Source organism: Cinclus cinclus, chromosome 26 (assembly GCF_963662255.1).
Source record: "Cinclus cinclus chromosome 26, bCinCin1.1, whole genome shotgun sequence".
Lineage (NCBI taxonomy): Eukaryota > Metazoa > Chordata > Aves > Passeriformes > Cinclidae > Cinclus > Cinclus cinclus.
Window position 1 is genome coordinate 1,955 of NC_085071.1, and position 71,249 is coordinate 73,203.

The 71,249-nt window shown below is 49.8% G+C and overlaps 2 protein-coding genes and 1 pseudogene across 2 annotated transcripts; all 3 read left to right on the forward strand.

Annotated features, from left to right (window-relative positions):
* Nucleotides 1–1,558: 1,558 nt before the first annotated feature.
* Nucleotides 1,559–7,017, forward strand: LOC134053894 (uncharacterized). The gene is made up of 5 exons (XM_062509219.1): nt 1,559–1,582; nt 4,101–4,204; nt 4,251–4,653; nt 5,076–5,148; nt 5,335–7,017. The coding sequence occupies exons 1-5, from the start codon at nt 1,559–1,561 to the stop codon at nt 5,403–5,405; spliced, it is 675 nt and encodes a 224-aa protein (XP_062365203.1). The 3' UTR covers nt 5,406–7,017.
* Nucleotides 7,018–12,662: 5,645 nt separating this feature from the next.
* LOC134053944 (zinc finger protein 239-like) lies at nt 12,663–16,010 on the forward strand. Its single transcript, XM_062509325.1, has 2 exons — nt 12,663–13,158; nt 13,345–16,010. The coding sequence occupies exons 1-2, from the start codon at nt 13,077–13,079 to the stop codon at nt 14,259–14,261; spliced, it is 999 nt and encodes a 332-aa protein (XP_062365309.1). The 5' UTR covers nt 12,663–13,076; the 3' UTR covers nt 14,262–16,010.
* Nucleotides 16,011–22,710: 6,700 nt separating this feature from the next.
* LOC134053694 (zinc finger protein 239-like) lies at nt 22,711–31,347 on the forward strand (annotated as a pseudogene).
* Nucleotides 31,348–71,249: the final 39,902 nt, after the last annotated feature.

The window sequence follows — 71,249 nt, forward strand, 5'->3', positions numbered from 1 at the left end:
CAACAGGTGATCATCCTTATCTCTGTAGGAAGTATCTTCTGTTAATGGGCCATTGAGTCCTACTGTATAACTGATGAGATTACATCATCCTATTGGGAGATACTCCAGCCAGGAGGACTAGCCAAGCCTTTCCTACCTAGATAAAAAACTGAGGCTTAGAACGCCAAAGGCAACCTTTTTCCACTCGATTCCAGAGGAAGAACCAGGCTTTTTTTCCACATCATTACTGGACCCTTTGGAGGAAAACTGCACCAGCACCCTGACTGACAGGGTATCAGGTTGTATTCTGACTCTGTTAGTGGTTGTATTTTTTTTTTATTGCATGTATTTTGTTTTTCCTTTTTCTCTTCCCTATTAAAAATTGTATTACTGACTTGAAGTTTCACTGGTTTTGCTTTTGATCCAGTACAGGTGGGTTGGACTGTGAGGGTACACAGAGACCCACTGGGACATACTGGGACATACTGGGAATGATACTGGGCAATAATGTAGCAAACTGAGGATACTGTGAGTGATACGAGGTATAGTGGGACCAACTGGGGACACAGGGAACAGTGTCTCATCCGCCACAGCCTCACAGCCCCTCATAATACAGTTCGGCACCAAAAACACCTGCAAAGTTCGGTGCCCAAAAAGCCTGGTTAGAGCCCCCCAAGCTTCCCCCAAGTGCTCCAGAACCACATGCGTTCTGCCCTGGGGACCTCAAGTCAAGGCTCGGACTCAAAAGTGTCCCCCAGGTGCTTTCCCGGACCCCAAATGCTTCGTCCGAGCCACTTCCGGGACTACAGCTCCCATCATGCTCCGCAGTCCCGTTAGAGTGCTATTCCAGCCGTGACTACATCTCCCATCAGGCACCGCGACCCACAAAGAGACAATGCGGATGCGCCCTCCTGTGATGCTCCGCGGCTGTATTCAATCGTATTATGCCCGTGCCTACAATTCCCATCATCCCCCGCGCCCCAGAGAGCCCCGTTCTAGCCCCCCAGGTGCCCGCCCGGACCCCGAAGCGCTCCACATTCCCCTCCCTGACCTCCAAGTTTTCGCCCTGGACCCCCAAGAGCTCTCCCAGCCTCCAAGGTGTCTGTCAGAATCCCTCAGTGCCCTGTCCAGTGCCCACCCGGCCCATTGAAGTGTCCTACATACCCTCAAGTTCTAAATTCCCTGTGTAGACCCAAGACTGCCCCAAATGTACCCCAGAAATGTCTCCCTGGACTCCAGAGTGGCCCCTTTTACCCTGTCTGAGAAAATGATAACAAGGATTAGAGAAGGACTGAAAAAAGTCTACTTATCATACAGAAGGAGAAAGCAATAGCCAGTAGTTTTCAATTAATTAATGAAGGGAATTGTGTTACTTAGAACCAATCACCAAGAATTTTTATGATTGCTAAAACCGTATAGATTTTTTAACACATAAATGAAAAATTAGGTAATAAAAATATTATTTTTATTATTAAAAGAAAAACATCTTTGCAATTTTATTATTTTATTAATATATAATTATAATAATAAACATGCAGGGATTTTTTTTATGTTTTAGGATGTCAGTCCCAGGTGGGCAATGTCTGACATGGTGAGGTTGGAGGTGAGAAGCAGGTTGTCCAAATAGGGTCAACCCTGAAAGGGATCATTCTTCTCTGTGCCCAGACCTTCTAAGGTGACATTCATCATCAAGATCACCTGGGGAATGCTTCGGTCACCTCTTCTCTGAATTGAAAAATTAAAAAAAATATTCACTTGATTAAAACCAAAAATCATGAGGTGCACTTTGAACTCTCTCTCCTTAACGCTGACACTGACACTGACACTGACACTGGGGATCCAAGAGCATTGTGACTGAGGAACCTCATGGAACCAAGAGTCCATTGCTACACTGTGCAGCCTGTGGAACCAAGGGGAGCACAGTGACATTGCGGGGCCTCATGGAACATTGGAGACTATTCTGACACTCTGGGACCCACTGGAACAAGGGACTGTTACAGCTTGGCAGGGCCTCATGGAATCAAGGGCACGGCAGTGAACACTGTGGGTCTGCACAGGATGAAGGGTTCATTCTGACACCGTGGAACCCAGGATACCATTGTAACACCATGGGGCACCATGGAAACAAAGGTGCATTGTGACAGAGCAGGACCTCATGAAACCATCGAGGCCATTTTTACACATTGAGGCCTTGTGAAACCAAAGGGCCATGGTGGCACTTCAGAGCCTTGTGGAGCAAACAGGACCCTAGTGACACTGTTGGACTCGGTGGAACCAAGGGGCCATTGTGACACTTTGGGTGTCATGGAATCAATGGTCTGTTTTGACACTGCAGGCCTTAACGAATCACAGAGACTATTGTGGCACTGCAGGTGATGTCTTGGAGTGGCTACTTAGAACACAGGCTAGACAAGGTTAAGGGAATAAAGTCGGTGCTTATTAAAGGCCTTCAATAGATACACCTTGGACAGTGAAAAGCTTCCCAGAGGCTACACCCAAGGTGGATGGTGGTCATGACTTTTTCAGACAGATATAAGTTTGGTCTGTTTGCATATAAGGGGTTAATCCTCCAATTACAGCTTCCGCTAATGAAGTCATATTCCCTCAGTTTGCTCCCCCCTCCCAATTCACTTTTGTTTATTGTATTTGGAACCTGAGGCTGTAGGGTGTCCTTGAGTTTCAGAGGAATCTTTTTGTCTGACCAAAATGTGAAGATAGTTAACTAATACTTTCTATGGAGTTTAGAGTTATGCATTGATGCATAACAGGATTTCAAAAATATAAAGGCTAAAATCTTATGCCATGACAGGCCTCACTGAACCAAGGGGCCACTGTGACACTTTGTGGCCCCATGGAACCAAGGAGTCCATTGTGACGCTACAAGGCCTCATGGAAGCAAGGAACCATTGTGACACTCTGGGGTCTTGTTGTGCTAAGGGGTGATTGTGTCACTGTGTGACACCATTGAATTAAGGAGTCCATGGTGACACTGCAGGGCCCCATGGAACTAAGGATTCATGGAACAGTGCGGACCCCATGGAACCAAAGATCCACTGTGACACAGCAGGGCCTCATGGAATTCTGGAGACCATGATGACACTTTGAGGCCACGTTGAATCAAGGGGCTCTGCAGGGCCTCGTGGAACCAAGGAGACCATTCTGCCATTGTGAGTCCCCACAGAACCAAGGGTCCATTGTGACACTGCATCACCAAGGAGACCCCTGTGACACTGCAAGGCCTCATGGGAACAAGGGACCTTGCAGTCCCTTGTATATCTGCAGAGGGATTTGTCTCCTCTACAATGCATGTGGGGGAGACACCTGGCTGAGGGCTCCACATCCTCCTGCCTTAATTTTCTTTGCATTTCTCATTGTTCTTTCAAAATACCCAAACCCAGGGTGAAGATGTTGAGCTAAGACAACGATGGCAACATGGGGGGGGATCTTCCAGGGGATGTGGGGGGTGCTGTGTTCAAGAGGGTTGAGGGTTCCTGGGAGGGATTTGGGGGTCGCTCAGGGTCTTGGATATTCTAGGCTGAGCAGTTCTAATTGCTTTGGGAAACTCTGGCAGAGGTTCTGGGGCAGTTGATCAAGGATCCCCTGCCCAGGAACTGTCCACATATCCCCTGTACCAGTTTTGGGTTTCTCCTGTCCTGGATCCCCCTCTCCTCGCTGTCATTCTCCTTGCCCCCTGCTCATTCTCATGTTACCTCCCTCCTGGTCCCACCCTGCTCCCATCCCAGTCTGGATCCCACTCTTGGTCTCATTCCCTGTCCCGTATTCTCTGTCTGGTTGTCATTCTCATAATCCCGGTCCCATATTCCCTGTCCTGTTCCCGTTCTCATATTCCCAGTCCTCATGCTGGTCCCGCATTTCCATTTCCATATTTCCTGTCCCATTTCCGTATTTCCATTCCCAGCCCTATTTCTAATCCCGGTCCCATCTTTCTAATCCCTATCCCATATTCTCTCTCCAGTTGCTGTATCTGTATTCCCTGTCCTGTTCCCACATTTCCATTCCCAGTTCGTGTCCTGTATTCCCCGTCCCAGTCCTGTATTCTTGTTTCTGTTCCTGGTTCCCGTTCCCATTCCCTGTCCCCATTCCCTGTTCCCTCTCACCAGGCCCCGCCGCCATCGCTCCGGCCCCCCCGCGGCCCACACGTGACCAGGGAGAACCCCGCGCTGCTTCCGCCCACCAATCACAGCGCGCGATCGCTCCTGGATTTGCATAACCACGCTTTCGGTCCTGACCCCGCCCACCGCCGGCTGAAGCCGCGTCCGGGAGCTGTTTATTCCCAGTTCCCTCCCAGTGCTCCCAGTAAGAGCGGTCCTAGCACGGAAAGCGCTCCCAATTCCTTCCGGGTTCTCTCAGGATCGCTTCGAGTGCTCCCAGTATTGGTTCCAGCACTGTGCAGGGCACGGCCACTTTGGAACCCCCCAGGGCAGAGCACGGCTGCTTTTCAGTGTCGGCACCGACCTGGGCCGGGCTGGGAGCGGAGGAGGGGGAGGAAGGAAAGAGGAACGGGAAGAACAAGAAGGGGAAAGTCAGGAACATGAGGAAGAGGAGCTGCAAGAGAAAGAGCAGCAGCAGAACCACTCGGCTCCCCCGCCCGCCCGCTCAGGCTGCAGTTCCCCCAACTCTGGCAGCATCGCCCTGCCCCCCCGGAACCCACAGGTGAGCAGGAAGGGGAACCTCGCCCCAAAACCAGCGGGGGCGTCTCTGGAAGGTTTTCTTTTTGAGGGGCCAGGGTACGTTTGGATCTTGAAGGACCCCGAAGCTCAGCCGGAAATGCCCCGGGAGGGATCTTGGCAGGTCCCACGTGGTGATCACCCAGTACTGGTGGGCAGAGGGCCAGTATGGGGTTTGGGGATCCCCAGGAGAGCCGTGGGGGAATGCGGGAGCCCGGGAGAGGGGAGAGCGCAGAGGGGCATTCCCAGAGCCAGGGAACCCCCGGCAGCCTGGAGGAGTGCAAGAGGTTGGTGATGAGCAGCCCCAGGCTCTCTGAGGTTGAAAGGGGTGATGACATCTCCAGCTACCCTTGGCCCGCAGGAACATCAAAACCAATGTGCTCAGCCCTTGTTTTTCCCCAAAACCAGGATTTCCCATTCCCAAATCATGGTCAGATGGAGGAGGAGGCCGTGAGGAAGATGGCCCAGAAGCCCTATGCAGGTGAGGGGGAAGTCCCTGCCCCCTTCCCCCTCTGTCCTGCTCCATCTCCCAGCCCAGCACGGCCCCCGGCTGCAGGACAACCCCGCTGCCGACACCGTCCTGCTGGGGACGTGCTGGGGGGATCTCCTTCCCCCTCCCTCTGGAACAGAGGCAAATCCCATCCTCTCCTTGTCCTTCCTCCCCCAGACAAGGAGCTGAGGATGGAGACCAGGGAGGACAAATCCCCACAGCTGAACCTTACGGAAAAGGCATTTTAAACCAGCTCCATGGTGCAGGAATCCAAGGAGGAGGAAAAGCCCCAGAGATCCCTCATGAGGGGTTACAAATGCAGATCACGGTGATCCAAAGCAGAAAGACCCACTCCGGGCCAGGGAGGTGGCCAGAGATGCTGCTGGAGCTTAGAGCTGAGAGTCCATGAGCAGCTTCATGATGGGGAGAAGCCCCACAAGTGCTCAGAATGTGGGAAGAGCTTCAGCAAGTGATCCTACCTGATCCAACACTGGAGAATCCACATGAGGGAACAGCCCTATGAGTGTGGGGAGTGTGGGAAGGGCTTCAAGACAAGCTCTGACCTGACTGCCCACCAGATGAGCCACACAAAGCAGAGGCGTGCCGATTGTGAGGAATGCAGGAAGACATTTAAGACTAGCTCCAGTCTCCTCAGGCATCAGCAGATTCAGAGGAGAGGCCCTTCCACTGACCCAACAATGGGAATGGCTTCAACCAAAACTCCACTGTCGTCACCCACCAGCGCATATATACTAGGACGAGGCCCTACGAGTGTCCCAAATGTGTGAAGTCCTGTTCCAGAAGCTCTCACTTTACCCTACACCAATGAAGGCACCACTAAGGGAAGCCCTGCAAATCAAGTGCAGGAAGAGCTTCATGTGCTGCTCCAGCTCCATCCCCCGTGGCAGGATCTGTGCTGGATGTTCCTGTGGCCCCCAGTGGGCAGAGCATTGCTGGTCCATGGTGCCCGTGATCTATGTTAGAAATACACCTGGCTGGGTGGCTCCACATCCTCCTGGCTCCCCATGGGCACCTGGACATATCCACAGATCAACATCAGAAATCCATTGTGAAGAGCACGTTTGTCGACTTCTGACCCGAGAAAAATCTCACTCTTTGCATCTTCTGGTGGTATCAAGCAACACTGAATGGCCTTGGAGGTCTTCTCCAATAGAAATCCATCATTTTAATCCTTTCTGGCTCATGGGCATCTTCCACAGCCAAATGGGAACATACTGGGGCAAACCCCACAATTTTGGAGATGGTGGGGTGGAAACCCCTTCAAAAAGGGTTCTTCCCACCCAGCCAAGCATGTGGATGCTTTGCCAGCAGGGACACATAAATTCTTTTGTTTTGGCCTTGAAACGGTTTCTGTTCATTCCTTTGAAAGCCCTGTAACTGGGGTTAAAAATAACGACAAGGAACTAAGACATGGGTGGGGCCATGGGGGGAGATGGATGAGGATGTGAGGAACATGGATGGGGACATTGCGAAGTGCTGTCCAATGCAGGTACTGCCACCACATCCCCACTATCACCACCACAGTGCACCAGCCAGATGTCATCACCCAGCAGGGCAGGAGGTGGAACTTGTTGGGCTGTTGACAAGTGGCCCGGAGGTGAGTGACAGTCACCAGGGCGTCCTAGGGACTCCACGCTCAGAGGACCCCAATGGCCCAAGGTACAGCACAAGGGTCAGTGCCACCCACAGTGTCATGTGGCCCCATGCTACATGTCACCAGGGGTGTCCTGGTGACATTGTCCCCCTGCTATCTGTCCTGGTGGCATCATGTCCTTTCCCCTCTGTATGTCCAAATTCCCTACCATATCTTCCTCTCGCCTTCCATGTGTCCCCTGCCCCCAGTGGGGCCAAAAACCATGAGGTCCTGGGCTGTCTAAGGGGACCCATCCTGTAGTGTCCCTGTGTCCCTCAATGTGTGCCCATGTCCCTCAGGATGTCCCCATGGCTGCTTCTGGCACGGAGCATCTGCACTCACCCTGGCACAGGTAGGAAAACACTGTAACACCCCATGACATCCTTGTCCTCTGATTTTAGGTCCTTCTCCCCTCCATTTTCAGTCCTTTTCCCCTTTTTTGGGTTCAGTGCCCCCTATTTTGAGTCTTTTCTGTGCTTGTTTGGATTCTTTCCATCCTTTACCCCAATTTTATGCACCCTCGCCTTCACTTTGGCACATTTTTGGGTGCATCCCTCCCTTCCAACCCCCTCCGCACCTTTTAGGCGCCCCTCACTCCCCTACACCCCAACTCCCTTCCCCACAGACATCTCCCCAGCTGTGTCCCCAACTGTCCCCCTATGCCACATGGACTCAGTGCTCACCATCCTGGATACCCTTGAGTCCCTGGCCTGGGACTGTGGATTTCCTCTTCCAAGAGATTCAGAGCTGGACCGGCTGCCAGGGGATGCCGATGGCACCAGAGCTCAGGGTGGGTGGCCTGGTGAGGTTGGTGGGAGGGGGTTTGGGGTCATCTTGGGACTGACCAGGGGCTTGTCCACTCTGCAGTGAGAAGCAGCCCTGGCCAGGGAGTCTGGGATGGATGGGGGCAGGAGAGATTGGACACTGGTGGACACTTGATGGACACCTGAGTCATGGATCCCAGCTTGACACTTGTCTGGATAGCTCTTGGCCCTGCAGCCCCCCAGCCTAGGCAGCTCCGAGCCCAGATAACCACCAGCCTTGATACACACCTTGGGTGTGTATCACCTAACTGGCCCACCAGCCCATCCCAGTAGCCCCAACCCCAAAACCCCCCAAAACAAACCCAATTCCAGAACATCAATTCTGGATGCTCCCTGCAGAGTGAGGGGGAAACTGAGGCACGGGATGAGGTGATGGGAGGAGACTTTGAGACTCACCCTGGAGACCCCAAAACGAGCACCCACCCCCCAAATTGTCACTGCAGCATCTCAGGCCCCCCAGCTGTCACACTGGGGCGACTCCAGGAGCCACTGCAACCCCAGGCCCCTCGAGGGGTGACCTGTGGTGTCCCTCTGGTGTCACTGGCGAGTCCCCAGCAGAAGCAACATCACCTCCTCAGCAGGAGGAAGACGAGAAGGAGGTGAGGATGTGACTGAAACTCCTGCCCGTTCACATGGGGAGGTCGCCACACGAACGGGGGCCAAGCACAGGTGGAGCAGCGGAGGTACCATGGGGACTGGGGGGGGACATGGGGACAGTCCCCAAGGTCCCCTCAGGGGATGCTGTGGTGGGGGTGGGGGGGAGGGGGTGCAGGGTGGAGCAGCATCTTCAGGGGGATGTGGGGAGATGGAAATGGCTGGGAGTGACCCCAGAAATGTTTTCACCACCTCCTCCTGTAACATGTGGGCCGCCCCCTTCTTTGGGGTGCTGGTAACAAATTGGCAGATGGCGGTGACAAAAAGCGCAGGTGCCACCTCGGGGATTGCACAGAGAGAGGGTCCTGCAGCATGACCAAGACCCCCCTGACTGAGGGGCACCCCAGGGTGACAAAGGGGGGGGGGGGTCAGGGGTGTCCCCAAGGTGTGAGGGGAGCAGGTTTTATGGGGAAGTGTGGTTGGGGCGCAACAGAAATGCGTCCAGTCCTGCCGGTGTCCGGAGCACGAGGGGGACATGGCACCTGTTACCCTGTCACTGTGTCCCCCTGTCTCCCATCATCCACTGTACCCCACTGTCCCTTTTGCTGGGCAGCAAGGGGTGGTGGCACTCCTGGATGGGTGTCCAGGTGGATCTGCACTCACCTGCTATGGACAGAGTTGTCAAACGTGATGTGGGGACACTGGGTTGCACTGTCATTGGCATTTCACTGTCATTGTCACCATCACTGTCAGTGCCACTGCCATTTGTCACTGTTATTGTCACTGTCACTGTCCTTAGCACTGTCACTGTCACCATCACCATCACTGTCATAGCACTCACTGGCTGCTCCCCAGGGTCCGCAGAGGTACTGGGGAACAGCCAGGGGACAGATGGATAGATGTGGGACAGAAGGACATGAGTGAAACACCAGGAGAGACATAAGGCACACAAAAGGGACATGAGAAGATACCAGAAGGACACTCAGGGGACACTGGGACACTTGCGGACACTCACAATATCACTGAAGGTGTAGCAGTCGGGGATTTTCTGTTTTAGTAGCGTTTGGATGTTGATGGCCTTGAGCTGGAACTCCATGATGACACTGATCAGCCTGAGGGGACAAAAAACACCACAAGAGGCCTCAAAATCACTAAAAAATAAAATAGGAAAAAATCCACCTCAAAATCCCAAAGAAACCAATGCAAAAGGGAAAACTCCGCCACAAAAAATCCCCAAAAAAGAGAACAAATCTGCCCATAAATCCCCAAAAAACCCTGTGAGTTCCCCAAGTTCAAAAAAAAACCTGGAAAAGGAAAAATTTGACCCCAAAAATCCCCCAGAAATTAAAATTCCACCCCAAAATCCTAAAAAAAAAAAAAGGAAAATTTCCACCCCAAAATCTCAAAAAATCCAATGCTAATGGAAAATTCCACCTGAAATCCCCAAAAACCTCAGGAGTTCCCAAAATAACAAAAAAAAAAAAAACATTCTAGAAAAGGAAAAATTCTGCACCAAAATCCCCCAGAAAACATCAGGAAAGGGAAAACTTGGCCACAAAATCCCCAAAAATTACCCTGGGAAAGGGAAAATTTCATCCCATAATCCCACACAGGAATTTGGAAAAAGGGGTCGCAAATCCAACACTTGGATTTTAGGGATGGGAAACTTCCCTGGGTGGGACTTGTGGGATTTACCTGTGGAATTGGAGGGTGAAATTGCTGTCAGTGCAATCCAGCACCAGCAGCTGGGGGTCTCCAGGGTACACCCCCAGGCACTCTGTGGGCTTGGGACTGGGGTCAGGGAATGCTGAGAGCCCAGAAACCCTGGGACTTCCCAAATCCTGAATCACATATACTCCAGGACCATCCCAAACCTTGCACCTCAAACCCAAACCCCAAACCCCAAACCAAAACCCTACTCCTAAACCTCTTGGGACCATCCCAAATGCCTTTAGAGTATCCCAAATCTCAAATCCCAACCCTAACTCTAAAACCCAAACCCCAAGTGTCCCCACCAGTGATGACGCTGGAGGCAATGTCGAAGGTGTCATTACCAGGGTCAATGTCCCCTGTGCGGAAGAAGTGCTGTGCCTGGTGCCATCTCTGGTGACACCTGCAGTGCCAGCATAGGGGTAGTGGCCCAGGGTCTTGTTGAGGACAGCCAGGTACTGTGGGGACAGGGAAACAGTGCTGGGGATAGCACTGGGGCACCTCAGCGTCCTCAAATCACACCAGTGTCCCAAATCACCTCCATAGGCTGAGGTCCTTCATGTCCCCAGATGACCACTGTGTCCCCAACTCTTCTAACCCCTTTCGGTGTCCGTGTGCCACCTTCTTGAGGACAAAGGCATGGGGTGGGAGGTGCTGGCCTGGCACAGCCCTCGGGGTGCCCAGTCCCCCTTGTCACTCCCACACCTGTGCATGTCCCTGTGCCAGGGCTGGCATTAACGGTAGCACCGGGCCAGGCACTGGCACAGACACCAACCAAAACGGCTTGCAACCAGCAGGGCCACCCATGGGGTGGGCACGGAGCCACCCCAGCCTGGCCCCACGCCTGGCCTGTCACTGCCATGCCCACCAGCATTGCCACACCATAGACTAATGTGTCCCCTGGCACTGCCGTGCTCGTGGTGGCATCTCCACGGGCATTCCAGCACCTGCGGCGGCACTTCCATGGCCATGTGTGCCTTGGTATCACCACACCCCTGGTGGCACCTCTATGACCACCTCATCCTGACACCCCTGATCACCACCCCCTGTGGATGACAGGGACACTGTGAGCACCTGCACCCTGTTCTGTCCCTTCAGTTACCCCCTTGTAGACATCTCTGCTGCCAGTGGCACAGGTGCCACCTGATGCCACCGTGTGGGACTTGTCCCAGTTATCGCCGATGGATAGACACCTGGTGCCACTGGGCAGGGATGATGTCCCCAGGGCTTGTGGCAGAGCAGGACCCACACTGGGAAGGCCACATCCGAGGCCACCAAACTGTACCCAGCAGGCAGGAGGGACACCGGTGAGAACATGGTGGTGCCGCAGGGGGGGTGGCAGGTGACGTGTGGGGCACATGTGGGCACAGGAACTCATGCATCACGGGCTGGGGCAGGTACCATGCTCCAAAATCATGTCCCCTGTCCCTGTGTCCTGTTCCGTGTCCTGTGCCATGCTCAAGGTCATGTCCTGTGTCCTATACCACACCCTGCACCCTGTGTCATGTCCTATATGCCCCATGTCCCATGTTTCATGTCTTTAGTCCCATGTCCCATGAAACCCTTCACGCTGTGCCCCAGTCATGCCCAGGGCCCTACACCAAGCCCAATCTTGGCATCATGGCCCTGGGAACTGGGACTGGCACTGGGGCTGGAAGCCACCTGGGACAATGCCTGGCATCATGACACAGCAGCTGGAAACGTGGTGGGGACTGGGACTAGACCAATGGACACCGGGTCTGGGGCTGGGCACTGGAACTGGACACCAAACCAGGATCTATCTTAAGCCCCCATACTGGTCTGGCAGCACTGAGGTTACTGGGGATACTGGGAGCTACTGGAGGGGTACTGTGGGTGCTGACTGCTTCCCCCCCAGAACACGACGAGAGGAACCCCCGGGGGGGGGGGGGGGGGGGGGGGGGAGGTGGGGGGCAGGAGCCCCGAAAATGAGACACGCGAGCTCCCAGTTCAGCAAGGTCACGGTGCGACAGCCCAGTCCCTGGCTCCTCCCCTGTCCCTGTCCCCTCCTCGGTCCCCAGGGCATGACACGGGGCTGTCCCTATCCCAGTCCCTGTCCCCATTCCCGGTCCTGTACTCCCGGTCCCTGTCCCCATTCCCTGTTTCCATTCTCGGTCCCTGTCCCCATTCCAGTCCCCATTCCAGTCCCCGTTCCCACTCCCGTTCCCGCTCCCGCTCCCATTCCCGTTCCCTCTCACCGCACGCCGCCGCCATCGCTCTGCCCACCGCTCCCGCCCTCACGTGACCAGGGAGAACCCCGCGCTGCTTCCGCACACCAATCACAGCGCGCGATCGCTCCTAGATTTGCATAACCACGCCCTCTGCTCCGACACCGCCCACCACCGGCTGTAGCCGGGTCTAGGCGCAGTTTGCTCCCAGTTCCCTCCCAGTGCTCCCAGTAAGAGCGGTACTGGCAGGGAGAGCGCTCCCAGTTGCTTCTAGGTGCTGTCAGGATCGTTACCAGTGCTCCCAGTATCACTTCCCAGTGCCGCGCGGGGCGCAACCGCTTTGCAATCCCCCAGGGCGGAGCGCGGCTGCTTTTGCGCGTCGGCACCGGGCCGGCCCGGGCTGGGGGAGGAGGAGCGGAAGGAAGAAGAGTAGTGGAAGGAAGAGCAGCAGCAGAACCGAGCGGCTCACTCGCTCGCCCGCTCTAGGCCGCAGCTTCCCTGACTTCCCCGGTATCACCCCTCCCCCCGGAAGCCGCAGGTGAGCTGGGAGGGGGAGCTCGCCCCAAATCCATCGTGGGGAGGTCTCCTGGAGGTTTCTTTGTGGGGCAGGAGATGTTTGGATCTTGCAGGACCCCGAAGCTCAGCCGGAAATGCCCCGGGAGGGATCTTGGCGGGTCCCACATTGCGATCGCTCGTTCTGGCGGAGAGGGGGCGAGATCGGTTCTGGGGATATCCGGGAGAGCCGTGGGGGAATACGGGAACCCCGGAGCGGGGAGAGCGCAGAGGGGCGATCCCGGAGCCGGGGGACCCCCGGCAGCCTGGAGGGGTGTGGGAGGTTGGTGATAAGCGGCCCCAGGCTCTCTGAGGCTGAAAGGGGCACTGGCTTGTCCAGCTGAACTTGGCCCGCAGGAACATAAACCCAACGCGCTCAACCCTTCTTTTCCCCCAAAAATGGATTTCCCATTCCTAAACCTTGGCCCGATGGAGGATGAGGCCGTGAGGAAGAAGAACATGCCCCCGGAGCCCCAGGCAGGTGAGGAGGAAGTCCCTGCCCCTTTCACCCTCTGTCCTGCTCCATCTCCCAGCCCAGCACGGCCCCCGGCTGCAGGACAGCCCCGCTGCCGACGCCGTCCTGCCAGGGACGTGCTGGGGGGATCTCCTTCCCCCTCCCTCTGGAACAGAGGCAAATCCCATCTTCTCCTTGTCCTTCCCCCTCTAGACAAGGAGCTGAGGATGGAGACCAGGGAGGACAAATCCCTGCAGCAGAACCTTGTGGAAGAGGCTGTTTGGAGCAGCTCCATTGCACAGGAAACCAGCGAGGAGGAAAAGCCCGGGAGATCCCACATGAGGATGGGCTGCAAACACAGTTCTTGGGTATCCGAGGAGGAGAACCAGGGCCAAAGAACCGGACAGAGCTGCAGCCAGAGCTCAGAGCTGGGGTTCCATGAGCATCTTCATGATGCGGATAAGCCCCACAAGTGTTCAAATTGTGGGAAGAGCTTCAGCAAGAGATCCTCCCTGATCTGGCACTGGAGAATCCACATGGGGGAACGGCCCTATGAGTGTGGGGAGTGTGGAAAGAGCTTCAGTACGAGATTCAAACTGATCCGCCACCAGATGATCCACACTGGGGAGAGGCCCTATGAATGTGACATACGCAGGAAGAGGTTTCAGACCAGCTCCAATCTCGTCATGCATCAGCGGATTCACACAGAAGAGAGGCCCTTCCGCTGCCCTGACTGTGGGAAGGGCTTCAAATACAACTCCCGCCTTGTCTCCCACAGGCGCATCCACACTGGGGAGATGCCCTATGAGTGTGGGCAGTATGGGAAGTGCTTCAGGACAAGCTCTGAACTGATTGTCCACCAAAGGATCCACACAGGGGAACAGCCCTATGAGTGTGATAAATGCAGCAAGAGGTTTCTGACCAGCTCCAGTCTCCTCCTGCACCAGCGCATTCACATAGAGGAGAGGCCCTTCTGCTGCCCCGACTACGGGAAGGGCTTCAGGCACAACTCCAACCTCGTCACCCACCGGCGCATCCACACTGGGGAGAGGCCCTATGAGTGTTCTGAGTGTGGGAAGAGCTTTTCACAGAGCTCTCACCTGACCAAACACCAATGGAGGCACCACTAAGGGAAGCCCTGCAAATCAAGTGCAGGAAGAGCTTCATGTGCTGCTCCAGCTCCATTCTCCATGGCAGGATCTGTGCTGGATGATGCCGAGTGACCCCTGGTGGGCAGAGCCCCGGTGATCCATGTTAGGAAGACACCTGGCTGGGCGGCTCTTCATCCTCCTGGCTTCCCTTGAGCACCTGGACATATCCACAGATCAACATCAGAAATCCATTGTGAAGAGCACGTTTGTCAACTTCTGACCCGAGAAAAATCTCACTCTTTGCATCTTCTGGTGGTATCAAGCAACACTGAATGGCCTTGGAGGTCTTCTCCAATAGAAATCCATCATTTTAATCCTTTCTGGCTCATGGGCATCTTCCACAGCCAAATGGGAACATATTGGGGCAAACCCCACAATTTTGGAGATGGTGGGGTGGAAACCCCTTCAAAAAGGGTTCTTCCCACCCAGCCAAGCATGTGGATGCTTTGCCAGCAGGGACACATAAATTCTTTTGTTTTGGCCTTGAAACAAAAAGGTTTCTGTTCATTCCTTTGAAAGCCCTGTAACTGGGGTGTCCTGGTTTGAAGGACAGGTGTTTGCCAAGGAAAGCAGAAGCTTCCCCTTGGACTGAAAGAAAATATGATTCTTCCGATTATTATAATTTCGGAATTAAGAGAGCTCTCAGGCAAAGATATGGGGGTAGGAATAACAGTTCTTTACTAGTATATTTAACAAGACAAACAAGAACAACAACAGCTATGAAATTACCCACAAACAGAACAGTAACTCAGTCCCAGTGTTTTTTGGCTGCAGGCACCTTTTCCCTGAGCTGCAGTTCCTGGTGCTGGGGGCGGGCGGCTCCCGCAGAGCTGCAGGAGGGCTGGGGGTGATGGCAGAGCTGTCCCAGGGGGAGAGAGAGATGGAGAGAGAGCCCTCTGCTCACGGTGTGGGTCCCGATGCGCAGCAGAGTGCTGGATGGTGGTAGTTCACAGCGAGAAGACAGCCGGGCAGGGTCCGATGGTGGTTTCCCGACGCTGGGATGGGACACAGACGGCGATCGTCCTTCTCGTCCGAACTCCGCGGGGGAAATGGGCCGAGGCCCAGCCTTCCTCTTCCTCTTCTGGCTGTTTGAATCTCGCGGGGCTTGCTTCTTCCCTCCCGTCCCCTCCCCCTTGTCACCAGGGCCCAGTCAACAGGTATCTTAGCATGACAATGGGGAAAATTCCACAGAGGGAAAAAAAAAAAAAAGAAAGAACTAACCCTCAACATTATCCACCCCGAATTTTCCCCTACCATCATGCCAAATCAAATTAAAAATCTTCAAATTATAGACATCCATACAGTTACAGATACAGGCACAGTATTGTAGGTAGTTCACCCTAAAACAAGGTCTCCTTGGGGTATGCATCTGGTCTTTCCATCCCTTTGCATGATCCACCAGGTACACCCTGGCCCTTGAGCAAAAACCACCCCCCGAATTGGATTGTCTTTGCTGGAGGCAGGGTTCACCCAAACAGTTTTTCCTAGCATACCTCTCATATGCACCACTGGAACCTTGTCCCCATCTGGTGTTCTCAAGGGCTCAGACTGGGCAGGGCCTGCTCGATTAGTGGAACCTCGGGTGTTCACTAACCATGTGGCCTTTGGTAGATTAATCTCTCAGTTTTTGAAAGTCCCCCCACCCAGTGCCTTCAAGGTGGTTTTAAGCAGCCCATTGCACCGTTCCACTTTCCCAGCCGCTGGTGCGTGATAAGGAATGTGGTACACCCACTCGATGCCGTGTTCTCTGGCCCAGGTGCTTATGAGGCTGTTCTTGAAATGAGTCCCATTGTCTGACTCAATTCTCTCAGGGGTACCATGTCTCCAAAGGACTTGTTTTTCCAGGCCCAGGATGCTGTTGCGGGCAGTGGCATGAGGCACAGGGTAGGTCTCCAACCATCCAGTGGTGGCTTCTACCATGGTCAGCACGTAACGCTTGCCTTGGCGTGTCTGAGGCAGTGTGATGTAGTCAATCTGCCAGGCCTCCCCATACTTATATTTGGACCACCGCCCCCCATACCAGAGGGGCTTCACTCGCTTGGCTTGCTTGATGGCAGCACACATCTCATAGTCATGGATAACCTGGGAAATACTGTCCATGGTGAGATCCACCCCTCTATCTCATACCCACTTATAGGTAGCATCTCTGCCTTGGTGACCTGAGGCATCGTGGGCCCATCGAGCCAGGAACAACTCTCCTTTGTGTTGCCAGTCTAAGTCTATCTGTGACACCTCTATCCTTGCAGCCTGATCTACTTGCTCATTGTGTTGGTGCTCCTCATTAGCCCGACTCTTGGGGACATGGGCATCTACATGATGGACCTTTACGGGTAGCTTCTCTACCCGACTGGCAATGTCTTTCCACTCATCAGCAGCCCAGATTGGCTTTCCCCTACGTTGCCAGTTAGCTTTTTTCCATCTTTCCAGCCAGCCCCACAGAGCATTGGCTACCATCCATGAATCAGTGTAAAGGTAAAGCTTTGGCCACTTCTCTCTTTCAGCAATGTCCAGGGCCAGCTGAACAGCTTTGAGTTCAGCAAGTTGACTTGATCCACCTTCTCCTTCAGTAGCTTGTGCAACCTGTCGTGTGGGGCTCCATACGGCTGCTTTCCACTTCCGGTTCATCCCCACGATGCGACAGGAACCGTCAGTGAAAAGAGCGTAGCGAGTTTCATCTGCTGGCAGTTGGTTGTATGGCGGGGCTTCATCAGCCCGGGTCACTTGTTCTTGCTCCTCTTCATCGGCAAGACCAAAATTTTCACCTTCTGGCCAGTTTGTAATTATTTCCAAAATCCCAGGGCGATTTGGGTTTCCGATACGGGCGCGCTGTGTGATGAGGGCAATCCACTTGCTCCATGTGGCATCGGTGGCGTGGTGGGTAGAGGGGACCTTCCCTTTAAACATCCACTCCAGCACTGGTAGTCGGGGTGCCAGGAGGAGCTGTGCTTCTGTGCCAATCACTTCTGAGGCAGCTTGAACTCCTTCATAAGCAGCCAAGATCTCCTTCTCTGTTGGGGTGTAGTTGGCTTCAGATCCTCTGTAACTTCGGCTCCAGAATCCCAGAGGTCGGCCTCGGGTCTCACCAGGTACCTTCTGCCAAAGGCTCCAGGACAAGCCCTTGTTCCCGGCTGCAGAGTAGAACACATTCTTCACCTCTGGTCCCGTCCTGACTGGGCCGAGGGCTACAGCATGAGCGATCTCCTGCTTGATCTGGGCAAAGGCTTGCTGCTGCTCAGGGCCCCAGTGGAATTCGTTCTTCTTCCGGGTGACCAGGTAGAGAGGGCTCACGATCTGGCTGTACTCAGGAATGTGCATTCTCCAAAAGCCTATGGCACCTAGGAAAGCTTGTGTTTCCTTCTTGTTGGTTGGTGGAGACATCGCGGTGATCTTATTGATGACCTCAGTGGGGATTTGGCGCCGCCCGTCTTGCCACTTTACTCCCAGGAACTGGATCTCTCGGGCAGGACCTTTGACTTTGCTCCTCTTGATGGCAAAACCGGCTCCCAGCAGAATCTGGATGATCTTTTCTCCTTTCTCAAATACTTCCATTGCCGTGTTCCCCCACACAATGATGTCATCAATGTATTGCAGATGTTCTGGAGCTTCACCCTTTTCCAGTGCAGCCTGGATCAGTCCATGGCAGATGGTGGGGCTGTGTTTCCACCCCTGGGGCAGTCGGTTCCAGGTGTACTGCACGCCCCTCCAGGTGAAAGCAAACTGAGGCCTGCACTCTGCTGCCAGAGGAATGGAGAAAAATGCATTGGCAATGTCAATGGTGGCGTACCACTTTGCTGCCTTGGACTCCAGCGCGTACTGGAGTTCCAGCATGTCCGGCACGGCAGCGCTCAGCGGTGGAGTCACTTCATTCAATGCACGATAGTCCACAGTCAATCTCCATTCTCCATCAGACTTGCGCACAGGCCAGATGGGGCTGTTGAAGGGTGAGTGGGTTCTGCTGACCACCCCTTGGCCCTCCAGCTCACGGATCATCTTGTGGATGGGGATCACGGCATCTCGATTTGTCCTGTACTGCCGGTGGTGCACTGTGGAGGTGGCAATTGGCACTTGCTGCTCCTTCACCTTCAGGAGTCCCACTACAGATGGGTTCTCTGACAGTCCAAGCAAGGTGTTCAATTGCTTAATGTTTTCTGCCTCTACAGCAGCTATTCCAAAAGCCCACCTGAGTCCCTTTGGGTCTTTGTAATAGCCATTCCTCAGGAAGTCTATGCCTAGAATACACGGTGCCTCTGGGCCAGTCACAATTGGATGCTTCTGCCACTCTTTCCCAGTCAGGCTCACCTCAGCCTCCAGCAAAGTCAATTCCTGTGATCCCCCTGTCACCCCAGCAATAGAAACAGGCTCTTCCCCCACATGTTCTGATGGTATTAGGGTGACCTGTGAACCAGTATCAACTAAGGCCCTATGTTTTTGTGGCTCTGATGTGCCAGGCCATCGGATCCACACCGTCCAAAAGACCCAGTTTTCCCGTGCCTCTCCCTGGCTAGAGGCAGGGCCCCTCTAGCACTGGTTATTATTTCCTTCCTGGGCATACATGTTGGAGGTTCCCTCAAGGGGATCTGACAAATCATCCTCCCTTTTGTAATACCCTGCATCTTGGTTATGGGAAGTTGAGGCTACCTTCACTTTAGTGGAGCTCCTTTGGTTAGTGTTTCCCTCCTTGAGTTGACGCACCCGTGCTGCCAGGGCAGAAGTGGGTTTCCCATCCCACCTCCTCATGTCTTCCCCATGGTCACGCAGAAAGAACCACAGGTCAGCTCGTGGGGTGTATCCTCTCTCCTTAGCTGGGGGACGTTGGGCTCTAACTCTGGGATCTGTGACTCGCACTGGTGCTGCATTGACCTTCCTCATCTCCTCCCTCACCCCTCTTATCTCCTCCTTGAACTCCTATCTGAGTTCCCTAATCACGGCAGAGACCTGAGCCTGCATTGGGCCATTCATTATACTCTCAAAATTTCTGAGCTTATCGGCAACAGAACCCACTGTCTCGCGGTTGGTGTCAGCATTAATGGCTGCAATGAATGTGGTGTATTGAGATGGCCCCAGGTGTGCCAGATTCCACAACATCTGCCCTGTGCACCTGACCTTGTCGGGGTCATTGTCGTTGTCCACCCGTCCCAAAGAGTACTTCCAGTATTGCTACTTCTCTCAGCTGTTGGATCCCCTCCTCAGCGGTTTTCCAGCACATTCTATGGTGGTGCTCCTGCATTCTCTCTCTATGGACAAACCTCTCTCTTACACTCATTAAAAGCCGCTCCCAGAGGGAAAGGGGGCCTCGTTCCCTTACGAATATGTGATCCACACCTGAGTCCTGGGTTAGGGGTCCCAAATTCCTTGCCTCAGTACCATCCAGCTGCACACCTGTACCCATAAGGTCCCAGACCCGCAGTAACCACGTTGTAAAAGCCTCACGGCCCCTTCGTACAACATCCTTACGGAGATTATGGAGACTCTCGTATGACAGGGACTCTGTGACGATCTCAACCTCTGGCTCCCCTGCTGGTTGTGAGGGCCCTGCTTTCTGATCATTATTATCTAGGTGCTTTGTTTTCACCTTAGGCTTTCTAGTTTCCACGGGGGCAACTGCTGCTGGCTGTGAGTGCCCTTGCAGTTCAGCTGGAGCCTGGAGAGATGTAACATTTGTGGGTTCCACTGCTGCACCATCAGGTTCTCCCTCTTTAAGGCAGAGGGAGAGTTTCTCAAGAGCTGGGGAAAGGTACTCCTTCAGCATTTGGCCCATCTCCTTCACTAGAAACCCCACCCACTCTGGATGGTTCCTTTCTGAGGTGAGCTCTGGGGCAGAATCAGGCTCAGGGGCAACATCCTTAACCTCTGGGGCAGAATCCTTAGTCTCTGGGGCAGAATCCTTAGTCTCTGGGGCAGGGGCAGAGTCAGGCTCTGGGACAGAATCCTTAGTCTCTGGGGGAGAATCCTTAGTCTCTGGGGCAGGGGCAGGGTCAGGCTCTGGGGCAGAGTCCTTAGTCTCTGGGGCAGAGCCAGGCTCTGGGGCAGGGCCAGGCTCTGGGGCAGGATCCCTATTCCTTGGGGGACGTATCAGGGTTGTCATCCAAGTCAATCTCCCCTCATCTCGGAATGTTAAATAGAACAGGTTTACAAGGCCTATTAGCAATGTCAGCCACTGTATGATATCATTACTGCTTAGAAGAGATTTGAACCCCTCAAAAGCTGGTGGAGCAGACCCAAAAAACTGTGTAAGGGGTTGGGACAAAATTTTCCCTGGTGTCATATCCTCACAGTATGTACCATTATTAAAGTAGCCCCAAAAACATACAGTTAGAGTGCGATAGCTCCGAATCCATGTGCCCACCTTCCAGAGGAAGTTAAAAATCCATTAATTTCTCACGTTATCAGCCCACAAAAGGAACTGGATAATAGTTACAGCAGCCTGAGTTATAGGACCCATGTTCAAGTAAGGGATTGCAAATGGGAGAGATAGAGCTGTGGCCACATGGAGCCCAAACCACGGTAAGCTGGACAACATGATGCCACCTAACACAAAACTGAGGTAACTCAAGAACTGTTATTCCTTTTTCACCCTTTTCTCTCAATGCCCTCGGGCCCCACGTTGGGCGCCAAAATCTGTCCTGGTTTGAAGGACAGGTGTTTGCCAAGGAAAGCAGAAGCTTCCCCTTGGACTGAAAGAAAATATGATTCTTCCGATTATTATAATTTCGGAATTAAGAGAGCTCTCAGGCAAAGATATGGGGGTAGGAATAACAGTTCTTTACTAGTATATTTAACAAGACAAACAAGAACAACAACAGCTATGAAATTACCCACAAACAGAACAGTAACTCAGTCCCAGTGTTTTTTGGCTGCAGGCACCTTTTCCCTGAGCTGCAGTTCCCGGTGCTGGGGGCGGGTGGCTCCCGCAGAGCTGCAGGAGGGCTGGGGGTGATGGCAGAGCTGTCCCAGGGGGAGAGAGAGATGGAGAGAGAGCTCTCCGCTCACGGTGTCGGTCCCGGTGCTCAGTAGAGTGCTGGATGGTGGTAGTTCACAGCGAGAAGACAGCCGGGCAGGGTCCGATGGTGGTTTCCCGACGCTGGGATGGGACACAGACGGCGATCGTCCTTCTCGTCCAAACTCCGCGGGGGAAATGGGCCGAGGCCCAGCCTTCCTCTTCCTCTTCTGGCTGTTTGAATCTCGCAGGGCTTGCTTCTTCCCTCCCGTCCCCTCCCCCTTGTCACCAGGGCCCAGTCAACAGGTATCTTAGCATGACAATGGGGAAAATTCCACAGAGGGAAAAAAAAAAAATAGAACTAACCCTCAACATGGGGTTAAAATAAAATGTTGAAGTAAGGCATGGATGGGGACATGTGGCGGACAAGGACATAGGTGAGGTCATGGATGGGGACGTGAGGGGACACAGCCTTTCATGGAGACATAGACATGGATGGGGACACAGACCCAGCTGGGGACATGAAGGTACAAGGACATGAGTGGGGACACGAACTGGGACAGCATCAATGCCACCAGCACCTTCATCTCAGCCATGGCAAAGCACTGCCTAATGCAGTTCCTGCCACCACATTACTGCTGCAGTATCCCAGCTGAATGTCACCATCCACCAGGGCGGCAGGGTTGTCGACAAGTTGTTGTCAGGGCTTGTTCAGTTGGTGACAAGGGGTGTGGAAGCAAGTGACAGCCACCACAGTGTACCAGGGCCACCACCCTCAGGGGAGCCCAACCACCTCTGAGGACAGCGCAAATGTCAGTGCCACCAGCAGTGTCCCATGCAGGGTGTCACCAGTGGTGTCCTAGTGGCAGTGTCCCCACAGGTGTGGCAATGTTGTCCCCTGCTGTGTGTCCTGGTGGCACTGTGTCCCTTCCCCTCCATTTGTCCTCATCCTCCACTGTGGCCATTACCTCTGTGTGTCCCTGTCCCCTTCCATGTGCCCCCATGTCTCCTCCTATGTTCCTGTCCTCCACCCCTGGTGGGGCCTGATCCTCCAAGGTCCCCAGCCCATGTCCTGCAGAGTCTCCCTGTGTCCCTCAGGATGTTTCCGTGGCTGCTCCTGGTGCTGAGTGTCTGCACCCACCCCAGCACACGTAGGGACACGCCATGACAGTTATGACACCCCATGAAACCTTTTCTCCTTGGATTTTGGGTCTTCCCCCCTTATTTTGGATACTTTCTCCCTATTCTGGATACTTTATCCCCTATTTTGTGTCTTTCCCCCTCTTTTGAGTCTTTACCATTTATTTTGTTTCCTTTCCCCTTATTTTGCTTCCCTTCCTCATCTTTTGGATCCTTTCCCCCATTTTCCATCCTTTCCCCTAAATTCAGGCACCTTCTTGCTTCTGGTACGTTTTTGGGTGCCTTCCCCCTCCTCCAATCCTCTCCGACTTCTTAAACCTCCTCAGCCCCCACACAGGTTGCCCCCCAGGCATGTCCGCAGCTGTCCCATGCCACACGGACTGGGTGCTCGCCATCCTCGGCGCCCTTGAGTCTCCAGCCCAGGGCAACTCCCCCGGCACTGCCCCCAACAGCGGCACCCCCAAAACTCTGCCGTCTCGGAGCCGCCGAGCGGGTGCCTGGCCCTCGGCCCTGAGCACAGAGCTCTGCCCGGGGGCTCCCGGGGAAAGGCGGCGGCGCTTGGCAGAGGCCCCAGCCCGCCCAGCCCGCGGCAATTCCCCCGCATCGGGACAAAATCCTGCCCCGAAGGAGCCACTTGCAACGTCCGTCTGCGGCTCCTCCGTGCCCCGAAGATCCCGGCAGCTGCCCCGCGCTCGCCAGGCGCTACGGCTTCCGCAACCGGGCACAATATTCACTTCATGCAATCTTTGCTATCTCTGCTTACAGGTGCAAAACCAGCTGCTGCTCAGACAGTCCCAGATCAGACTGAAGGGCTCCCACCCAAAATGCTGCATTCCGTTCTGACCCACCATTAAGAAATCCAAGAGCAAAACAGACAGCTCATTACAGAAAACCTTGCAAAATCACATCTGACAACATTTTGGTCCAAAATCGCAAATATGAACAGAAGCTGAGCAAGTCAGCAACGTTAGAAAACAAGCTTTGAGCATTGCGACTACAAGAGCTCAGGCAATGCATTTAATTGGAATCAGGCCTCTCTTTCTGACATGTGAGCAATGCCATCCAATTTCCCAAACCAGGGAAATGGGGGGTCCTGGCAGCTGCCGCTTCACACGCAGCAATGACACAGAATAGGGCAGGGAGAGCAGCTGCCAAACTCCTACCTTCTACTTGCAATTAAGAACTTTTATTCTGATGTCTAATAAAGCAACGATTAATAGTCAAAAAGACTAAAAATACCTGTACTAATTATAACACAACTAAGAATAACTGTACTATTGATAGCAATAATAGAGCTAATAGCGATAATAAGAATTAATCATGGTAATAAAAACCCTACCACACTTATACTAGGTTTGCCAGGCCAGGTTTTGGTATGGGGGGTCTCTAGAAGCACCTTCTGTGAGAGGCTGCTGGAAGCACCTGCTCCTCCATGTCCTGCAGAGTCAACGCCAGCCGGCTCCAGGACGGACCAGCCGCTGGCCAAGGCTGGGCCAGGTAGAAATGGTGGGAACACCTTTGGGAAAACAGACTGAAGAAAAGCAGTTCTCGTGCAGTTGTAACTGTGGCCAGGGAAGAGCAGGGCGAGAACATGAGAGGAACAACTGTGCACACAGCCAGGGCAGGGCAGGAGGAGGGGCAGGAGCTACTGCAGGTGCTGGAGCTGATTGCCCTGAGATTCTGTGGTGCAGTCCCTGGTGAGGCAGCTGGGCCCCTGCAGCCCATGGAGGGCACAGAGTGCAGAGGTGCACCTGCAGCGCCTGGAGGGGCCCATGCCAGAGCAGGGGGACGCCTGAGTGGAGGCTGTGACCCCATGAGAAACCCGTGCTGGAGCAGGGACCTGGCAGGGACCAGCAACCCGTGGAGAGAGAAGCCCACGCTGGAGCAGGGTCCTGGTAGGACTTGCGAGCCCATAGGAACATGACCCACATTGCAGCAGTTTATGAAGAACTGCTGTCCCTGAGATGAACTCACCTTGGAGAAGTTCATGGAGAAGCGTCTCAGGGAGGGACCCCATGGTGCAGCAGGGGAACGGCTCCTCTCCCTGAGCAGCAGCAGGAGAAACAACATGTGATGAACTGACCAGAACCCCCATTCCCCATCTCCCTGCACCCACTGGGGGAGGAGGCAGAGCTGGGAAAGAGGGAGGGATGGGCAGAAGATACAGTTATCTTACTTCTCACTCTCCTGGTCTGATTTGGAGAGCAGTTAATTCAATTAATATCACCAATTTCAGACCTGTTTCACCCATTGTGACATTTGCTAAGTGATATGTCCCAGTCCTTATCTCAACCCAGTAAGCCTTCATTCTGTTTTCTGTCTCCTGTCCGTATCTGGAGAGGAGTGAGAGAGCAGCTTTGGTGGGTGTCGGCCATCCAGCCAGGGTCATCTGACAACACTTCCTTTCTCTCATTCTTTCTTTCTCTCTTTCTTTTCACAGGTCACTGTGAAGAGGTTGAGTGGTGCTTTGATGGAGGGAGTGAAGGTGGCAGGGAGCAGCAGGGACAGGAGCCACAGGGATGTGGCACAGGCATCAGAAGGGCCCAGGCAGCTGGCAGGGGCTCTCCCCCTGGCCCAGCAGCAGCCCCGTGCTGTGCCCAAGGCACTCCCACCAGGGGCTGGGCCCAGAGGCAGGGGGAGACTCCAGTCCCGGGGGCGGTGTCTCTGCCCGGATCCCCGTCCAGCCCAGCCTCCCCCGAGTGCGCAGTGACCGCTGGCACGGCTGCACTGGACAGAGTGACCTGTGGGGACATTGAGAGCTGCCCCCACTGTGACACTGCCCTTGGGATTTCACAGGCACCAAACAAATCACAGCCAGCCCTGCTCCTTGTGATGTCACAGGCACTAGAGCACATCACAGTCCTGCCCCTTGTGATGTCACAGGCTCCAGAGCACATCACAGCCCTGCTCCTTGTGATGTCAAATGTGGAGGCCCATGGCTTTGCCTTAGAGGAATTTCCCTTGAGTGGGCTGTGATTAGCTTATCTCAACCCTCCTAGAAGGATGCTCATTAGGTTAGCACACCTTTTCTTGTCATGGTGAGCTACTGAATAGCTTCTCTTATCCCACCATGCCCTAGTATCCATGTTAATCCTTTGTAACCAATTGGTCTTTCCCCCTTGCTCTCTCCCATAAAAACCTCAGTTATTTCCCTCAGTTCTCTAGGGAGCAGTCGTTCCTGGCTCCCTTCACAGAGCTGCTGAATAATAAAGGAATCTTTGTGGAATTTGCCATAAGACGCTTCCCGTCTCTCTGTCCCTGAGGCAGCCTGGGAAAGCCTTGCAAGCAGAGCTGGAATCGCTGAGATTAAATCACTGACCAGAGCTGATGACTTGTGGCCACAGCTACCCCTTCCTGAGGCTTATCCAGTGGCCAGGAGAACAGACAGAAGATCCCCTAGAAGGCAGTTCCTTGCAGGACTCTCTCTCTCTGGGAAGGCTGGCAGCTTCCTGGGTCTGAAGCATTGAATCTCAAAAGACCCCCTACCAGCCTTCAGTCACAGGTACCAGAGCACATCACAGCCCTGCCCCTTGTGATGTCTCAGGCCCCATGAGTGCCCCAAGTGTGGGAAGAGCTTCTCACAGAGCTCTCATTTCACCAGATACCAAGATGCACCACTGAGGGAAGCCCTGCAAGTGCCCGGAGTGCAAGAAGAGCTTTGTGCCAGTCTAAGGTTGCAATGTAAGATGTTAACCACAAGTATATATTCTATCACCATCTGTTAAAAGCAGGTGGAGCAGTGTTCCTTCTCTCTTCCATGACCCATCCATCATAACTCCAGGGGGCAGGGGGAAATATCTTCTGTTAATAGGCCAGCTGTTAAAGCCAGGTGGGGTAGTTTTGTTTACCCCTTTCAGGACCCATCCTTTGTCCAGGAAGGTGTGATAATTGATAAAAGATTCGTGTCAATCATAAAAGTAGTGGGGTTTGTATAAACCAGAATACTTAGGTCTGAAATGAAGCATGGACATTAGATAGAGAAAAATAGAGAAAAATATATATGATTAAATCATTCTCTTTAAATACCCCTGTTATGAATATTGTGTTTTTTAGTAAATTGTATTCAATACCAGTTTGCAAAATGAGGATTTCCCACAGCCTGAAAGATTTTGCAAAATCAGATTTCCTGCCTTTGTGTAATCAATTGCAACCTATCTGCTAAGACCAGACTTCCCACTTCTGCTGTTCTTTATCTACCAAAACCAGATGGTTACTTGACAAATTGTCCGGAGATTTCACAAGCGGTCCCATGGATGTTTTTTTGACCACCACCGCTTACCTGGCAGAATTATGACAACAAAAAAAATAACAGTTATTGATTACTACGAGGAAAAACATCCTATAAAAAGGAGCTGCAAACCAAGGTTTGACAGAGCGTGGAGTGGGCGCTGACCCCTCACATTCCCCAGCGCTGCTTGCTCCGTCTATATCAAATAAAGCAACTTAAATTTTGCTAAATATGGAGACTTTCTTTCTCATTTATAACAAAGGTATTTTCTGTTAATAAGCCATTAAGTCTCGCTGCATGATTAATCAAATTACATCATCCCATTTGAAATGCCCCACCCAAGGGGAAGAGCCAAGCATTTCCTACCTAAATAAAATCTAAAATTTGAAATATCACAGCAACCTTTTCCCACTAAATTCCTAGAGAAAGACCAGAAAGACCAGGCCCATCTTCATCACCAGTAAATCTTAAAAAAAAAAAAATCAAAAAGAACACACCCTTCTCCAAAATCATTGCTTCAACAAAACCACATCTGTCACTCCAGTAAAACTATAGCCTGCATGTAATCAGACTGCTACCAACACTGTGACCAATAGGGTGTCAGGTTGCATTCTAACTCTATCAGTGTTTTCTTTTTAATATTACTATACTTTTAATTTTCCCAGTAAAAATCTGATATTCCTATTCCCATATCTTTGCCTGAGAGCTCCTTAATCTCAAAGTTATAACAGAGAGAGTTTACATTTTCCATTTCAAGAGAGGCTCCTGCCTTCCTCAGCAGACACCTGTCTTTAAACCAAGACTGTGTTCCTCCAGCTCCATCCCCCATGGCAGGGTCTGCATTGGATGATCTCCAGTGACCCTGGGTGGGCAGAGTCCTGGTGATCTGTGGTGCCACTGATCCGTGTTGGGGAGACACCTGGCTGGGGGATCCACATCCTCCTGGCTCCCCGTTACCTGTATTTTCTTTGCATTTCTCTTTGTCCTTTCCAAACACCCAAAACTGGGGCAGAAATAAAGATGTTGAACTAAGATGTGGAAGGGGACATGGGGGGATCTTCCAGGGGATGTGGGGGATGCTGGGTTCGTGGGACTTCAGGGTTCCTCAGAGGGACTTGGGGGTTGCTCAGGGCTTTGGGCACTGCAGGCCCAGCAGCTCTGTCGGCACTGGGACACCCTGGCAGAGTTTCTGGGGCAGCTGACCAAGGACCCCCTGCCCTGGAACTGTCCCCATGTCCCCCCATCCCGGTCCCTGGTGTGCCTTGTCCAGGATCCCCCTGTCCCTGCTGCCAGCTCCCTTGCCCCCAGCCCATTCCCAAGTCACCCCACTCCTGCTCCCATGCCAGTTTGGATCCCATTCGAGGTCTCATTCCCTGTCAGTGTCCTGAATTCTCTGTCTGGTTGCCTTTCCCAAATTCCCAGGCCCATATTCCTTGTCCTGTTCCCACTGACATATTCCCAGTTCTGCTCCAGTTCCATACTTCCATTTCTATAGTCCCTGTCTTGTTCCAAAGTTCACATTCCTAGTTCTGCTCCCGTACTCAGGTTCCCAATCTTCCTAATCCACATCCCATATTCTCTCTCTGGTTGCTCTTTCCATATTCCCTGTCCCATACCCATGTTTGCATCCCTGGTCCCATTCCCGCTTGTGTCCCGTATTTGGGGTCCATTCCCAGTCACTGTCTCCAATCCCAGTCCCAGCCCTGTATTCCCGGTCCCATTCCTGTATTGCCAGTCGCTGTCCTTATTTCCAGTCCCTGTTCCCCGGTGCCCTTTCTCAGTCCCCACCCCCATTCCCGGTCTCATTCCAGATCTTGGTCCCCATTCCTGGTCCCATTCCCAGTTCCATTCCCAGTGCTGTCCTGTATTCCCAGTCCCATTCCTGAGGGCCGCCTCTCCCATGGGGGCCGAGGGTTTCACAGCTGGGGCTGCCGTGCCACATGAACCCTTCAGCCCTGCTGCACTCCTTGGCCAGCTGCAGAGAGTACAAGGCTTTGGGCATTGCTCAGAGGCCCCCAGCTGGCCACAGCAGCCCATCCTGCCAGCACCCCTGTGCGTCAGAGCCCTCCCTCATAGTGGGGCCATGCAAGGGCCATGGGCCTGCACGAGGCTCCTGTTCTTGACACAGGAGCAAGGCTGCAGCTCCAGCCTTGGGGCCCTGGGCCGCAGCAGCCCAGGGCAGGCCCAGCTGCAGAGCTCACAGCCCCGGGGTGTTTCACTGGAACACTTCTGAACACTAATCCCCATCCCATATTCTCTCTCTGCTTGCTGCTCCCACATTCCCTGACCTGCTCCCATATTCCCATCCCCGCTCTCATTCCCGGTTCCTGTCCCGTATTCCCGGTCCCATTCCCCGTCCCATTCCAAGTCCCCATTCCCAGTCACACTTCCCGTTCCCGAACCCGGTTCCCATTCCCCGTCCCCATTCCCGGTTCCCGTCCCCTCTCACCCGACGCCGCCGCCATCCCCAGCCCCCCCCCCCCCCCCCCCCCCCCCGTCGATCCTCACGTGACTGGGGAAACCCCCGCGGTCCTCCCTCCCACCAATTACAGCGCGCGATCGCTCTGGATTTGCATAACCATGCCCTTGTATGTGGCCCCGCCCACCGCCGGCTGCAGCCAGTGCTCCCAGTCAGAGCGGTCCTGGCAGGGATAGCGCTGCCAATTCCTTTCTGGGGCTCTCAGTATCGCTTCCAGTGCTCCTAGTATCGCTCCCAGTGCCCCGCGGGCGCAGCTGCTTTGGAATCCCCCAGGGCAGAACGGGAGGGAGAGTAGCAGCCGCAGAAACACGCAGTTTTCCCCTCAGGCAGCAACTCCCTCGGCTGCGGCAGCATCACCCCCCCTCGGACTCCGCAGGTGAGCTGGGAGGGGAAGCTCGTCCCAAATCAGTCGGCGGAAGGGTCTCCGGGAGGGGTTTTTTGCAGGGCAGGGATCTTGCTGGACCCGGAGCCGGGGGACCCCCGGCAGCCTGGAGGGGTGCGGGAGGTTGGTGCTGAGCGGGCTCTGGGCTCCCCGAGGCTGCAAGGGGCCCTGGCTTCTCCAGCTGCCCTCGGGCAGAGGGACCATCAAACCCAGCGTGCTCAGACCTTGTTTTCCCACAAACCAGGATTTCCCATTCCCCAACCTTGGCCCGATGGAGCAGGGGAAGGAGACCAGGAAGGACAAATCCCCGCAGCAGAACCTCGTGGAAGAGGCCGTTTTGAGCAGCTCCACGGTGCAGCAATCCAACGGGGAGGAAAAGCCCTGGAGATCCCGCATGAGGAGGGGCTGCAAGTGCAGATCAGGGGGATCCCAGGAGGAAAGACGCGGCCAGAGCTTGGAGCTGGTGGTCCATGAGCAGCTTCACGATGGGAAGAAGCCCCACAAGTGCTCAAAAGTTGGGAAGAGCTTCAGTCAGAAATCCAACCTCATCTGCCACTGGAGAATCCACACAGGGGAGCGGCCCTATGAACGTGGGGAATGCGGAAAGAGCTTCAGGATAAGTTCAGAATTGACTGTCCACCAAAGGAGCCACACAGGGGAGAGGCCCTTTGAGTGTGATAAGTGCTGGAAGAGATTTCAGAGCAGTTCTGATCTGCTCAAGCACTATCGCATTCACATGGATGAGAGGCCCTTCTGCTGCCCTGACTGTGGGAGGGGCGTCAAGCAAAACTGCACCCTCGTCAGGCACCGGCGCATCCACACCGGGGAGACGCCCTACGGGTGTGGGGAGTGTGGGAGGAGATTCTCACAGCACTCTAACTTGATCATACACCAACAGAGTTTCCACTAAGAGAAGCTCTGTGAGTGCCCCGAGTGTGGGAAAAGCTTCATGTGCTGCTCCAGCTCCATCCCCCATGGCAGGATCTGTGCTGGATGATCCCCAGTGACCCCCAGTGGGCAGAGCTCCGGTGATCTGTGTTGCCACTCATCTATGTTGAGAAGGCACCCGGCTGGGGGCTCCACATCCTCCTGGCTCCTCGTGGCCTAGATTTTCTTTCATTTCTCTTTGTCGTTAAAAACACCCAAAATCGGGGTAAAGTCATTGTACTAAGGCATGAATCAGGACACGTGGTGGACAATGACATGGGTGGGGAAATGGGAGACGTGGACATGGATGGGTACATGGCCATGGATGGAGACGTGGCAGGACAAAGACATGGGTGGGGATGTGTGAGGACATGTAAGGACACAGCCCTGGGTAAGGGGACATGGACATGAGTAGGAACATGGGGAATATGGATATGGGGGGACGTGGATGGGGACATGAACTGGGATGGCATCAATGCCACCACTTGTGCCACCACAGTGCCACCAGCACCTTCATCTTGGCCATAGCAAAGTGCTGCTCAATGCAGTTCCTGGTGGGAGGGAGTTTGGGGTCATCTTGGGACTGACCGTGGGTCTTGTCCACTCTGCAGTGAGGAGTATCCCTGGCCAGGGAGTCTGGGATGGATGGGGGCAGGAGAGGTTAGACACTGGTCCTGATGGACACCAGAGCCATGGATACCAGCTGGACACTGGTTCAGATGGACACCAGAGCCATGGATCCCACTCTGGATGGACAATGCTCTGGGTAGATCCCAGCTGGACATTGGTCTGGACAACCCTTGGTCCTGCAGACCCCCAGCCTGGCCAGCCCCCAGCACAGATGATCACCAGCCTGGCAACGCCCTGGCCAGCCTCACTGGTCCACCAGCCCATTCCAGTTGCCCCAACCCCAAACACCCCAAAATAAACCCAGTATCAGAACATCAGCTCTGGGTAGTCCCTGCAGAGTGAGGAGGAAACTGAGGCATGAGCTGGGGGGGGTGAGTATGGTGGTGGGAGGGGACTTCAGGACCTAGGGATCCACCCTGGAGATTCCAAAACAAGCACCCAACCCCCAGATTGTCACCGCAGGATCTCAGGCCCCTCAGCTGTCACACCAGGGGGACTCCAGGAGCCACTGTGACTCTGCAGTCCCCTCGAAGGGTGACCCGTGGTGTTCTTCTGGTGTCACCAGTGAGTCCACCGCAGGAGAAGGAGGAGGAGGTGAGGATGTGACTGAAACTCCTGCCCGTTTACATGGGGAGGTTGCGACAGGAACTGGGGCCAAGCACAGGTGGAGCAGTGGAGGTACCACGGGGGGTCAGGGGGGAGGGGAGGACATGGGGACAGTCCCCAAGGTCCCTTCAGGGAATGCTGTGGCAGGGGCAGTGTTTGGGGGGGGGGGGGGGGTGATGTGGGGTGGTGCAGCATCCTCAGGATGATGCAGGGAAAAGGAAATGGTTGGGAGTGACCCCAAAAATGTTGCCACCACCCCCACCTCGGGGATTGCACAGAGAGGGGCTCCTGCGGTGTGACCAAGCACCCCCTGACTGAGGGGCACCCCAGGGTGATAAAGAGGTGGTCAGGGGTATCCCCAAGGTGTAGGGGGGAAGGGAAGTGTGGTTGGGGCGCAGCAGAAATGCCTCCAGTCCCTCCTGCACTTGGGGCACAGGGGTAGCGGGACACCTGTCACCCTGTCCCCAGCAGGGGTGGAGGCTGCGGGAGGCTGGCATGGGTGGGCAGGAGAACCCAAAAATTTGGAACCCCTGGGTGGTCAGGAAATTTGGGACCCTTCAAGGTGGGGATTCCAGGCTGGGGATGCTTCCCACCACCACCCTCAAATCCAGCTCCTGGACCCACCCAAATTATTCTCCCTACCCCATCACTCCCAAATCTGTCCCCAAAATGCCTCCCCTGTCCCACCAACACCAAATCCAAGCCCAAAATTCCTCTCCCCATCCCACCAGCCCCAAATCCAACCCCTGGTCCCCCCAAAATGACTTCCCGCATGATGCCGCCAGCAAATGCAGCTCCTGGACCCACCCAAATTATTCTCCCTACCCCATCACTCCCAAATTCAGTCCCCAAAATGCCTCCCCTGTCCCACCAACCCCAAATCCAAGCCCAAAATTCCTCTCCCCATCCCACCAGCCCCAAATCCAACCCCTGGTCCCCCCAAAATGACTTCCCGCATGATGCCGCCAGCAAATGCAGCCCCTGAACCCCCCAAAATTGACTCCCCGCCACCACACATGGAGGTGTGAGCCCCCCCGGACACCCCTGAGCCCCCCCCGCACTACTGAAGACCTACAAGTGGCACACTGTGGCCGCCACCACCCCAGGAGGGGACCCCAAAAGGGGCGGGGGGTCCCTGGGGAGCCAGCGCTGGGAGCGGCTGCAGGGCTGGAAACGCTCCTACAGCCACCCCGACAGCGACAGGGCTGGTGACAGGGGTGTCCCCAAGGGCAGCGTGCACTGGGCGCTGATCCAGAGGGTGTTTTCTGTCCCCTCCAAGGTGCCCAAGGAGCCGTGGGGTCTTGAGGGGACACAAGGGACAAGGCCATCCCTGCAGCTGTACCTGCGCCCTGTGGGCAGGAGGAGGGGACACGGCGACAGCAGTGCCAGGGCAGAGCTTGGGACACAGGATGGGACAGTGTAACTTTTTGTTGTGTCCCCTGCCGTGTTGTTGGGCAGGGGAAAGTGACAAGGTTTGTGAGCGCTGGCCTTTCAGGCACTTAGCTTCATGGTTTCTCACAGAAACCTGTAGTTTCCAGCCGGCATAAAAAGACCGGGAGAGCAGCTCAGACTTTTTTCCACAGGCTTTATTATTGTCCGTGAAGGGGTCAGGCTACAAATCCAAAGATAGGGGATCACACATGTACTTTTATAGGTTTTGGGGGGATCACAAGTAAACCAATGGAAAACAGGGTAAACACATTTTGGCTAACTACATTATCTTTCTTTGTTTGGGACAACCAATTATAAAGAACCAAACCCAACCAGTAATATTCTAAAAAGATAGGAAGAGCTTGCATTTTTATAACATGAGTCATTCGAAGCAAGTAGTTTTTCTTATCTCAAAGGAGGTTCCAGGGGACTGTTGAAGGGCTGTTTGCAGAGAGATTCATCTCCTCTACAGGGCAGGTGAGTTATTCTGGAGTGGAAGTTGAGTGCTGGATGCTGAAGTAATTTCAGAGAAGTTCAGAATATGCTGAGTTGGAAGGGACCCATCAGGATCATTGAGTCCAACTCCTGTCCCTGCACAGGACACCGCAACAATTCCACTATGGTCCTGAGACCACTGTCCAAATGCTTCTTGTCCCAAGACAGAATTGGGGCTGGGACCACTTCTCTGGGGACCCTGTTCCAGTGCTCAAGCCCCCTCTAGGTGAAAAAGATTTTCCTAATCAACCTAAGCCTCCTCTGACTCAGCTCCAGCCATTTCCTCGAGTCCTGTCCCTGCTCATGAGAGTGAAGAGATTGCTATTATCCTCTGGACACTCTGCAATGGCTTTATGTCTTCTCTATGTTGTGCTGTCCCTCAAGGTGAGGCCACCCCAGTGCAGAGCAGAGCATGACAATCCCCTCCCTGGCCCGGCTGCTGATGCTGGGCCTGCTGCCCCAGGACATGGTGGCACTTTGGACTGCCAGGGCACTGCTGACTCATGTTCCACTTGCCCTTGGCCAGGACCCCTGGGTCCCTCCCCACAGCTGCTCTCCAGCCTCTCCTTCCTGGTCCATACACCAAGGCAGGGGTGCCCCATCCCAGGGGCAGAATCTGACACTGCCCTTGTTAAACTCCACAGTTGGTGATTGCCCATCTCTAGCTGTGAGGTCTCTCTGCAGAGCCTCTCTGACCTCCAGGCAGGTGACGGCTCCTCCCAGTTTAGTGTCATCAGTAAATTCACTGATTATCCCTTCAAGCCCTGTGTTCAGGTCCTTAAGGAAGATGTTGAAGAGCCGGGGCTGGCAGTGGAGCCCTGCAGAACCCGCTGGTGACCACTGTCAGTGTGGTGTCACCGCAGTCACTGCCACCCTTGGTGCCTGACCCCTGAGCCAGTTGCTTGCCCATCCCACAATGTGTTTATTCAGCTGTGTGCTGGACACTTTGTCCAGAAGCATTCTGGGAGACACAGTACCAAAAGCTTTGCTGAAATCCAGAAAGATTCCATGTGCTGGCTTTCCTGCATCAACTGATGTGTTTTACCCTGTTGTAGAAGGAAATCAGACTTCACCAGCAGGACCTTCCCCTCATGAAGCCATGCTGACTCTGACTGATGCCTGTATTGTCCTCCAGGTGTTTTTCAATACTTCCCAGAATAAACTTTTCCATTATTTTATTTGGTATTGAAATGAGACTGACTGGCCTGGAGTGTCTGGGGTCCCCCTTCTTGTCCTCCTTGACATTTGTACATTTGCCAGATTCCAGCCAGCTGGGACCTCTCAAATCCCAGATGTGAGCTCTGTGTATACTTTGATTACTCCAGGGGAAGCAGCCTGCTCACACCCGCATGTCTGAGCTTCTATTCTCCTCAGGCAAACCCACTCTGAGGGCAGCAATGGTTAAAAGAATAATTAAAAATACTTCCCATATACAGGCACAAAGTCATTGCAGATAAAACAATCTTTACAAAAGCTCTTTAAGGTGAGACTCACAGGGCAAAAGTGGACTGCCGTGAAAGTCAGGTTGGGAAAAAAAAGTCTTAGTCATGTCTGTATTTAGTATAAAATCCCAGTTTCAGGAGAAGTTGAGGAATGTGTTATTCCAGAAGGAATTGTCTTAAGTAGATATATTGTACTTGTTCTTTGCAAAGCAAAGGAGTCTGTCCCATTCTGCTGTTTAAATTAAACTGTCTGATTACATTTCAGGGATTTTGGTGGCTTGGAAACAGTTTGGTGCAATTTTGTGAGCATTCTCTTTCTGTGCATTTCAGCCCTATGTTTGAGGAGCAGTCTCCTGTGTTTTCCTGTAGAAAGCAGGCGTTATTTGGCTGGATGTGTGGGGCATAACTCCAGCAAACTCACACAGTGATAATAGAAAATGCTTCTGTTTTTATACTCTATTTTATATACATATTCACTGATTTTCCTGGAATAAAGATACATATTATAATCCTTTCTCCCAAAATCATTAACATATTTAATGTCCATCATGTAGATGCCCATGTCCCCAAGAGTTGGGCTAATGTGGAGCACTGACACAACGAGCAGATAGATCAGGCTGCAAGGATAGAGGTGTCACAGATAGACTTAGACTGGCAACACAAGGGAGAATTGTTCCTGGCTCGATGGGCCCATGATGCCTCAGGTCATCAGGGCAGAGATGCCACCTATAAGTGGGTATGAGATAGAGGGGTGGATCTCACCATGGACAGTATTTCCCAGGTTATCCATGACTATGAGATGTGTGCTGCCATCAAGCAAGCCAAGCGAGTGAAGCCCCTCTGGTATGGGGGGCGGTGGTCCAAATATAAGTATGGGGAGGCCTGGCAGATTGACTACATCACACTGCCTCAGACACGCCAAGGCAAGCGCTACGTGCTGACCATGGTGGAAGCCACCACTGGATGGTTGGAGACCTACCCTGTGCCTCATGCCACTGCCCGCAACACCATCCTGGGCCTGGAAAAACAAGTCCTTTGGAGACATGGTACCCCTGAGAGAATTGAGTCAGACAATGGGACTCATTTCAAAAACAGCCTCATAAGCACCTGGGCCAGAGAACACGGCATCCAGTGGGTGTACCACATTCCTTATCACGCACCAGCGGCTGGGAAAGTGGAACGGTGCAATGGGCTGCTTAAAACCACCTTGAAGGTGATAGCATAGGGTTAAAATGTTTCTAAAATCATGGGAATTGTATAAATTTAGTGGATGGTAAGGTAGGCCTGGGGAACTAGGCCCTGGGAATGGGAACTAGGCCCTGGGAACAAATTAGATCAGGTGAAACTGCACCTGTGTAATCACCGTATGATAAATGATACGATTGTTTGGTAGTTGAATATAGTTATTGTTTAATTGTAATAAGAATCATGAGAAAAGGTGTTTGGAGGACCTGATGAAAATTAGAGTAATTCATGCTTGGATAAGATCAATGTATACAATAGAACAATATGAGTTTAATAATTAATATATAGTTACATAATTAAAAGGGTATAAAATCATGTTCATCTCAAATCCATGTTGGGGTCAGATTTGGGTTTGTAGCCCAGTTCCCAGAGCTCTTCAATAAAAGCACCTGCATATAATCATCCTGTGACTATATGTTTCCACGCTAACATTTTGGTGACCCAGATGGGACCTTGTGAGTGCTGCTGATGACCCCATGACCTGATCACGCTCCAGCCGGCACCAAGGGATTCTCGGGGAGCCCATCGGCACCAGGACCCCCCACCGCTGACAACGTCCCCTGGAGAAAGGTAAGGTTCTTTTAATCTGGTCTGGTTGCCTGCCAGTTAGACGCAGCGAAAGCTGTGTGTTGTTGGGCTAAGGAATTCCTGGTATTGCCTAGGCACCGTCTGTCAGTCAATCGCAAAAGCACTGCAGGTTCAGCATCAGGGGTCTATTATAGCTGTAACATGGAGAAGTTCAAATGGATTTTGGGCGGCAATGCCCCCATACTACACACTTATCCTTTGGGGTGCTTAATAGCACATTGGAAGGAAGGTAATTTTGGGCACGAGTTACGTAAGGTTAAGTTGATTGATTATTGCAACTCTTGGTGGCCAAAATATGTCTTGCATATAAAATAAAAAATTAAAAAAGGTTAAAAAAAGAGAGAAAAAAAAAGGAAAACGTGGCTGAAAAACGGTTCTTTGCAATATGACATGATTTCACAGTTATTGATGTTTTGTAAACAGGAGAGGAGATTGGATGAAGTTCTGTACATTGATTTGTTTTCCTGTTTGCAGGAAAAACCAGAGTGGCTGGCTCAGTGTGGGTTAATGATTGTTAAAATACCTGAAAACAATAATTGCATGGGTTGTGTCCAAGGGAAGCGTTGTTTAGAACACCTGGCATTGGATGAAAGTTTATATTGGAAAAATGATATAGATGGTGAATTGCTGGTAGCCCTCACGGCATCAAGGGAATCTGACCCTACCTCACCTGACCCTATTTCACCTGACTCACTTACACCCCCCTGCCAAAAGATACCCTCCTCCCTCACCTACTCGTGCTCAGGGATACCCTCCTCCCTCACCTACTCGTGCTCAGGGATACCCTCCTCCCTCACCTACTCGTGCTCAGGGATACCCTCCTCCCTCACCTACTCCTGCTCAGGGATACCCTCCTCCCTCACCTACTCCTGCTCAGGGATACCCTCCTCTCCCTCCAACGCCTCCTTCACCTGCTCCTATCTTCCTGTACCCTCTTTGCTGTCTTCACCTGCCCCTCCTTCCCCAGAAAGTGACCAAGATGTAACTGTAATACAGAGATATGGGGAGGGTGCAAAAGGAGTAGATAGTAGTGGGAGCGATGAAGATAAACCACTAACCCCTATTGCTCGTTGGACATGATTAAAATTAGCCCCGGCTTGGTCTAAAACAAGAGAGGGTTTATTAAGATCAGACAAACAAAAGAGAACTGTAGTTGCCCCTTTGAGACAATGAGCGGGAGTGGACAGACCGTTTTTTGTAAATGTACTCTTTTCCCCAGGAGATTTAGTAATTTGGAAGCAGTCAGCTTGGACTTACAGAGAAAACCCTGATAAAGTGGCCAGAGTAGTGAAAATTATTCTGAAAACTCAAAATCTGGACTGGGATGACATCCAAGTTATATTAGATACTCTAATGGCCTCTACCAAAAGGAAATGGTAGTTAGTGCAGCCAGGGAAAGGGTGAGAGAAGAAATTTGCAATGGGACTTTGGATTATAACTTTCCTACTGTGGACCCATTGTGGCATCCTAGTAGCCCACCTGGAGTGGATATGATGGGGCTGAGGAAATATCGAGGGTGGATGTAGGTGGGGGGGTTCAGGGTGCCATGCCTGGGACTGTGAATTGGTCCAAATTATATGAGATCAGGCAAGAAAGGGGGGAGTCTCCAGCTGCCTTTCTGGAAGGACTTGGGGAAGCAGCCAGGAAATATACTGACCTCCAGGTAGATGCAGAACAGGTGAAAATTCAGCTTGCTCTTGTCTTTCTTGGCCAATCATGGGATGACATTGGGAGGGAGTTGCAGAGATGGGGGGTGGGGGGGGTGAGTTAAGAAGTTTGGACAGGTTGCTTGAGGTAGCTTGGACGTTTATAACAATAGAGAAAAAGAGGTTAACAAGCAGCAGGAGCAGAATCTCTTGGCAATAGTACAAGGAAATTCAAGGGGAGGTGCTAGAAGCAGCTGAGGCAGAACTATGGGGAGGGGTGGGTTTGGCAAGGGCGGCAGAGGGTCAGTCATGCAAGGGTTGGGCTTGAATCAGTGCCCATTGCAAACAGCATATTGCAAAAGCCGTACAGGTCAAACAGTATCCTATAAAAACAGAAGCACGGCAAGGAATAGCAAAGACTATTGATAAATTCTATAATATCAAACTCTAGAAGAATGTGAATCAGAATATAATACACCAATATTCCCAGTAAAGAAACCCAATGGGGATTATAGGCTAGTACAGGATCTAAGGGCAATAAATAAAATAACTAGACATTTATCCAGTACACATTGTTGACATCTGTAAAAGAGATATATAAATGGTTTACTATAATTGATCTAAAAGATGCTTTCTTCTGCATACCCTTGACAAAGAAAGTAGGAAACTGTTTGCCTTTGAGTGGGAAAATCCAGGAAATGGAAGAAAAACCCAGCTCACCTGGACATGACTACCCCAAGGATTTAAGAACAGTCCGACCCTATTCAGAAACCAACTGGCAAAGGAACTAGAGATCTGGACCAAAGAGGGGCAAGTACTGAAAGACCAATACCTTTTGTTGCAGTATGTTGATGATATACTGATAGCAATAGAAGAAAAGGCAACCTGCATGAAGGGAACAATTGAGATTTTGAATTCACTGGGAATGGGAGGGTACCAAGTGTCTAGAGAAAAGGCACAAATTGCCCAACAGACTGTAATTTACCTGGGATGTGAAATCTCACAAGGACAGAGAAAACTAGGTACTAACCATATCCAAGCTATTTGTGCTATTCCAGAGCCCCAGAATCTTCACGAGCTGCGAATCTTCCTTGGAATGGCAGAGTGGTGTAGTCTGTGGATCAAGGACTATGGGCTAATTGCCAAACCCCTGTATGAAGCTCAAAAGACACAGCCCTTCACTTGGGGCAAACCACAGAAAGAGGCCTTGGTAAAATTGAAAGAAGCACTGACAATTGCTCCAGCATTAGGGTTACCTGATCTGTTTAAAGGCTTTCAGCTGTTTGTACATGAAAGGCTTCACCTGGCACTGGGAGTCCTGACTCAATGTTTGGGAAGCTGGAAAAGGCTGGTGGGCTATTTTTCCAAACAACTTGACAATGTAAGTGCCGGATGGCCTTCATGTCTGCGGGCAGTTGCAACCACTGTAATGTTGATACAAGAAACCAGGAAACTCACGATGGGAAGACACATAGATGTCTATGTGCCACACACGGTAACCACTGTTTTAGAGCAAAAGGGGGGGGACACTGGCTATCTCCAAGCAGGATGATAAAATTCCAGGTAATCCTGACCAAGCAGGATGATGTCACATTAAAGACAACTAACTTTTTGAATCTAGCCTGGTTCCTAGGTACCACAACTGAAGAAGGCCCATTAGAGCATGACTGTGTAGAAGACCTAAAAGATGTCCCATTAGTGCAACCAGAGTGGGAGTTATTCACAGATGGAAGCAGCTTCATGGGGAACTGAATCAGATACGCTGGATATGCGGTAACAACAATCAGTACAGTAGTTGAGGCAGAAGCATTACCACCAAACACATCTGCCCAAAGGGCAGAACTGATTGCCTTAACCAGAGCACTAGAATTGAGTGAAGGGAAAAAAGAGAACATATGGACTGACTCAAAATATGCTTTTGGAGTAGTACATGTGCATGGAGCACTGTGGAAAGAAAGAGGACTGCTGTCTTCTCAGGGTATGCACATTAAACATCAAGACACAATCCTGCAACTAATAAAAGTAGTGCAAAAACCTGAGCAAATGGCAATTATACACTGTAAAGCACACCAGTCAAGAGGTTCTAAAATTTGTGAGGGAAATCGAAAGGCAGACTGGGCAGCCTGACAGGTTGCTCAAAAGGTGCAAACAGCAATGGCATTGATACCTTTAAAACTTAATGTATCTCAATTCAATTTGCCTCCAAAACCAAAATATTCAGAAGACAAGAGACTGGGACGTTTGCTGAATGCACAAAAGAATTCAGAAGGGTGGTATGTAACTACACAAGGGCAAACAGTGGTATTCCCCCCCCCCCCCCCCCTTAATAATATGAGAAATTTTACAAGTTAAACATAGTGAATGTCATTGGGGTGCAGAAGCACTGGTGAAATTGCTAAAACAAAATTTAATCTCAGTATGAATGTTAACAATGGCAAAATCAGTAATGACAAAATGTGAGATTTGCTTGAGAAACAACCCAGTGGCTAGACAACAGACACAGCTAGGAAGAATTCAGGTAGGGATAGAACCAGGAGACTATTGGCAGGTAGATTTTGTAGAGTTACGAGAACCTCAAGGATACTCGATAATATCTCTTAATGGGGGTTGACACATTTTCTGGATGGCCAGAAGCCCTTCCCTGTCACTCAAACCAAGCAAAAGAAACAGCTGAATGGTTACTACAAGAGATCATTCCCAGATTTGGGGTGCCTATAGGGATATCATCAGATAGGGGCCCACATTTTATAGCCACAGTGGTAAAAGAGGTGAGTAGGTTGCTAGGAATAACCTGGGACATCCACACACCATGGAGACCCCAGTCAAGTGGACAGGTAGAGAGGATGAATCAGACATTAAAGAGGCAAATCAGTAAAATATGCCAAGAAGCCAAACTGCCATGGCCACAAACTTTACCCATAGCAATGCTGAGGATTTGGATAAAGCCTAGAAGTGGGATGTTAGTCAGTCCTTATGAGATATTGTATGGGAAACCATATGAATCTCCCGAACCTAATCCAAATGTATATGTCACAGGGAAGCAGGAAGTGCATAATTATGTTCTGTCTCTTGGGAAAACTTTAGCTCAGCTTTCGAGTGCCCTCATGTGGAATAGGCCACTGACTCTTTGAGAATCCAGTTCATGGCATCAATCTAGGAGACGACATGTACATTAAGACTTGGGACGAAGAACCATTAAAAGAAAGGTGGAGTGGACCCTACCAGGTGCTGTTGACCACTTTTACAGCAGTCAAGGTGGCTGGAGTGGATCCCTGGATACACTATACCTGAGTGAAGAAAGTCTGTCCTGGACTGTGGACTGCACAAGCTGTAGGACCAACAAAGCTGCAGATAAGATGTGTTTAATTGTTTTAAATGATGTCAGGAATTGTGCCAATGCTCATTTTATGGTTATTAATATTAATGTCACCAGCTGGAATTAATGTTACTTTGGGATATGGAATGCAAAAGGATCAACTGACCACTCTTCATTCCAGAATGAAGAGGGAGGTCCAGGCAGAAACTCAGGTGATAAAAGTTTCCAATGCAATTTGGGCTGAGAATGTAATGATTGGATTAGTCAAAGACTTTGCCACAATGCAAAACACCAATACCGAAGGCAGCGGGAGACCTAATAAGCTGGGGAATCCTAACATCAAAATTATCTGAAGTACAAAAGAACAAAACAATGCATGTAAACAAGTACCACAGTCGAGGCAAATAATCAAGGAGACCTGGAAAGTAATAGGGGAATGGACGAGGCCTTTGAGAAAACAGGACTGTATTTCAAGTCATGGAAAGGTAGGACAAATCATAGAATAGTGGGTTGAAGATCAAAACCTTGCAAACTGGGAATGCTTCTTGCCACGCTACAAAAAGATTAAAGAGAATATCACAGAGACCACTCTTGTATGGAAGTGTGAGGAAAAAGATTGGAAAGGTCAAACAGAACCCTGGGACAGTGTGTGGTCCATGAGTATACTTCAGAAATTTCAATATACGGCAAATACCCCTTGGTGCATTAAAATGGGAAGGACCTGAGAATGAAACAGATCCAGCAGTGATGAACACTGCCATTAGCAGTAGAATAAAGGCAGAAATAGTGAGTTGGTGGGCATGTAATAAAACTTATGATTGCACTTCTGACAACATAAAGGTAAAACAAATGCCACCACTAGCAGTAGCCTTGCAAATTGGTTGTGCCTGCAGAGGGATCAAACACAAACGAAGTAAAGTGAATTATAAGATAATAGTGGGATGTGGCAAGAGCACAATCCAAAGTCCAGGACAATTTGTATGGGCAACAAGTGATGGTACCTGGACAACACATCTGCCTGTAGATTTGGGAAAGTAAAAGAAATTACCTGGGCCTGCCTACTTTATGTCCAGTTTGGAAAAAATCCCCATTTAAAGGAAAACATGAACTTCTGCAGATAAGAACAAGATGAGAAGTTCCAGATCAGGATGAAACTTGGCAAGAACCCTCCAGTGGAGTGGAATTTGGGTGGGCCCGAGAGTCTTTATTCGGTCCTATAACAAACTACCAAAATAGAGAAATGTTATATAAACTTACAGGTCAAGTAGATACACTAGAAAGAGTCACCCAGGAAGGATTTGAAGAACTAAATGTTCACTTACAAGCAACCACAAAAATGACTTTACAAAACCGATTGGCCTTAGATACGTTACTCCTTAAAGAGCACGGGGCATGCGGATTTTTAAATGGACAAATTGATCATTGCTGAATCCACATCCCAAACATAACTGCAGATGTAGAATGTTATATCAATCAGTTGAAACAAATAAGGTATTAGGCACAGAAGAACAAAAGGACTTGACTACGAGCTGGTTAGACAAAATCTTCAAAGGGTTAGGATGGAATGTGAGTTCATGGGTTAGGTCTATCATTGAGAATTTGGTAATCTTACTAATTATGTTCTTAGTGATTTGGTTAGTCTACAGAATCCTGAAAAGAGAAATACAGAAAAGGATATCCTGGAACTGAAAGATAATGAAGACACTGACACAGGACAGAAATCCACACCCATCATCTTCAGGTTCCTCGGTTTGTGACAACATCCATGACCATGGTTACAACAACCATGGATTTGAAGACGAACATCAAGTAAAAACTCGGAAGCCAAGAGGACTGTATCAAGTGAAAGCATTTGCACTTATTATAGTGAAGTAAAAATACTTTCAAAGGGGGGAAATGATAGCATAGGGTTAAAAATGTTTCCAAAATCATGGGAATTGTATAGATTCAGGTGATGGTAAGAAAGGTTGGGTCTGGTAGGCCTGGGAATGGGAACTAGGCCCTGGGAACAAATTAGATCAGGTGAAACTGCACCTGCGTAATCAACATATGATAAATGATACGACTGTATGGTAGTTGAATATAGTTGTTGTTTAATTGTAATAAGAATCACAAGAAAAGGTGTTTGGGGGACCTGATGAAAAGTACAATAATTCATGCTTGGATAAGATCAATGTATACAACAATATGAGTTTAATAATTAATATACAGTTACATAATTAAAAGGGTATAAAATCATGTTCATCTCAAATCCATGTCGGAGTCAGATTTGGGTTTGTAGCCCAGCTCCCAGAGCTTTTCAATAAATGCACCTGCATATAATTATCCTGTGATTATGTGTTTCCACGCTAACAGGGTGGTTTCCCTCCCCCTTTCTTCCCTGGTGATTGGATATTTAATATAGATTGTAATTAGATCCAATTATACCTACTTAGTCTGAGGAATTGATCTAGTCTCTCAGATACCCCTGTAGGATCTTCCAATAGTTTTCCCATCTCTTTTTTTTAGTTTCTTACCTCCCCTGTGTTCAAGGGAACATTTACAAATCCAGTTAATTCAGTCTGTTGTCCCGCTAATGGGACTTCCCTCAGGGGGTAAAGGGGAGCCTTTGTGTCATTATCTCCCTCCTCTCTGCTGATCCTATCTCTCCTGGTATTTCTTTGACTCCAGGGAGTCCTTTGAGCTATTGGAGTACCAGAAGGGGAGGGAGCAGAGACATTGGGGGGGGTGGGGGGGTGTCTCCTGTATTTTTTGTATTTATATGGAGGTGGGAGATTATCAAGGGATTCCCAGGTAACCTTTTTTGTTATCCTCATCCTCTTTTTCCTTGAACGCACATCCCGAGAATGGTTTATGCTGTTCTGTCCACAGAGCAGCACAGTCACATTCCTCTCTCATAAATGGTTCTTTACAAGCAACATATGTGTTTAATGCTCGACAAATCCACCCCTCAAACGATCTGAACATGGCCCAATACAGATTATCTCTACGGATCATTTCTTTGGTCCACTTTATTAAACAAATATTGAATCAATTTTTCTTTACTTTTTCATTTGTATAATTCCCTTGTGTCTCAACGTCATTCCCAAAGGGCTGCCCGGTGGTATTTCTGGCAACCTACTGGTCGGGTTTTTTTTGTTTTTTAAATTTAAGAACTTTGACCCCTTCATGGGTAGTTTGGACTTAAAACCTTACTCTTTCTTTGTCCTATTTTTACCTCAAAGGAGTGTTTTGAGGTATTTGTGCTCCCCCTTGTATTCTGCCTCTCCATGGGTCAGGATGGGAAGGAATTCTGCCTCTACCTGGGCTTGGGATGGGAAAAAGCAGCTTTTTCCCTCTGCCCCTCTGACTCCTGTGTTGCTCTCCCCCCTTTTCCCCCCCCAAGTCCCACCTCTGCCTGAGATGGGATGGAAAAATGTGGGAGTCCAGAGTCTTCCCCTGGCTTCCCTGGATGCCTCCAGACCCTCCAGGCAGGGGGCTCAGAGGGCTTGGTATAGTGCCCAAGACCCCTGGGGACTGGATTTTAGTCCCTGGAAAAAATTACCAACATTGCAGGAAGAATTACAAGTCACAAAAATTAAGTAGAGTATAAATTAGATTGTTAGAAGGCAGAAAAGTGAGTTTTTAGAAATGTTTATATTAGGGGCTTTAAAGCTAAGATGGAGGACTTTGGGCATGGTATGTCTTTTCTTCTTCTTCTTCATGTCATCCACCTTCTGAGTCAGGATGGCATTACTGGATTGGTTTGGGACAAAGTTGGACAGTGTAATAAAGGTGTCATGTGTTGGACAGTAATTGTAAACATTAGGTATGTAATTTATAGTATAAAAGATACGTCCTGCCCCAAGGGCATGGAGAGTGTGCCTTGGATCAAGCTACTACACAGACCTCTGTTAGTTAAAGAATTTCTTAGATAAGAAAGAATAAACAACCTTGGAAACCACAGAAAACGGCTTCCTAATTCTTCTTCGGTGCTGGAGCTGGGAAAACTTGAACTCTAAACCACCTAAATGTCCTGTTGTGGGTGATCTCCAGTTCAGGAGACCCCACAGACAGTGACATCTGGCGTCCCTGGGTGGGCATGGCTCACAAATGTGACCACACACCCTGAATAACAGAGAGAGGCACACCACTGGAGAAGACTGCAGAAATTTTGACCTCTGCTGAGAGAAAGCCAGCTCCAGATTCGACTCGGAAGGGAGGAAACCCGGGAACTCCTCACCCCTGTGCCCGACTGGCCAGAGATCAGGAAAAACCGTCCAGCTCGATTTTGAAGACTTGCCTTTGGGTAAGACAGGTCAAAATTCAGAAACTATGGGGGGTGGACTCAGTCAGGAACAAATAAGCCTTTTATCCACCTTAAAAGGTGTGGCATCTGCTCATCCCATCCCCATCTCAGATAAAGAACTTAAGAATTTACTTTTGTGGGTCAGACTAAGGTATCCACATGCTGAAATAAATTTGTTATTTGAGCCAGGTTTTTGGCAGGAAATCAATCGTTCTTTGTTTCACTTAGCAACTCTAAGAGACAGGGAGGCAATAAAGCTTTTGTCTCCTGCCAGGATAATGCTAAAAGTCCTATCTCGCAGAAATGCGGGCTTATCCATTTGTCAGAGGGCAATCTAAGGTCCTCACCTAGCCATCAGCTGGGGGAGCGAGGTTTTTTACCGTCTTGCCATCAGCAAGTGGAACAACAATGGTCTAGCCAGCAGCAGACCGTTACTGGTTATCAGCCAGTGGACGAACCTTGCTACCAGCAAGGTGCAATTAATATAGATGAAGGGCCTGAGGAAGGTCAAGGTATATGCCCTGAATTACTAGAATCTCCAGAATCACCCATTTTCCCTGAATTACCCACAGTACTTTATCCAAAGCCGGGAAAAATTAAGTTAGAAATATTTCCCAGCGTGTTAGAGCACCTAGACTTTCTTTTCTTTAGCCCTTCAGAAACCTTGTCCCCAGAAAGCGGGAGGGAGCTGCAGACGACTCCCGGGGAGGCAGGGGGGACAAGGGGGGAGGCGGGAAGCGCGAGAAAGGCAGATAATACCGCGGAAACAGCGGGGAGCGGAGCGGGCTCGGTGCGCGGCATTGCCGAGGTAGGCGGGACGCAGCCGTCCGCGGCGCCGACCGAGACGCGCGGATTGGCAGCGGCGGGGGGCAGAGCGGTCCCGGTCCCGGAGGCGGCGGGAAGGGCGGCCCAGACCGCGGCGAGCGCGGCAGCGGCGGTCCCGGCCCCAAGTGCAGCGACGGGGATGGAGACCCCGGCCCCGGCCCCGGTAACGGCGGGCGCGACAGGGAGCGGCACATGCGCGGTGATAGTAACACAGGCAGTGGATAGCGCTTGCGCGGTGCGTGCGAAACGCGGCGAGCATGCGCGGGAGACTCGAAACTCGGAAGTGTCAGCGATAGGGACCGGGAACCCAGATACGGAGAGACGCCGTATAGGGCGTGGTAAAAACAAAGAAACCGCTCAGATGAGAGCCAATCCAGCTCGGAAGGGCATGAATTCAGTGACAGCGATAGTGATTACGATAGGAGAGGAGGCATGTCCAAGAGCAGGGCCGCGTCTTCTGGGCAGAGAGGAGGCGCGGTCGGGACAGGAGTGGCCACACCCCCGGGGCTCTGCGAGTGGAGCCGGGGCGTGCCCAAGCAAAAGGTGTTTCCATGGACACAGACTTGGTCGAGCCTCGGTTGCCATGGCAACGGCAACAGAAAAGTAGATTGATACAAACGTAGGCAGCAGCTCCATCTGGTGGCGGAACCCTAACATTACAAGACTTTTTTCCGATTTCTTATAAAAAATCGTCTTTTAAAAAGAAAATACAGGAAGTTCCTCATGAGCAACGGGATGATACATTATATATTACAGTGTCGGAGGGGATTCTGGCGTGGACAGCAGATGCCAGTGCAAATCAAGGACAATTGGTTACAATACCAAAAGATGTTTTTTAGGCTTTTTTACAGCAGATGGGAACAACTCTGGAATGTCGTCCAAAGATGAGGGCAGATTTTCCACAGACTCTTCAGGCGACTCTTGAGTCACAGATGCTCGTTCCTCAGCCAGGACCAGGAACAACACAACAAAGAGTGCAGGTACCAGTGAGGCCCGTGAATAAAGCTGCAGCGTGGACACAAACACATCAGATGGCTCCTCTTTACAGGCCAATTTCCATGGAAGCACAGCCACCTGCAGCGCAGACATTAATAGATTGGGCACATATAAGGCTGAATCTAGCAAAAGATAATGTCCTGTGACTGGAACAGGTGACATCGCCATGCCAGTCAATTATGATGTCCAAGGGCAAAATCCAAGGTGAGAAAGGTTGAATCATGAAGTAGTGAAATATTTAATTAAGGCAATCAGGGACAATGGACTGGGATCTTCATATTTCAAACAGCTTTTGAAAGGTACTTTTAATATATATGAGTTAACTCCGTACGATCTCAAGTCTCTTGTTTCTCTGATTCTCACAGACACAGAGGAACTCATCTGGGACAACAGATGGAGGAGGGCTCTGCAAGAACTGAGAACCAGATATCAAGGTGGGCCGAATGCAGCTCTCACCTTGGCAGAATTAGCAGGTGATCCTCCGAAAAACAATCCAGCTCAGCAAGCGAGACTTCCATGAGAAGTGTTAACAGATATCAAAGAAGCTGCACGCAAGGCAATTCTGCAAATTGCACTAGCAGGCATGCAGGACACAATTGATACAGACATCAGACAGGGCGTGTCTGAACCCTTCTCTTTATTCACAGACAGACTCACACAAGCCGTGAACAGGCAAGTCACTGATGAAGCAGCCAAACCACATTTGTTAAAGAGTCTTGCATTTGCAAATGCCAATCAAGAATGCAAAAGAGTTATTAGTGCAATTCCTGGTCAGCCCTCTTTATCAGAAATGGTTGAAGCCTGGAATAAAGTAGGCACTCCACAGCATATAGCTTCAAGAATACAAGAATAAATGGAACGAGTACTTCAAGCACAAAATGAAAACTTTGAGCAGGTTCTTGTGAATTTTAAAAAGAAAAATAACTCCCCTGAAGGACAATGCTACAATTGTGGGGGTTTTGGACATTTTAAAAAAATTGTCCTCAGCTTGCAAAGACTGGCAAGCCATCAGAGCTTTGTCCAAGATGCAGGAGACGAAAGCATCTTGCAAGTGAGTGTTACTCTCAGACAGATGTTGATGAAAAACCATTACCCATTCCAGGAAACTTCGAAAAGAGTGCGGGTCGTCAATGTGCGATGACAGAAGTAATGGCAATAACACAGGGAACAACAACAGCACAGACGGCACAATTGTTAGGGAACGTCAATCAGACTCCCTCTGCAAGACGCTTGCAGGTGTCCCCTGTGGCCGAAAATTATTACCACCCAGAGCACAATGCATCCTGGCAGCTTCCAAAATAATATGCTTCCTGAGTGGAGAGCAGAGATCGATACCTACAGGAGTCAGAGGATCTTCTCAGAAAAGGCAAGACTTTTTGATAATAGGTAGAGACAGAAATAGTATTTTTGGTCTGATCATTTATCAGTCATTTCAGCAGAGTATAATGAAGATCTGACAGTTTTAGCTAGAGCTCTTCAGCCACCATTAACTATTCCAGAGAATACTCAGCAAAAGCAATTGCTTTGCCACCTCACCCACTGGAACATCAAGTTATGACAGCATTAGGCCAAGATCATCCTTATTATAATGATCATGTAGAAGTTCACACTACATGGCTGAAACACATAGGTCACAAACCAATTATTACTTGTGAGTTGACACATAATGACAAAAAACTAGTTATCACAGGAGTGCTTGATACAGGAGCAGACATCACACTTGTTTCATATATTTTCTGGCCAAGAGAATGGAATTTGGTAGTACCTTTGGGTCGAATCACAGGCATAGGAGGAAGCTCCGTATGTCTGCAAAGTGAGAATGCAATAGTAATCTCAGGGCCAGGAGGAAAACCAGCTATTACTCATCCTTTCATTGTGCAAAAGCCATTTACAGTATGGGGAAGAGACCTTTTGGCACAATAGGGCGTGAGTCTGAAAGTAGATTTTTAGTGGGGCTCACTGTGGCAATCACAACACTGAATTTGACATGGAAGACTGATAAACCTGTTTGGGTGGATCAGTGGGTCTTGGAGAAGAAGAAATTGAGTGCTTTGAAGAGTTTAGTCAAAGAATAGTTGCAAAAAGGACATATCAAGCCAACAAATAGTCCCTGGAATTTTCCAGTGTTTGTCATTCGGAAGAAGACTTTTGGTTCATGGAGACTGTGTCATGATCTCAGGAAGCTGAATGAAATCATGGAAGAAATGGGACCACTTCAACAAGGACTTCCTTCTCTCACGATGATTCAGAGAGATTGGCCGCTTGTGATCATTGATCTCAAGGATTGTTTCTTTAGCATACCACTTCATCCAGATGATGCTCATTGAATGGCATTCTCTGTTCCAAGTTTAAACAGAGAAGAACCTTAGAAAATATATCATTGGGTGGTTTAACCACAAGGCCTCAAGAATTCGCCAACAATTTGCCAGTGGTACATGGCACAAGCTTTGGCTCCAGCAAGGAAAAGTATCCTGAAGTGAGGATCATTCATTACATGGATTTGCTCATTGCGGCATCGACACAACAAAAGCTACAAGAAGCTCGTGACTGTGTGATTACAGAAGTGCAAAAGGCTGGACTGGAAATCAGCACTTCAAAGATTCAAGAGATTGCACCTTGGAAATACATCGGATGGAAAATCATGGAGCAGACAATAAAGCCTCAGAAAATAGAAATCAGCTCAACAATCAACAATTTACAAGATCTACAACAATTTCTTGGAGAGATAAAATGGATGAGACCAATTTTAGGAATCAAAACTGAGGATCTTTCATCTTTGTTCAATCTTTTGAGAGAAGACAATAGTATCAAATCTCCCAGAACTCTCACACCAGAAGCACAGAAAGCTCGGGAGAGAGTTGCAGAAATCATACAACAAAGACAGGCACATCATTATGTAGATTTACTACCTTTTTGTTTAGCGGTGTTTTGAGAAGAGACACAGCTATATGGTTTGATTTTTCAATGAGACGAGTCTCAGAGAGACCCTCTTTTAATCATAGAGTGGATTTTTTTTATCTTACGGGTCCCTGAAAACGATTCTCCAAACCTGGAAATGATGTCTCAGATCATAATAAAAGGGAGGACAAGGTTGATGACAATGGCAGGCAGAGATTTTTCAATAATGTATCTACCTCTCAAAAAGCAGTACTTTGACTGGGCAAATCAAAAATCACAAGATTTAGCAGTTGCATTGTTAGATTATACAGGTGTTTGTACAATTCATTATCCAAGTCACAAGATGTTAAAAGCAAAATTAAGTTTTAGAGAGAAACCAAAAATAAGAGAGGAACCGTTGGATGGAATCACAGTATTCACTGATGGTTCAGGAAAGACTCACAAATCAGTAATTACATGGCAAAATTCAGCTATAGGAAAATGGGAGTCAGATGTGAAAATAGTGCAAGGTTCACCACAGATTGTAGAATTAGCAGCAATGGTCAGAGTTTTGGAATTGTTTCAGCAGCCTCTCAATTTGAACACAGATTCAGCATATGTAGCTAAGGTAGTTAAAAGATTAGAAGGATCACTTCTGAGGGAGACAAACAATGAAATTCTGTATTCATGTTTATCATGTATGAAAACACTGCTGGAAAGCAGAACACATAGATATTTCATCACACACATTAGAGCACACTCATCACTCCCAGGATTTTTAGCAGAAGGAAATGCACAAGCAGATAAATTAACCATGTCAGTTTTGCAAACTTTACCAGATATCTTTGAGCAGGCGAAATTAAGCCATGCATTTTTCCATCAAAATGCACAAGCATTGATGGAATCCTTTCACATTTTGAAAAGCCAGGCAAAAGAAATTATTCAGTCCTGTCCAGATTGTCAAATGGTACAGCCACCAGTTTCTATGGGAGCAGTCAACCTGAGAGGACTGCAAAGTCTTCAATTATGGCAAACAGATGTTACAAAATATCCATCTTTTGGGAAACTGAAAAATATTCATGTTCCAGTTGAAATCTTTTCAGGGGCAATTTTTCCATCACTACATACAGGAGAAATAGCACAGCATGCATGAAGACATTTTTTACAAGCATTTGCATCTTTAGGAGTACTGCAGGAAGTCAAAACAGATAATGGTCCAACATATATTGGAAAGGTTCTGGACAAATTTCTAAAAAACGTGGGGTGTCAGACATACCTTTGGCATTCCCCACTCTTCCACAGGTCAGGCAATTATAGAAAAGATACATCATACCCTAAAAACACTTTTAGATAAACAAAAAATAGGGGAGGCAGAGGCTACGCCTCACATGCAATTGAATAAAGCTTTATATATATTGAATTTTTTGAATGGTTCTTTTTCAGAGCCAACTCCACCGATTATAAGACACTTTACTAACAATACAAGGGCAAAGCTGAAGGAGACTCCTTTGGTTTTAATCAGAAACCTGGAGACAGGTCAAATTGAAGGGCCTTTCAAATTAATCACTTGGGGAAAGGGTTTTGCTTGTGTCTCCACAGAGAGAGGACAGAAGTGGGTTGCCAGCAAGATGCATGAAGCCTTATCGGGCTCAAAAGCAAGCAGATGCCAACCCTGGAAGTGAAGAGGCGAGTTCACAGACAGAGTCAGAGACAAAGATCATGAACTCCTCTTCGAGCAACACATAAAGAACTCAAGAAATGAAAATGAAAATGTATATTCAGATAATTTTGTGTTCAATTTTTTTGTCAATTGTGTTAAGTGATGGGGCAGATTTACCCATGATGCAGCCAAGGGAGAATGTTTGGGAAAATTTAGCTTATGCAGCAGGTCTAGACACAGTTTCTTTGACACACTCCAGGCCGAAAAAGCCATTTTGAACGTTTGGTGGAATTGCCAGTGAAAGAATGGCCAGTTCCAGAGAACATCCTTCCAAAGGTGTTACAGGGTGTGTGAACTCCTGTGGACAGATGGCATGTATGGGTTCAATTTCTCCCTGTGGCTCCTTTGAACCAGAAGAATTGTAAATTTTTGGTTCAGCAAGAATGGATTTCTCTATCGAATTTAATTCTTTGGGAGTGACAGAGAACAAAACAATATATGTTACTCCGAATCATGATGTGTATAAAAATGCTTCATCGTGGTGTAATTATACTAAGGTTTCAGACAAACCATCCTTCCAAGTTCCTGCGCAATTGCCACAAGGGACACTTTTAATTTGTGGGGACAGAATTTGGCCTGCTATACCTGCAAACATCAAAGGAGGTCCATGCAGCATTGGAAGACTTTCATTGTTAACATCTGATTTGAAAATCTTAAGAAAGTTAAAACATAGAGAGAAGAGAGCAAGCTGCTTCTCTTGCATTGAACTGATGTCAACAGTATGAGAATATCCACTCTTCAAAACAGAGCAGCAATTGATTAGCTATTGCTGACTCACAGACATGGGTGTGAAGAATTTGAAGGAATGTGCCGCATGAACTTGTCAGATCATTCCAAATCAATTAATGAGAACGTAAGACAGTTGCAAGAGGGTGTGACAAAACATGGAGAAGTCAGTGGATCATGGTTGGATGGTGTGTTTGACTTTTTTAATCTTTCGCCATTGTGGAAAGAACTTTTAAGAGTAGGGTTTTACATATTAGTAGGACTTGTAATTCTTCTGCTCATTCTGCCGTGCAACATTCAGTGCATTCAGCGAGCCATGAACAGGGTTGCAAAAGAGGAGTTTTTGGTGCAAACAGCAAATAGTGGGGGGAAAAATGTGGGAGTCCAGAGTGTTCCTCTGGCTTCCCTGGATGCCTCGAGACTCACCAGGCAGGGGGCTCAGAGAGCTTGGTATAGTGCCCAAGACCCCTGGGGACTGGATTTTAGTCCCTGGAAAAAATTACCAACATTGCAGGAAGAATTACAAGTCACAAAAATTAAGTAGAGTATAAATTAGATTGTTAGAAGGCAGAAAAGTGAGTTTTTAGAAATGTTTATATTAGGGGCTTTAAAGCTAAGATGGAGGACTTTGGGCATGGTATGTCTTTTCTTCTTCTTCTTCTTCATGTCATCCACCTTCTGAGTCAGGATGGCATTACTGGATTGGTTTGGGACAAAGTTGGACAGTGTAATAAAGGTGTCATGTGTTGGACAGTAATTGTAAACATTAGGTATGTATTTTATAGTATAAAAGATACGTCCTGCCCCAAGGGCATGGAGAGTGTGCCTTGGATCAAGCTACTACACAGACCTCTGTTAGTTAAAGAATTTCTTAGATAAGAAAGAATAAACAACCTTGGAAACCACAGAAAACGGCTTCCTAATTCTTCTTCGGTGCTGGAGCTGGGAAAACTTGAACTCTAAACCACCTAAATGTCCTGTTGTGGGTGATCTCCAGTTCAGGAGACCCCACAGACAGTGACATCTGGCGTCCCTGGGTGGGCATGGCTCACAAATGTGACCACACACCCTGAATAACAGAGAGAGGCACACCACTGGAGAAGACTGCAGAAATTTTGACCTCTGCTGAGAGAAAGCCAGCTCCAGATTCGACTCGGAAGGGAGGAAACCCGGGAACTCCTCACCCCTGTGCCCGACTGGCCAGAGATCAGGAAAAACCGTCCAGCTCGATTTTGAAGACTTGCCTTTGGGTAAGACAGGTCAAAATTCAGAAACTATGGGGGGTGGACTCAGTCAGGAACAAATAAGCCTTTTATCCACCTTAAAAGGTGTGGCATCTGCTCATCCCATCCCCATCTCAGATAAAGAACTTAAGAATTTACTTTTGTGGGTCAGACTAAGGTATCCACATGCTGAAATAAATTTGTTATTTGAGCCAGGTTTTTGGCAGGAAATCAATCGTTCTTTGTTTCACTTAGCAACTCTAAGAGACAGGGAGGCAATAAAGCTTTTGTCTCCTGCCAGGATAATGCTAAAAGTCCTATCTCGCAGAAATGCGGGCTTATCCATTTGTCAGAGGGCAATCTAAGGTCCTCACCTAGCCATCAGCTGGGGGAGCGAGGTTTTTTACCGTCTTGCCATCAGCAAGTGGAACAACAATGGTCTAGCCAGCAGCAGACCGTTACTGGTTATCAGCCAGTGGACGAACCTTGCTACCAGCAAGGTGCAATTAATATAGATGAAGGGCCTGAGGAAGGTCAAGGTATATGCCCTGAATTACTAGAATCTCCAGAATCACCCATTTTCCCTGAATTACCCACAGTACTTTATCCAAAGCCGGGAAAAATTAAGTTAGAAATATTTCCCAGCGTGTTAGAGCACCTAGACTTTCTTTTCTTTAGCCCTTCAGAAACCTTGTCCCCAGAAAGCGGGAGGGAGCTGCAGACGACTCCCGGGGAGGCAGGGGGGACAAGGGGGGAGGCGGGAAGCGCGAGAAAGGCAGATAATACCGCGGAAACAGCGGGGAGCGGAGCGGGCTCGGTGCGCGGCATTGCCGAGGTAGGCGGGACGCAGCCGTCCGCGGCGCCGACCGAGACGCGCGGATTGGCAGCGGCGGGGGGCAGAGCGGTCCCGGTCCCGGAGGCGGCGGGAAGGGCGGCCCAGACCGCGGCGAGCGCGGCAGCGGCGGTCCCGGCCCCAAGTGCAGCGACGGGGATGGAGACCCCGGCCCCGGCCCCGGTAACGGCGGGCGCGACAGGGAGCGGCACATGCGCGGTGATAGTAACACAGGCAGTGGATAGCGCTTGCGCGGTGCGTGCGAAACGCGGCGAGCATGCGCGGGAGACTCGAAACTCGGAAGTGTCAGCGATAGGGACCGGGAACCCAGATACGGAGAGACGCCGTATAGGGCGTGGTAAAAACAAAGAAACCGCTCAGATGAGAGCCAATCCAGCTCGGAAGGGCATGAATTCAGTGACAGCGATAGTGATTACGATAGGAGAGGAGGCATGTCCAAGAGCAGGGCCGCGTCTTCTGGGCAGAGAGGAGGCGCGGTCGGGACAGGAGTGGCCACACCCCCGGGGCTCTGCGAGTGGAGCCGGGGCGTGCCCAAGCAAAAGGTGTTTCCATGGACACAGACTTGGTCGAGCCTCGGTTGCCATGGCAACGGCAACAGAAAAGTAGATTGTTACAAACGTAGGCAGCAGCTCCATCTGGTGGCGGAACCCTAACATTACAAGACTTTTTTCCGATTTCTTATAAAAAATCGTCTTTTAAAAAGAAAATACAGGAAGTTCCTCATGAGCAACGGGATGATACATTATATATTACAGTGTCGGAGGGGATTCTGGCGTGGACAGCAGATGCCAGTGCAAATCAAGGACAATTGGTTACAATACCAAAAGATGTTTTTTAGGCTTTTTTACAGCAGATGGGAACAACTCTGGAATGTCGTCCAAAGATGAGGGCAGATTTTCTACAGACTCTTCAGGCGACTCTTGAGTCACAGATGCTCGTTCCTCAGCCAGGACCAGGAACAACACAACAAAGAGTGCAGGTACCAGTGAGGCCCGTGAATAAAGCTGCAGCGTGGACACAAACACATCAGATGGCTCCTCTTTACAGGCCAATTTCCATGGAAGCACAGCCACCTGCAGCGCAGACATTAATAGATTGGGCACATATAAGGCTGAATCTAGCAAAAGATAATGTCCTGTGACTGGAACAGGTGACATCGCCATGCCAGTCAATTATGATGTCCAAGGGCAAAATCCAAGGTGAGAAAGGTTGAATCATGAAGTAGTGAAATATTTAATTAAGGCAATCAGGGACAATGGACTGGGATCTTCATATTTCAAACAGCTTTTGAAAGGTACTTTTAATATATATGAGTTAACTCCGTACGATCTCAAGTCTCTTGTTTCTCTGATTCTCACAGACACAGAGGAACTCATCTGGGACAACAGATGGAGGAGGGCTCTGCAAGAACTGAGAACCAGATATCAAGGTGGGCCGAATGCAGCTCTCACCTTGGCAGAATTAGCAGGTGATCCTCCGAAAAACAATCCAGCTCAGCAAGCGAGACTTCCATGAGAAGTGTTAACAGATATCAAAGAAGCTGCACGCAAGGCAATTCTGCAAATTGCACTAGCAGGCATGCAGGACACAATTGATACAGACATCAGACAGGGCGTGTCTGAACCCTTCTCTTTATTCACAGACAGACTCACACAAGCCGTGAACAGGCAAGTCACTGATGAAGCAGCCAAACCACATTTGTTAAAGAGTCTTGCATTTGCAAATGCCAATCAAGAATGCAAAAGAGTTATTAGTGCAATTCCTGGTCAGCCCTCTTTATCAGAAATGGTTGAAGCCTGGAATAAAGTAGGCACTCCACAGCATATAGCTTCAAGAATACAAGAATAAATGGAACGAGTACTTCAAGCACAAAATGAAAACTTTGAGCAGGTTCTTGTGAATTTTAAAAAGAAAAATAACTCCCCTGAAGGACAATGCTACAATTGTGGGGGTTTTGGACATTTTAAAAAAATTGTCCTCAGCTTGCAAAGACTGGCAAGCCATCAGAGCTTTGTCCAAGATGCAGGAGACGAAAGCATCTTGCAAGTGAGTGTTACTCTCAGACAGATGTTGATGAAAAACCATTACCCATTCCAGGAAACTTCGAAAAGAGTGCGGGTCGTCAATGTGCGATGACAGAAGTAATGGCAATAACACAGGGAACAACAACAGCACAGACGGCACAATTGTTAGGGAACGTCAATCAGACTCCCTCTGCAAGACGCTTGCAGGTGTCCCCTGTGGCCGAAAATTATTACCACCCAGAGCACAATGCATCCTGGCAGCTTCCAAAATAATATGCTTCCTGAGTGGAGAGCAGAGATCGATACCTACAGGAGTCAGAGGATCTTCTCAGAAAAGGCAAGACTTTTTGATAATAGGTAGAGACAGAAATAGTATTTTTGGTCTGATCATTTATCAGTCATTTCAGCAGAGTATAATGAAGATCTGACAGTTTTAGCTAGAGCTCTTCAGCCACCATTAACTATTCCAGAGAATACTCAGCAAAAGCAATTGCTTTGCCACCTCACCCACTGGAACATCAAGTTATGACAGCATTAGGCCAAGATCATCCTTATTATAATGATCATGTAGAAGTTCACACTACATGGCTGAAACACATAGGTCACAAACCAATTATTACTTGTGAGTTGACACATAATGACAAAAAACTAGTTATCACAGGAGTGCTTGATACAGGAGCAGACATCACACTTGTTTCATATATTTTCTGGCCAAGAGAATGGAATTTGGTAGTACCTTTGGGTCGAATCACAGGCATAGGAGGAAGCTCCGTATGTCTGCAAAGTGAGAATGCAATAGTAATCTCAGGGCCAGGAGGAAAACCAGCTATTACTCATCCTTTCATTGTGCAAAAGCCATTTACAGTATGGGGAAGAGACCTTTTGGCACAATAGGGCGTGAGTCTGAAAGTAGATTTTTAGTGGGGCTCACTGTGGCAATCACAACACTGAATTTGACATGGAAGACTGATAAACCTGTTTGGGTGGATCAGTGGGTCTTGGAGAAGAAGAAATTGAGTGCTTTGAAGAGTTTAGTCAAAGAATAGTTGCAAAAAGGACATATCAAGCCAACAAATAGTCCCTGGAATTTTCCAGTGTTTGTCATTCGGAAGAAGACTTTTGGTTCATGGAGACTGTGTCATGATCTCAGGAAGCTGAATGAAATCATGGAAGAAATGGGACCACTTCAACAAGGACTTCCTTCTCTCACGATGATTCAGAGAGATTGGCCGCTTGTGATCATTGATCTCAAGGATTGTTTCTTTAGCATACCACTTCATCCAGATGATGCTCATTGAATGGCATTCTCTGTTCCAAGTTTAAACAGAGAAGAACCTTAGAAAATATATCATTGGGTGGTTTAACCACAAGGCCTCAAGAATTCGCCAACAATTTGCCAGTGGTACATGGCACAAGCTTTGGCTCCAGCAAGGAAAAGTATCCTGAAGTGAGGATCATTCATTACATGGATTTGCTCATTGCGGCATCGACACAACAAAAGCTACAAGAAGCTCGTGACTGTGTGATTACAGAAGTGCAAAAGGCTGGACTGGAAATCAGCACTTCAAAGATTCAAGAGATTGCACCTTGGAAATACATCGGATGGAAAATCATGGAGCAGACAATAAAGCCTCAGAAAATAGAAATCAGCTCAACAATCAACAATTTACAAGATCTACAACAATTTCTTGGAGAGATAAAATGGATGAGACCAATTTTAGGAATCAAAACTGAGGATCTTTCATCTTTGTTCAATCTTTTGAGAGAAGACAATAGTATCAAATCTCCCAGAACTCTCACACCAGAAGCACAGAAAGCTCGGGAGAGAGTTGCAGAAATCATACAACAAAGACAGGCACATCATTATGTAGATTTACTACCTTTTTGTTTAGCGGTGTTTTGAGAAGAGACACAGCTATATGGTTTGATTTTTCAATGAGACGAGTCTCAGAGAGACCCTCTTTTAATCATAGAGTGGATTTTTTTTATCTTACGGGTCCCTGAAAACGATTCTCCAAACCTGGAAATGATGTCTCAGATCATAATAAAAGGGAGGACAAGGTTGATGACAATGGCAGGCAGAGATTTTTCAATAATGTATCTACCTCTCAAAAAGCAGTACTTTGACTGGGCAAATCAAAAATCACAAGATTTAGCAGTTGCATTGTTAGATTATACAGGTGTTTGTACAATTCATTATCCAAGTCACAAGATGTTAAAAGCAAAATTAAGTTTTAGAGAGAAACCAAAAATAAGAGAGGAACCGTTGGATGGAATCACAGTATTCACTGATGGTTCAGGAAAGACTCACAAATCAGTAATTACATGGCAAAATTCAGCTATAGGAAAATGGGAGTCAGATGTGAAAATAGTGCAAGGTTCACCACAGATTGTAGAATTAGCAGCAATGGTCAGAGTTTTGGAATTGTTTCAGCAGCCTCTCAATTTGAACACAGATTCAGCATATGTAGCTAAGGTAGTTAAAAGATTAGAAGGATCACTTCTGAGGGAGACAAACAATGAAATTCTGTATTCATGTTTATCATGTATGAAAACACTGCTGGAAAGCAGAACACATAGATATTTCATCACACACATTAGAGCACACTCATCACTCCCAGGATTTTTAGCAGAAGGAAATGCACAAGCAGATAAATTAACCATGTCAGTTTTGCAAACTTTACCAGATATCTTTGAGCAGGCGAAATTAAGCCATGCATTTTTCCATCAAAATGCACAAGCATTGATGGAATCCTTTCACATTTTGAAAAGCCAGGCAAAAGAAATTATTCAGTCCTGTCCAGATTGTCAAATGGTACAGCCACCAGTTTCTATGGGAGCAGTCAACCTGAGAGGACTGCAAAGTCTTCAATTATGGCAAACAGATGTTACAAAATATCCATCTTTTGGGAAACTGAAAAATATTCATGTTCCAGTTGAAATCTTTTCAGGGGCAATTTTTCCATCACTACATACAGGAGAAATAGCACAGCATGCATGAAGACATTTTTTACAAGCATTTGCATCTTTAGGAGTACTGCAGGAAGTCAAAACAGATAATGGTCCAACATATATTGGAAAGGTTCTGGACAAATTTCTAAAAAACGTGGGGTGTCAGACATACCTTTGGCATTCCCCACTCTTCCACAGGTCAGGCAATTATAGAAAAGATACATCATACCCTAAAAACACTTTTAGATAAACAAAAAATAGGGGAGGCAGAGGCTACGCCTCACATGCAATTGAATAAAGCTTTATATATATTGAATTTTTTGAATGGTTCTTTTTCAGAGCCAACTCCACCGATTATAAGACACTTTACTAACAATACAAGGGCAAAGCTGAAGGAGACTCCTTTGGTTTTAATCAGAAACCTGGAGACAGGTCAAATTGAAGGGCCTTTCAAATTAATCACTTGGGGAAAGGGTTTTGCTTGTGTCTCCACAGAGAGAGGACAGAAGTGGGTTGCCAGCAAGATGCATGAAGCCTTATCGGGCTCAAAAGCAAGCAGATGCCAACCCTGGAAGTGAAGAGGCGAGTTCACAGACAGAGTCAGAGACAAAGATCATGAACTCCTCTTCGAGCAACACATAAAGAACTCAAGAAATGAAAATGAAAATGTATATTCAGATAATTTTGTGTTCAATTTTTTTGTCAATTGTGTTAAGTGATGGGGCAGATTTACCCATGATGCAGCCAAGGGAGAATGTTTGGGAAAATTTAGCTTATGCAGCAGGTCTAGACACAGTTTCTTTGACACACTCCAGGCCGAAAAAGCCATTTTGAACGTTTGGTGGAATTGCCAGTGAAAGAATGGCCAGTTCCAGAGAACATCCTTCCAAAGGTGTTACAGGGTGTGTGAACTCCTGTGGACAGATGGCATGTATGGGTTCAATTTCTCCCTGTGGCTCCTTTGAACCAGAAGAATTGTAAATTTTTGGTTCAGCAAGAATGGATTTCTCTATCGAATTTAATTCTTTGGGAGTGACAGAGAACAAAACAATATATGTTACTCCGAATCATGATGTGTATAAAAATGCTTCATCGTGGTGTAATTATACTAAGGTTTCAGACAAACCATCCTTCCAAGTTCCTGCGCAATTGCCACAAGGGACACTTTTAATTTGTGGGGACAGAATTTGGCCTGCTATACCTGCAAACATCAAAGGAGGTCCATGCAGCGTTGGAAGACTTTCATTGTTAACATCTGATTTGAAAATCTTAAGAAAGTTAAAACATAGAGAGAAGAGAGCAAGCTGCTTCTCTTGCATTGAACTGATGTCAACAGTATGAGAATATCCACTCTTCAAAACAGAGCAGCAATTGATTAGCTATTGCTGACTCACAGACATGGGTGTGAAGAATTTGAAGGAATGTGCCGCATGAACTTGTCAGATCATTCCAAATCAATTAATGAGAACGTAAGACAGTTGCAAGAGGGTGTGACAAAACATGGAGAAGTCAGTGGATCATGGTTGGATGGTGTGTTTGACTTTTTTAATCTTTCGCCATTGTGGAAAGAACTTTTAAGAGTAGGGTTTTACATATTAGTAGGACTTGTAATTCTTCTGCTCATTCTGCCGTGCAACATTCAGTGCATTCAGCGAGCCATGAACAGGGTTGCAAAAGAGGAGTTTTTGGTGCAAACAGCAAATAGTGGGGGGAAAAATGTGGGAGTCCAGAGTGTTCCTCTGGCTTCCCTGGATGCCTCGAGACTCACCAGGCAGGGGGCTCAGAGAGCTTGGTATAGTGCCCAAGACCCCTGGGGACTGGATTTTAGTCCCTGGAAAAAATTACCAACATTGCAGGAAGAATTACAAGTCACATAAATTAAGTAGAGTATAAATTAGATTGTTAGAAGGCAGAAAAGTGAGTTTTTAGAAATGTTTATATTAGGGGCTTTAAAGCTAAGATGGAGGACTTTGGGCATGGTATGTCTTTTCTTCTTCTTCTTCATGTCATCCACCTTCTGAGTCAGGATGGCATTACTGGATTGGTTTGGGACAAAGTTGGACAGTGTAATAAAGGTGTCATGTGTTGGACAGTAATTGTAAACATTAGGTATGTATTTTATAGTATAAAAGATACGTCCTGCCCCAAGGGCATGGAGAGTGTGCCTTGGATCAAGCTACTACACAGACCTCTGTTAGTTAAAGAATTTCTTAGATAAGAAAGAATAAACAACCTTGGAAACCACAGAAAACGGCTTCCTAATTCTTCTTCGGTGCTGGAGCTGGGAAAACTTGAACTCTAAACCACCTAAATGTCCTGTTGTGGGTGATCTCCAGTTCAGGAAACCCCACAGATAGTGACAGGAAAAGAACCTGGCCTCTACCTGGGTTAGGATGGGAAAAGCAGCACTCACTTCATCCCTTCACCAGCCGGGCCCCTCGCAGGAAACCAGAACCACGGTCAGAAAGACTCCACTCTTGCTTCATGGAAAAATCCACATCTCATTCAGCAAGCACACAGTCACCTCCACCAAACCAGACAGTCACTTACGGCTTCGACGCTCCTGTCTGGGTCTGCGTGCACAAGAATGACAGGTGATTTTGCCGTGGTCTTCTGGGGAGTTTTTTTCCTTGCTCAGCCTATATCGTGAGGTACGTCCATGGGTCCTGAGAACCACTGAGGAACCAGGGCCGTGGGAGCGGGGTGCCTCCCCGAAATCACAGTGTGTACTGGTTTGAACAGCAAAACCAGTGAGACTTCAAGTCAGTAATACAATTTTTAATAGGGAAGAGAAAAAAAGGAAAAAAAAATACATGCAATAATAAAAATAAAACCACTGACAGAGTCGGAATACAACCTGATACCCTGTCAGTCAGGGTGCTGGTGCAGTTTTCCTCCAAAGGGTCCAGCAATGATGGGGATAAAAGCCTGGTTCTTCCTCTGGAATCCAGTGGAAAAAGGCTGCCTTTGGCGTGCTAAACCTCAGTTTATATCCACGTAGGAAAGGCTTGGCTCATCCTCCTGGCTGGAGCATCTCCCAATGGGATGATGTAATCTCATCAGTTATACAGTAAGACTCAAAGGCCCATTAACAGAAGATACTTTCCACAGAGATAAGGATGATCACCCTTCTCAGATGGTTATAGAATATGTATCTTGTACTGTAAACCAGGACAAAGTGCCTCTCAAGGCTCCAAGGATGTCCCAGGTTTCAGCACCAAATTATTATAAATGAGAAACAAAGTCTCGATATTTAGCAAAATTTAGATTGCTTTATTTGGTATAGACGGAGCAAGCAGCGCTGGGGAACGTGAGGGATCAGCGCCCACTGGTTTGCAGCTTGGTTTGCAGCTCCTTTTTATAGGATGGTTTTCCTTGTAGTCTCGGGACAGTTTGCCAAGCAGCCATGTGGTCTTGGTAGATAAGGAACAGTAGACATGGGGGTCTTGTCTTAACAGCTAAGTTGCAATTGATTACACCAAGGCAGGAAATCTGGTAGTGCAAAATCTTTTAGGCTGCAATTGATTATACAAATGCAGGAAATCTGATTTTGCAATATCTTTCAGGCCGTGGGAAACCCCCGTTTTACAAACTGGTATCAGATACAATTTAATAAAAAAATCATAATATTCATAATAGGGGGATTTAAACAAAATTATTTAATCATATGTATTTTCTCTGTCTAATGTCCATGCTTCATTTCAGACCTGAGTATTCTGGTTTATACAAACCCAGCTACTTTTATGATTGACGCGAATCTTTTATCAATTATCACACATGGAACAGGTCTGGCTGGCTTGGCCTCCCAGGGGCTACCTGACAGGTCTGGCTGCCCATGGAATGTCCAGGGCTGCCTCTCATCAGTCTCTGGAGCACTGGGGCTCTGTGCCTTCCTTCCTAGGGAAAAGAACCGGCCTTCTTGTCCTTCCTGACCATGACCTAAATTGGAATTTGGCCTCCCAAATTCCATATATCCAAGGATTGCTCCCAGACAAAAGTAGCCAGGATAGACAGGTCAGGCTGGCCTGGTCCTGCGGTGAATTTCTCAGACTATGAGCAGAATTGGTTTATTTGCCAACATCTTGGAGAAAGTCCAGAGATCTCCTGGGATGGGGTTTGGAGGCCTCAAGCACATGACCACGATACAGGGACAAAGGAGCTCTGTGCTCAGTGGAGTGGAGGCTGAGGATGGTGGAGGAGAGCCCTGGGAGTGCCTGAAGGGTGGTTTCAGAGATGGTGGATCCTTTTGACATGGCAGAAAACAGCCAGAGATAGAAAAGATTAATGCCAAGGGCCGCTGGGGAGGGCCAGACTGGACCCAAGGAGAAAGGAATTTCTCTGCCAGGGCAGGGCTGTGGTGCAAGAAATCCCCCAGAAAGAGTGTGGAGCAGCCCAAGGCTTTGTGTGGCCAGGCAGAGGCAGGCAGGAGGCAGAGCTGGCAGCAAAGGAAGGGGCCAGCGAGGTGGGGCAGCCGGGGGCTGAGGACAGCCTGCAGGGACAGAGCGGCAGGGCATGGGCACCGTAGGACAGCCTGGGCTGCAGAGGGCACAGGGATGGGCAGCAGCTGAAAGGCCCTGCCAGAGCCAACTCCTGCAGCACTTTGGCCATGGCTGCTGGCCCCGGGAAGAGCCCTGAGCAATGAGGGAGGGACAGGATCTGCCTTGCCAGGGACTGGGGCTCAGGCTTTGGCCTTTGCATTCCTGAAACACATCCAGGTGAGCTCAGCACCAGGGACACCTTTCTATTTCTTGTCCCCACCTGCCATCAGTGCCTCCAGGGTTCAATGATTTTGAAATTGGAGACTTTAAAAAGTCCACTTTATTGTTTAAGAACATTTTCAATTTCATTTGTCTAAAATGGAGTTGCCATGAGCAAAGTGCACTTGTGTGGGGACCAGCAGGTCTGACTGCCCTGGGCACAGGGAGCCCAGTTTTCCCTCGGAGCTCCCCAGTGTGCAGGCTGAGAGCAATGCTGAAGATGAGGCAGCAAGACAAACCAGAGCTCAAAAATAAAGAAGCTGCGCCAAGATCCCCCCTAGGAAGAGAAGTCATATTGGTGAGATTCCCAAGAAATTAGACCAGAAATGACCAAGGGAAATCTGTCCCAGCTTGTCATTGCCTTCTTTCTACAGTCTCCAATGCCCGGAGTGAAGAAATGTCCAACAGCAGCTCCCGCAGCCACTTCCTCCTGCTGGCATTGGCAGACACGTGGCAGCTGCAGCTCCTGCACTTCTGCCTCTTCCTGGGCATCTCCCTGGCTGCCCTCCTGGCCAACGGCCTCATCATCAGCGCCGTAGCCTGCGGCCACCACCTGCACACCCCCATGTTCTTCTTCCTGCTCAACCTGGCCCTCAGCGACCTGGGCTCCACCTGCATCACTGTCCCCAAAGCCATGCACAATTCCCTCTGGGGCACCAGGCCCATCTCCTGTGCAGGATGTGCTGTACAGCTCTTTTGCTTGCTGTTCTTTACCACAGCAGAGTAGTATCTCCTGACCCTCGTGTGCTACAAGCACTACGTGTCCATCTGCACACCCCTGCACTAGGGGATCCCCCAGGGCAGCAGAGCTTGTGCCCACATGGCAGCAGCTGCCTGGGCCAGTGGCTTTCTCCATGCTCTCATGCACACTCCCAGTCCATTTTCACTGCCCCTGTGCCGGGGCAATTCCCTGGGCCAATTCTTCTGTGAAATGCCCCAGATCCTCAAGCTCTCCTGCTCCAAATTCTACCCCAGGGAACTTGGCCTACTCATGGGTGGTACCTGTTTAGCATTTGCTTCTTCTGTATTCATTGTTTTCTCCTATGTGCAGATCTTCAGGGCCGTGCTGAGGATCCCCTCTGAGCAGGGATGGGATAAAGCCTTTTCCACCTGCCTCCCTCACCTGGCCGTGCTCTCCCTGTTCCTCAGCACTGTCATGTTTGCCTACCTGAAGCCCCCCTCCATCTCCTGCCCATCCCTGCATCTGGCACTGTCACTTCTGTACTCAGTGCTGCCTCCAGCCCTGAACGCCCTCAGCTACAGCCTGAGGAACCAGGACCTGAAGGACACCCTGAGGACAATGATCACTGAGTGGTTTTCAGAAGCAATGAACTGTCATTCTTCTGCATAGCTGTTACTAAGTTACTCATTAATGCCCACTTTGTGTCCCGTATTTTTGCTGCTGACACAGGTGTTACACTTCTGAGAACTTGCTCGCACCAAAACCTTGGACTGTTCAGGCAAATATTTCAGTATTTGCCTTTCTAGTGTGACCCAGAGACTGTAGAAATGGGGAGCTCTAGTACAGTAAGTGTGTGCTGAAACAACAGAAAGAACTCTGTGTTGTCTTGTTTGCCTGACATCTTTCCTCCCTGACATCTCTGGAGCTGCAGGGTCGGTGCCTGTGGGCAGAGCAGGGGGAGAAGAGTCCCAGCAGAACAGCATTGCCAGGGAGCCCCAGGGCTTCTCCTGTGTAACCTCCTCTTCCTTCACTTCCACACTCCCCTTCAGAGCCCCTGTGCTGGTTTAAGGCCTCAGGGCTCTCTCAGCTTGGTCCCTGCCCTGCTGGGTGACTGTCCAGAGACTGCAGGCAAGGACAGGTTGTGGGCACTGCTGGGACAGAGCTGGGCTCTACAAGAGCATTTCCATGGTGCAAGGGCATGTCCCCGGAGCAGGGCCCGAAAGCTTCAATCTTCTTCCCAATTTGTTCTCAAGGATGTGCCCAACACAGTGCCCTGGAGAGGAAATCAGCAGTGAAGAGAAAAATGTGGCAGTGTTCAGGGTGGAGGCCCCCAGGTGTGCCCTTGCAAAGGCAGCGCTGCTTCCAGCAGTGGCCTCTCAGCCCAGGTCACAGAGGTTGCTCTTCCCTCTATGGAGGGACATCAAGTGACCGGGTCAGGAGTCTGTGTTTGCAGTGCAAGGACAAGACACAGCCCTGAGCATCCTCTGCGTGGGGTGGGGGTGGGGACGACGACGACATAAACCCAGGGAGAACAAATACCTTCAGCTCTTCCTGGAGTTTCCAGAGAGTAAGGTCCCCGGGGAACTCCTGAATGCAGGGCTGGGATGAGCTCCTGTGCCCAGAGCTCCCCGTGTCCATCCCTCCGGCTGTGGGGCACCTGGGGCAGGGGCAGGGCAGGGTGACACCCGCAGGGCTGAGCTCCCTGCCAGGCTCTGGCAGCGGCAGCAGAGCCCAGGGAGCCGCTGCCCGTGCTGCAATGAACTGTCTGTGTGTGTGCCAGGGAAGGACTCGTGTCCCTGGATGGCCCTGTGGCTGTGAGCGGGGCATGAGCCCAGCTCAGGGCTGGGCACCTGACAGAGCCCTGACATTGCTGGCTGTGCCCAGAAGAGAAGGCTTAGGAAAGGTGACCATGGTTAAACCTCTCTGTCCATCAAGTGACAGCCAAGTGTCTGTCACTGGCCCTCCTCAGTCAGACAACAGGAGAAAATAAGCTGAAAACCTGTGGGTCAACAGAATGAGAGATTAATGGGCAGGGCAGGGCAAGGAAGTAAAAAGCAAAGGCCAAATGCAGAAGCAAAGGAAACCACAGGGAGGCAAGAATTCAGTAGATGTAGTGGTTGCTTTGGAAGACAAACGTATTAATAGAGAAAATTCAGAGACCATCTGACGCCCTTCCTTGCCCTCAGTTTATTGCTGCCCTTGACATCGCATGGAATGGGAGAGCCCTTGGGTCACCCCAGCCAAGCTGTCCCCTCCCTGTGCCCTAAGGAACACTTGCCCATCCCCAGCCCATTGGTTGGGGGTTGCAGAGACAGCCTGGGCAGAAGTCAGGGCAGGGTGGGCAGTGGCAGGGCAGAGCCAGGGGGGCAGCGAGATGGGAGTGTGCAGCCTGCAGGGGCACAGCAGCAGCTGTGGGACAGTGCAGGACAAGCTGTGCTGGATATGGCCAAGGGCCCTGGCAGGGCTGGCAGTGCCCAGGAGAAGCCAAGTCTTGGTGCCCTGGGGCACAGCAGCGTCTGTGCCACCAAGGGCTGGGAGGAGACACCTTGTCCTGAGCCACTGGGGCCTCCTGGCACAGCCCCAGCAAGGCTGGGCACTGTCACCCCCTTGTCCTGCCCTCAGCATCCTCCCCTGCCCCACACCCCGGTGGCCTCAGGGATCTGCTGGCATGAGTCCCTGGGGAGCCTTGGTCAGGAATGGCCCTGGGGGGCTCCTGAATGCTTCCAGGGACTGCAGGTTTTTCAAAGGACCTTGGCCTTTGCTCTTGCCTTGGAGTCTCTCAGAGCTTCCTACAATCCTGGTCTTCAATTATCTGCTCTAATGAGTCCCTTGAGATTCTTAGTCATTACCAACACTCAGTGGGGCTCATTAATGCTTCAGGGTACTTCAGATTTTTCAAGTACTAGGTGTTTCCCTTTTGATACCGACTCCAGGAGAGGTTTGTGCAATCATGACCTCCAATTATCTACTTTAAGGAGTCCCTTGATTGCTCTGTATTGACACTGGGGGGGGCGCTCATTAATGCTTTGAGATAACCAAGGTATTTTAGGGTACTTTGCATTTTCCTTCCCACACTGAGTCTCTGTGAGGATTTTGTGCAATCCTGGCCTCCAATTCCCTCCTGCAAGGAGCCCATGAGCAGCCTGTGCTGCAGCTGGACCTCAGTGGGACCCATTAATGCCTCCAGACCCTTTGCATTCTTTTTTCTGACTTGGACTCCTGGAGAGGTTTCTGCAGTCTCCTCTCAGGCCCTGAGATTGTAGCATTGTGTGATGGATATTGTTCCAGGGTCTCTCCTAAGGAGGTCTGGCCTGCTCAGAGAAGCTGTGCCTTGAGGTTTGACCCGGTGTGGACAACCTTGCTGCACATTCCCCAACCGCATCCTGTCTGTCCTGACTCAGCTGACACCCCTGCTTTGCTTGGAGAACTGGCTGCACACACCCTAAGAAGGGTTTTCCTCTTTGTTTTTTTTTTTTTTTTTACACCAACCTACAACAGTTTTGATTGCTCCAAACAACCAAAAGTTCCCCACTGAAAACAGACACCCTCCTCAAGTGTGTGCCAAGCCCCAGGCAGCACCAAGACCATTCCAGAGCTGCCCTGCCCAGCTGTGAGGGTGGATTAGCATCCCAAGGTGCCCTGGGCCATTGCAAGGGACTGTTGCCAGGGATACTGCACTGACCCCCACTAGTGGGTTTGGGTGCCAGGGCAACCCTCATCAGTTCAAGTTGCCTTGGAAACCACCCCAAGGAGCCATTTGTGCAGTCAGGTTCCATGGGCACTTGCATGCAGACCTGTTGTGTCCTCAGCTGCCATGGCAAGCCTGAGGACAAAGCGGTGCCGGGGCTGGTCCAGCTTGAACTGCACTGACACTCATTGATGCAGTCAGGTGCCATGGCAACAGCCACAGAGACCCCTTCCTCAGTTTGGTGCCACGGCAGCCAATGCCTGGAGCCATTGTGATGGCTGCTTGTCATGGAAACCTGCCCTGGGCCCCTTGCTCAGGGCTGCTGTCACTGCCCAGAGCCAGAGGGGATCCCTCGCTGGGGGCTTGTGCCATGGCCACCTGCCCTGTGCCGCGCTGGCTGGGCAGGCGCAGCGGGACCAGCAGCAAACCCCAGGGCCAGGGCCAAAGGCCAGCTCAGCCAGACAGAAAGGTCAGCTGGGCACTGTTTCCATGGCAAGCCTCACTGGGACAGGACACCTGGGTCACCTGGCATGGCACTTGCCATGGAAACCCCTTGTAGGGCCTGATGCCACGGACGCTGGCACCTAGACGCTGCTGGGGTCGGGTGCTGAGCACAGGCTCCATCACACACAGATGGTTTTGCTCTTGCTGAGCTTGCACAGAGCCAAGGCCTTTCCTGCCCCTCGTCCAGCCATGCTGGGGAGGGGCTGGGGGTGCTGGGGAGCTTGGGAGGGGACACAGCCAGGACAGGTGACCCCAACTGACCCGGGGGAGATCCCGGACCATGGGACATCATGCTCAGCGTATAAAGTGGGGGGAAGAAGGCAGAAACCAGGGGACATTTGCAGTGGTGGCGTTTGTCTTCCCAGGTAACTCCTAGGCACGATGGGACTCAGTTTCACCAGTGGCCAGGGTCAGCACCAAAGACACAGACACCAGCTGAAGGAATTGCGTAATTTATATAACGCAAAACTGCAAAGAATCACAACAGGAGAAGCTCAGCAATGCACCCAGTCCTCACTCCCAAGAAGTGCCCGCAGTGATTAAGAAAGATCCATCAGCAGTTCCCCCCAGACTTTACCATCACCCAGATGCACACATCAGCTGGGGGAAGCTGTCACAGCCAAGGACTGCAGAGCCACTCCCGGACACTGGGAATTCCTGCAGGTGCCTCCAGCCACAGCTGAGGCTTCCAGCCCTGCTGAGAGAGGGCCCAGCTCTGATGGTGTTGAACAGAGAATCTGACAGCACTCCTAGTGCAGGAACATGGGTTTAAGTCTCCTGTTTGGTTCCTCCCAATGCCTGGCCAGGGCTCAAGGAGGAACCAAGGGAGTTCACTTGGACCAAACACCCCCAAACAAGGCCAGATGGGACCTTGTTGGATTTCTAAATGCTGAAAGGGAAATCCCTCTTTCACCAATACACAGATACAGAGATCGTATTGCTAAAAATGCCTCATTGATGAGCAGATAAAAATATAACATTTGCTTGGAAGGTGCATCTAGAATTCAGCTTTGGCTCAGGGCCTGGTGTTCGGGCCTTGGTACGTCAACCAGTGCTTTGACCAAGGCATGAACTACAGCCTCCATAACAATTCCTTCAATAATGGATTCTTGGATTTAGGCATGAGGCACAAAGGCATCACCTCTTGTTCTTCAATTAAGCATTAATTGAAGAACAGTTCATTACTCAGAGCTGTAATTTGCAACTCTTTTAAAACATGCCTAATTAGTTGCTCTTCTCTGTTGTTTCTCAAATCCCCACTTTCTCTTGAGACTGTGTCTCTCTTGAGACAAGTCTCAGTGCTCCATTTCCCAGCACAAAGTGTCACAACAACTCTAACATGGAATCATTACACACCAAG

What these genes read in the sequence shown, in the direction of transcription:
- LOC134053894 (XM_062509219.1), top strand. Translation starts at nt 1,559, where the DNA reads ATGTCTGACATGGTGAGGTTGGAG. An exon ending in GCGCGATCGCTCCTGGATTT is followed by an intron (nt 4,205 to 4,250) that starts GCATAACCACGC and finishes CGCCGGCTGAAG; the next exon opens with CCGCGTCCGGGAGCTGTTTA. An exon ending in TGCCCCCCCGGAACCCACAG is followed by an intron (nt 4,654 to 5,075) that starts GTGAGCAGGAAG and finishes CCCCAAAACCAG; the next exon opens with GATTTCCCATTCCCAAATCA.
- LOC134053944 (XM_062509325.1), top strand. Translation starts at nt 13,077, where the DNA reads ATGGATTTCCCATTCCTAAACCTTGGCCCGATGGAGGATGAGGCCGTG. An exon ending in GCCCCCGGAGCCCCAGGCAG is followed by an intron (nt 13,159 to 13,344) that starts GTGAGGAGGAAG and finishes TTCCCCCTCTAG; the next exon opens with ACAAGGAGCTGAGGATGGAG.